The sequence below is a fragment of the Phyllobates terribilis genome, unplaced genomic scaffold, assembly GCF_046119375.1.
Source record: "Phyllobates terribilis strain yellow unplaced genomic scaffold, ASM4611937v1 Scaffold_12__6_contigs__length_324123572, whole genome shotgun sequence".
Lineage (NCBI taxonomy): Eukaryota > Metazoa > Chordata > Amphibia > Anura > Dendrobatidae > Phyllobates > Phyllobates terribilis.
This window is the reverse complement of record NW_027362772.1, coordinates 276,411,893-276,483,981: the sequence shown is the minus strand read 5'-3', so window position 1 is coordinate 276,483,981 and position 72,089 is coordinate 276,411,893. Positions and strand designations below refer to the sequence as shown.

The following is a 72,089-nucleotide window of genomic DNA, read 5'->3' as shown; positions in this document are numbered from 1 at the left end:
GAAAATGTTCTGATGCACCCCCTGGGCCTTGGGACACCCGGAGCCGGACCATTTTTGGTGGATGCTGGTGGTTGTAGTCTTCGTGGCGGCGACCCGGTTCCGTGGCTCAGGGTGGTCAAACCAGTGGCGGAACTATTTATGTGGTTTTGATGTTTAAATGTCCGACTATGCCACCCGTGGATTGCGGTCAGAGTGAACCGCCGCTGCAGGGCAGACCGCTGAGGCTGGTGTTGTGGGTGCAGCAGAGCGTAGCATAACTCCCCACGGGAGGAGTATAGCCTCAGGGCAGTGTATGCGGAGGATGGGGGTGATGGTGCAGGGCAGCAGCAGTAACGACACGGAGTCAGTGATGCAGTCCAGGGCCTTTACTCACAGTCCTTATTATCCAGACCACGTCTGCAGGTAACGGCTGCCCACGTCATACTGTGCTCACCAGGTGAGGGGCTCAGACAACTCCCAGATAACTTTGGAGCGCTTCACAGGACCCCCTTTGTGTGTCCTTTGTCTGGCCTTTCTTACCAACCCTTCTGTCCGGCTGCCTCGGGCCTCCTCTTGGTAAACTTGGCGCCAGTTTCCCTGACCCTATGTGGTGCCTTCCTAGCGGGTGTAGCGAGGGGCTGCGCCACATAAAATGTCAGAGCCTCCGGTTTCTAGCTGAGGGTCGTTTCCTGCCTCCACTAGTTTCGGGGACCGGTCTCCCCCTTTGGCCTGACCCCTCCACGCAGGTGGATTCGGGCGTGCGGGGGCGACTCGCCCGTCCGCACCCCTGGGATCCCTTCATTCCTCGTTCCTGGAGCCTTCTCCGCTCCTCTTCCTTCCTTCTCCCTCTTCCAGGCCTGGGCCTCTGTTACTAGGCCCGCCTCCGGAGCAGAGCTCATGCAGAGCCCCTGCTCCCTGCCACTTCTGCTCAGACTTCTCTGCACTGAACTAAGATGGTGCCCACCTTTTATACTCCCTTCTCAATGCACCCAGGAACTGCTTCCTCCCTGCTCCTGCACTACAGGGTTCCCCTTCCTCAGTGTTCCCTCCCCCCACTCCAGCCAGGGACAGGGACTGTCGTGCCCATCTCAGAGGCATATTGGTCGCCCTGCCCCACGGCAATGTGGTGTAATGCATGCAGGTGTCGGGTCCTGATCCACACTCCATCCTTACCTGAGAGTGAGATATCACACCTCTGGGTGAGGTGCAATACCTCTGTAGCAACCGAGCCCTCAGGGTGCTACAGTTCCATTTATCTTCAGCCTAGGTGACGTATTGCGATACAGGGCCGTGATTTTGGCTATAAAAGGGTCCCCTAGACCCCTACCCCAAGCTTTTTAAGAGAATCATATATGGCGTGCCAGGAGACTCTATGGAATGCTTTCTCAGCATCCAACGAGAGTATCTAATTACAAATTTTTAACTGCATCTAGCCCAGGAAATACTTTGTGCCTAGTAGCAGTGTCTGCTAGTCAGCGGATTATCCCGGCTGTTAAGCAAGCTATACCACCTGTAGTTTGGACACTTAATTTTTTCAAAGGAAATGCTTCGGGACCACGGGATACTCAGTGAAGAGCATCAGGAGGCACCCCAAGGCATAGGGGCTGGGACTGGCAGTAGGATGCCTTGCGGTGGACAGCCGAGCTCGATCCTTATAAAAGCTTTTTAACTGCAGCAGCTTTAGTGGACGCTACTGGAGCTGGAATTACGCGGCTGCTGGCATGAGACTTGCCCTCCAATAGATCCTTGTAAATGGATTTAAAGTGTATTCATTCAAATTAGAGAGACAATTTAAATTAAAAAGCTTAGAGCTGCCTCCACCACAGGGGGGCTCGCTCGACCCACCAGCGGACAGGCACCAGTATTGGGAGAGGGGGGCTGGCCGTCAGGGTTCACCGCGGCTCTGGCACAAACCCGGCGACACGGAGGTGGCACGGGCAGGAGCGGACTGAACGTGTCGGCTTCTCACTTTTTGGATTTTAGAAGGGCATGACATGCCTATATTTGTGTCTCCCCCTCCTTTTACTCCTCCACCTCTTTTCTTTTCGCATGACTATATGTACTTGTCACTTTTCCATGTGTTAGTTGTGTCTTCTGAGCAGTTTGTCAGCTTTTGGACACCTTTGAAGGTGTTTTCTATGTGTTTCTATGTGTTTTTGTTTGCCTGCCATTGGTTTTAACGGTGTTCGAAGGTGTTCGACGAACAGTTCGGCGAACACCGGTGTTCGACGAACCGAACCGAACTCGAACACTACGGGGGTGGCTCAACACTACTTATCACTACAGGTAGCAAATGGCGGCACCTCCAGCTCATCCAGGTTGCACAGATCATCCAGTTCCTCGACATGGCACATTGTTGGCACATTTACAGGTGCATCTTACTAAATTAGAATATCATCAAAAAGTTAATTTATTTCAGTTCTTCAATACAAAAAGTGAAGCTCCTATATTATATAGAGTCATTACAAGCAGAGTGATCTATTTCAAGTGTTTATTTCTGTTAATGTTGATGATTATGACTTACAGCCAATGAAAGCACAAAAGTCATTATCTCAGTAAATTATAAAAATTAACAAAAAACACCTGCAAAGGCTCCCTAAGCATTTAAAAAGGTCCCTTAGTCTGTTTCTGTAGGCTCCACAATCATGGGGAAGACTGCTGACTTGACAGGTGTTCAGAAGGCGGTCATTGACACACTCCACAAGGTCCTAGAGTTCCAATTTTCATTTGGAAATCAAGGTCCCAAAGTCTGGGGGAAGAGTGGAGAGGCCACAATCCAAGCTGCTTGAGGTCTAGTGTGAAGTTTCCACAATCAGTGATGGTTTGGGGAGCCATGTCATCTGCTGGTGTAGGTCCACTGTGTTTTATCAAGACAAAACCTTCTACCAGGACATTTTAGAGCACTTCATGCCTCACTCTGCCGACAAGCTTTTTTGGAGATGGAAATGTCATTCTCCAGCAGGACTTGGCACACTATGACCAGACCACATATTACCACCACATAGTGACCGAATAATACCACATACAAGGGACAAATACCAACACACCATGGTCTGACAGCATATTACCATGATATAGTGACCGAATAATACCACATACAAAGGAGAAAAAACCCCACACTATGACCAGGCCACATATTACCACCACATAGTGACTGAATAACACCACATACAAGGAACAAATACGGCCACACCATGACCAGACCACATATTATCACCACATAGTAACCGAATAATACCACATACAAGGGACCAATGCCGACACACCATGACTGGACCACATATTACCACCACATAGCGACCGAATAATACCACATACAAAGGAACAAATACTGCCACATCGTGACCAGATCACATATTACCAACACATACACTTGACAAATACCACCATACCATGACCAGATCACACATTACCATTACATAGTCACCAATTAATACTACCATAAGGATCATGAATAAAAAAACACAATACTAATACACAGGAGCTCTGTATACAATGTATAGTGTGCATTTACATGTAACACCCTGACTCACCAGTGACGTCTCTAGTCGAAGTCCTTCATCTTCGCTTTTCTTCTTCATCCGGCACAGACCGCCATCACTTCTTCTTCAACCCAAGACTTGTCGCTGCAAAAAATAACACGAAGTTATCAATAGCTGATCACTTCTACAGCACATTCCCACTAATTCCCTGATTTCTACAGTACAGCAGATGAAGAATAAAAAGCGATATAGTGCCGCCCTGCACAGTAACAGGACCTCCCTTTTGTTTCTCCCCCATGGAGAACACTATCCTCAAAAGAGATTTTTGTGTACTCACCGTAAAATCTCTTTCTCTTAGCCTCTAATTGGGGGACACAGGACCATGGGTGTTATGCTGCTGTCGACTAGGAGGCGACACTATGCATAATCTGAAAAAGATTAACCGTGGCTCCTCCTCTGCAGTATACACCCCTGGACGGCGTCAGCCTTCTTAAGTTTTGTGCAAAAGCAGTAGGAGGAACGTAACATGGATAACATAATCATGCCTATAAGAAGGCAACTATGTACGAGCTCAAACAAAGACAATATGAGAACTCAACATAACAACGGCCCGGAACGGGTAACATGGTGGGAGCTGTGTCCCCCAATTAGAGGCTAAGAGAAAGAGATTTTACGGTGAGTACACAAAAATCTCCTTTACTCTGTCACCTCATTGGGGGACACAGGACCATGGGACGTCCCAAAGCAGTCCCTGGGTGGGGAGCAATTTATGAATATTGTGTAGACAGGCCCCTACATTTGGGGCACCGTCGCCTGCAGAACCCATCTACCCAGGCTCGCGTCTGCTGAGGACTGGGTATGAACTCTGTAGTGTTTGGTAAACGTGTGTAGGCTAGTCCAGGTGGCTGCCTTACACACTTGTTGTGCCTAAGCCTGGTGCCGAATGGCCCAGGAGGCCCCTACCGCACGTGTAGAGTGTGCCGTAATTCGTGCTGGAAGAGGATAATTTTTGAGGCGGTAGGCCTCTTGTATGGTGGATTTGATCCACCTGGCAAGGGTAGCTTTGGAAGCTGGCAGACCCTTGCGGCCGACTTCCAGTAGAAGGAAAAGAGAAACAGACTTCCGGAAGGGCGCAGTCCTAGACACATAGATACGCAATGCCCTGACAAGGTCAAGCGTATGCAGAGCCTTCTCTACTCTCTGAACCGGGACCGGACAGAGGGATGACAGTGAAATTTCCTCATTGAGGTGGAAGTTGGACACAACCTTTGGAAGGAAGGATGGGACCTACAGAGAACTACCTTGTCCTGGTAAAAAAAAAAAAAAACAGGAAGGGCCGCCTGCAGGAGAGTGCTGTCAGTTCAGACACCCTGCGTAGCGAGGTGATTGCCACTAGGAAAAAACACTTTCTGGGACTTCACTAATGTTTCCTGCAGTGTTGTCAGCACCAGGTTGAGGTCCCACGTTTCTAGTGGTCATCTGTAGGGGGGAACCAATTGGGAAACCCTCTAAAGAAATGTCCTTACTTGCGGCTTGTTAGCAATGCACTACTGAAAAAGCACTGAGAGAGCTGACACCTGGCTCTTAAGGGAGGCCAGGGACAGTCTGGCCTCCAGACCCGGTTGGAGAAAACCAAGTACCCTGGGGAGGGAATAAGGGAATGGGGTCTGGCCACGAGATTCGCACCAGGTAAAGAAGGCTTTCCAGGTACGGTAATAAATCTTAGCAGAGGTTGGCTTCCGTGCCCTGATCATGGTTGTAATGACGTGCGGCGAGAACCCTGACTGGGTTAGAACCCAAGTCTCAATGGCCACTCCGTCAAATTGAGGGCCCCTGAGTTCTGGTGGTAGAACGGGCCTTGTAACCGAAGATCCGGGCGGTCGAGGAGACGCCAGAGGACGTCTGCAGTGAGCTGTACGATGTCGGCGTACCATGTACGTCTGGGCCAGTCCGGTGCGATTAGGATGGTTGGAACTCCCTCTTGCTTGATCTTCCTCACCACTCTGGATATCAGGGGGAGAGGTGGAAAAAAATGTACAGGAGCTGGAACTGGGTCCAGTCCTGAACCAGGGCGTCTGCTCCTAGCGCCCGCGGGTCGTGTGTTCTGGCCATGAAGTTGGAGACCTTGGTATTGAAGTGGGAGGCCATTAGGTCCACGTCCGGAGTCCCCCAGCGATGGCAGATCTGGCGAAAAACTTCGGGATGGAGAGACCGCTCTCTCGAACCCATTGCTTGCCGGCTGAGGAAGTCTGCTTCCCAGTTGGCCACACCCGGAATGTGGACCGCAGAGAGAACCAAACCTGTGTCTTCCACCCAATGAGAATGTGTGTCACTTCTCGCATCGCCTGGGCACTGCGGGTCCCCCCATGGTGATTCACATATGCCACAGCCGTGGCATTTTCCGACTGTACTCTGATGTGAGAGGCTGCCAGTAAGTGATGGAAGGCTCTCAACGCCAGGAGGATGGCCTGAATTTCCAAGATGTTGATGGGCATGGTCGCTTCCGCTGGGGACCACTTGCCCTGTGCTCTGTGGTGTAAGTGCACTGCACCCCAACCCATCAGGCTCGCGTCGGTGGTCAGAACCTTCCATTGACCCGTGAGAAAGGATTTCCCCTTTGTTAGTGAGGTTGGCTTGAGCCACCAGTGCAGGGACTTCCTGGTTGACGACGTCAGCTGGAATTCCCTGTCGAGAGAAAAAGGGGTTCCTGTCCCATGACTTGAGGATGGGTAGTTGGAGAGGCCTGAGGTGAAGCTGGGCAAATGGGACCGCTTCTATTGCCGCCATCATCCTGTCGAGGACTCTCATGGCAAACCGGAGAGATGGAGGGGGTTTGCTGAGGAGGGTGCGAACTCCTAGACGGAGAGGCAGTGCCTTGTCCTTGGGAAGGAGCACTAGACCTCTGAAGGTATTGAATAGCATTCCCAGGAAGGTCAGAGACTGATCGGGGTTGATGATGACCTTTGTAGGTTGACTAACCTGCCCAGGCGACTCAGAGTGTCGATTGTGATTGAGACGCTGAGTTCGTAGTCCTTGAAAGTAGGAGCCTTGATAAGGAGATCGTCCAGGTATGGAACAACTACTATGCCTCTGGAGTGCAGGACGTCCATGGTGGCTGCCATGACTTTGGTAAACCCTCTGGTAGCCGCGGCGAGTCCGAATGGGAGAGCCACTAACAGGTAGTGGTCCTGGTCAATTGCGAACCTGAGAAATCTCAGATGGGCGGGTGCAATTGGTATATGCAGGTATGCATCTTGTATGTCTATGGAGGCGAGAAATTCTCCCTTCTCCATGGACGCAATGATGGACCGAAGGGACTCCATGCGGAAGTGAGGTACCCGTACATATTTGTTGAGCTGTTTTAGGTCCAGTATGGGCCGTACGCCGCCTCCTTTCTTGGGGACTACGAATAGATTGGAGTAGAACCCTTGGAAGAGCTCTGCCGCGGGGACCGGTACTATGACTCCTGCTTGAAGAAGCGAGGAGACCGCTTGGCGGAAGGCACGAGCCTAGGCTGGAGGCTTTGGAACAGAAAGAAAGAGTCTGTTTGGTGGGTTGGAAGTGAACTCTATCTTGTATCTCGAACACACTAGTTCCCTGACCCACCTGTCTTCTGTAATAGGCAGCCAGACTTGATGAAAGAGCAAAAGTCGGCCGCCTACGGGTGGGGTGTCTTCCGGAGTCCGTGAGTCGTGATGAGGAGGAAATCTGAGATTTTCCTCCTTTGGACTTTGACTGGCCTGCTTTTGACTGCCAGGTGTTGTCCGACTTTTGCGTAGACCACGAGTTGTCCCTGCGTGGGGAGCGGTTGTTCTTTTGTGCTGGACGCGAGACGGACCAGTCCGAAGAGTTCTGAAAGGATCGGAATCGAGTTTGGTTATGCTTCCTGTAAGTGCGTTTGGGTTTCAGTTGGGGGAGAGAGTACTCATACCCCCGGTGGCGTTGGATATCATCATGTCCAACTGTTTGCCAAAAAGTCGACCACTGAGGTACGGGAGGTGCGTGAGGGACTTCCTTGAGGCTGCGTCTGTTTCCATTCCCGCAGCCAGAGGATACACCGAATCGTGATGGCGTTTGATGCTATCCCCGCTGCACCCCTTGCTGAATGCAGAGCTGCATGAAGCATGCAATCTGCTGCAACTGCTATTTGAACCGCTTGGTCCGACAGCTCAGGAGCAGATGCTTGGAGGCCAGCTTGTAAATTTTTGGGGCTAAGCCAGGTTGGTCTTGGCAGCCCAAACTGAAGAGAACGCGGGAGCCAGGGAGGCCCCTGCAGCCTCGAAGATTGAACGAGCCTTGCGTTCCACCTGCTGGTCTGCTGCATCCCTGAGGGTTGAGCTACCTGGCAGTGAAAGGAGTGACTGTGGTGTTAGCCTAGAGACTGGGGGATCCCCTTTGCGTGGATCTGTCCATTTCTTGGTGACCTCCTGTGGGAAGGGGTACCGCGCCTCCAGATATTTGCTATTTAAGGATCGATTTAAACTCTGGGTGGTCAAAGAGATCTTAGGCGGCTTCAGAGTTTCTTCAAAGGAAATGTTCTGGTTCCTCCAGAGGCGGATCAGAAATGTCCAGCACCCAATGGATGGGCGAGATTACATCCTCAACTAGCGCTGTATTGCTAGGGGGGATTGGGATCAGGGACCCTTCAGTTTCCTTGTCAGAGTCAGAATCACAGATGTCTTCCGAATCCTGTGTATCGCTAAGGCGTCTCCTGCTGGATGAACCAGGGCGGAGGCCTTCTCTGGTCGGAGATCGCTGCGGAGATCTGCATTGTCTGTCCCTGGTAGGGGATGGTCTAAATGACCTGTAATTACGGTGTCTCTCCCTAGAAGGGGATGACCGTGTGCTATGGGATGACGCAGATGAGCGTGACCTGTGGGTCCGCTTGCGTCCTGACCTAGACATGGATGTGCCGGGTCGTCATGTCCCTGAGTCGAGCTCTCCCTTTGCTGGTTAGCATTCATAGCCGAGGCATGACGCTGCAGAGCTTGAAGCAATGTGGAGGTTAGGTTATCTATAGACTGCGTCATCTGAGTGTCTGGCACAGTAGTCTGGATGCAGTCCTGGTAGTGCAGGTACGTGCTGCCACTGGGGAGAGTATTACTGCAGGCTGTACAGAGTGCATAATAGCAGTCCTGCCTGGTTCTCTTGGACCTTGAGTCCTGCATAGTGCACAGGGGTGGCTATGCAGAGTGCAGAGGAGCTTATGAGAAATAATGGATTCACAGCCGAGGAGAAACTCCAGCTGTGATCTTATCCCACCAGTGTGCCTCTAAGTCCAGCGCCGAAGATCCACAGTCCTGTGCCTCCCCGGAGACTGGCAGGCCTGGTCTGTATCTGCCGACCGGTAGCTGCAGGGTTAATCTTTTTCCTGCAGCAGATAATGGCCACCGGAGTAAATGTTTGAGGAAGAAGGGGGGCGGAAAGCTGAAAAAGGGCGGCAGTTTGCTGTGAAATCGCGCCCTTTCAGTCTGGATCCGCCCCTTCTATGACACTGTAGAGTGTCATATTTGTCATCCGGGGGGCGGACCAGGGGGCGGAGAGGGGGTGGCGACTTCGGCTAGGCCGGAGCCACGGTCTAAATTAGAAGCCTGATGCCCAAAGGGGCTCCAGGCCGGCGCGGAAGTCCGGGAGGGGGCCTGATCTGAACCGGACCCCCCCGGATTTGAAGGCAGGATAGCGGTGGCGGTATAAGCGGAAGGGGGGCCCTGTGAGGAGTCCCCTTGAGGCACCATAGAGCTGGTGCTGCCACAGAGACAGGGCACAGGGAGGCCTGTGCCTGTGTTGTGCCATGCTTGCCTGCACTCCCCCCGGCCCCGACAGGAGCCTGCAGCAGGGCTGGGGTCCCTGGATTCAGCTGCAGTGTGCTAGCTACTGGGAGCTGCAGAATGCTGCCTGTACAGGCCCTACCTAAGGCGTCTCAACCTAATGCCCCCAGAGGGGGATTAGGGAGGGTGCTGCTGTCACCATCAGGGGGCTTTATCCTTGCCTCAACCTCAACCCAGAAACCAAAAGGAATTGGGGAAGGAGGGGGGGTCTCGACTTCGAACCAGCACCCGAGGGGCTGGGGAAGGAGCGACATGGGGAATAGCCATCTCAACTTCAACTGTGCACCCCATAATAGGGACAGAGGAAGGTGCCATGCCAGGAGTCTCGCAGGAGACCCGCTTTTCTTCATCTGTAATCCCGTCGGAGAAAACGGAGTAAAAGTTTTAGGTGTGCCTCCTTATGCGACACTAAGCAAAAACTGGAGAAGGCTGACGCCTTCCAGGGGTGTATACTGCAGAGGAGGAGCCACGGTTAATCTTTTTCAGATTATGCATAGTGTCGCCTCCTAGTGGACAGCAGCATAACACCCATGGTCCTGTGTCCCCCAATGAGGCGACAGAGTAATAAATAATATTACAGCAGTAATATCCCCACTTGCCACCATCTCCCCACTTGCCACCATAAACTAATAATACCTCATTCTGGCCCCCATACTGTAATTGTCACCCATCCTGGCCCCCTTTATTTAATAAAATCCCCCATCCTAGGCTCCCATGTATGTCCTCCACCCATCCTGGGCCTCTGTGTATCCCTTCCCACCCATCCTGGGCCTGTATGTATCCCCCCCACCCATCCTGGGCCTGTATGTATCCCTCCCACCCATCCTGGGCCTTTATGTATCCCCCCATCCATCCTGGGCCTGTATGCATCCCTCCCACCCATCCTGGGCCTGTATGTATCCCCCCCACCCATCCTGGGCCTGTATGCATCCCCCCTTACCCATCCTTGGGCCTATATGTATCCCCCACCCTTCCTTGGGTCTGTAGGTATCACTCCCATCCTGGGCCTGTATGTATCCCCCCAACCATCCGGGGCCTGTATGTATCATCCCCCCATCATGGGCCCCTATGTCTCATCCTTCCCCCCCATCATGGGCCCCTATATATTCCCCCCATAATGAGCCCCTATGTATCATCCTCTCCATCATGGGCCCCTCCCCCTTATGTGCCCCTACATAGCATCCTCTCCCTCATGTGCCCCTACATAGCATCCTCTCCTACATGTGACCCTATATAGCATCCTCTCCCTCATGTGCCCCTATGTAGCATCCTCTCCCTCATGTGCCCCTATATATCTCCCTCTCCCTCATGTACCCCTATATATCACCCTCTCTCTCATGTGCCCCTATATAGCACCCTCTCCCTCATGTGCCCCTATATAGCATCTTCTCCCTCATGTGCCCCTATATAGCACCCTCTCCCTCATGTGCCCCTATATAGCATCATCTTCCCCATGTGCCCCTATATAGCATCATCTCCCTCATGTGCCCCTATATAGCATCATCTCCCTCATGTGCCCCTATATAGCATCATCTGCCTCATGTGCCCCTATATCGCATCCTCTCCCTCATGTGCCCCTATATAGCATCATCTCCCTCATGTGCCCCTATATAGCATCATCTCCCTCATTTGCCCCTATATAGCATCATCTCCCTCCCCATCATGTGCCCCTATATAGTATCATCTCCCTCCCCATCATGTGCCCCTATATAGTATCTCCCTCCCCATCATGTGCCCCTATATTATCATTTCCCTCCTTATCATGTGCCCCTATATAGTATCATCTCCCTCCCCATCATGTGCCCCTATATAGCATCTCCCTCCCCATCATGTGCCCCTATATAGCATCTCCCTCCCCATCATGTGCCCCTATATAGCATCTTCCTCCCCATCATGTGCCCCTATAGAGCATCTCCCTCCCCATCATGTGCCCCTATATAGCATAATCTCCCTCCCCATCATGTGCCCCTATATAGTATAATCTCCCTCCCCATCATGTGCCCCTATATAGTATAATCTCCATCCCCATCATGTGCCCCTATATAGCATCTCCCTCCCCATCAAGTGCCCCTATATAGCATCATCTCCCTCCCCATCATGTGCCCCTATATAGCATCTCCCTCCCCATCATGTGCCCCATATAGCATCTTCCTCCCCATCATGTGCACCTATATAGCATCTCCCTCCCCATCATGTGCCCCTATATAGTGACGCGCCCCCTGGGCCGTGTGGGGAACCCAGAACTGGGCCTTTTTGTGGATGCTGGGGGTTGTAGTCACCGTGGCGGTGACCCGGTCCCGTGGCTCAGGGTGGTCAAACCAGTGGCAGTCTATTTATGTGGTTTTGTGATTAAATGTCCGACTACGCCACCCGTGGATTGCGGTCAAAGTGAACCGCCGCTGTAGGGCAGACCTCCTTCCTAGCAGGTGTAGCGAGGGGCTGCGCCACATAAAATGTCACAGCCTCCGGTTTCTAGCTGATGGTAGTTCCCCGCCTCCACTAGTTTCGGGGACTGGTCTCCCCCTTTGGCCTGACCCCCCTACGCAGGTAGATTCGGGCGTGCGGTGGCGACTCGCCGGTCCACATCCCTGGGGTCACTTCGTTCCTTGTTCCTGGAGCCTCCTCCGCTCCTCTTCCTTCCTTCTCCTTCCTCCAGGCTCAGGCCTCTTTACTAGGCCTGCCTCTGGAGCAGAGCTCATGCAGAGCCCCTGCTCCCTGTCACCTCTCTTCAGACTCAACCGAACTAAGAACTAAGATGGTGCCCACCTTTTATACCTCCTACTTAGTACACCCAGGAACTGCTTCCTCCCTGCTCCTGCACTACAGGGTTCCCCTTCCTCGGTGTTCCCTCCCCCCACTCCAGCCAGGGACAGGGACTGTCGTGCCTATCTCAGGGGCATATCGGTCGCCCTGCCCCCCGGAAATGTGGTGTAATGCATGCAGGTGTCGGGGTCCTCATCCACACTCCATCCTTACCTGAGAGTGAGATGCAATACCTCTGTAGCAACCGAGCCCTCGGGGTGCTACAATAGCATCTCCCTCCCCATCATGTGCCCCTATATAGCATCTCCCTCCCCATCATGTGCCCCTATATAGAATCTCCCTCCCCATCATGTGCCCCTATATAGCATCTCCCTCCCCATCATGTGCCCCTATATAGCATCATCTCCCTCCCCATCATGTGCCCCTATATAGAATCTCCCTCCCCATTATGTGCCCCTATATAGTATCATCCCCCCCTCCCCATTCACTCACTACCCTGCCCATTCATAAATGAAAAAAAAATCTTCTTACCTTCCTACGCTCCCCCGGCGGCGTCCTCTGCAGTTTCATGTAGGCGTGGTCTTCTACAGGGCCGCCGACCAATCAGAGGCTGCGCTCTCAGCAGCCCGCCTATCAGAGGCCGAATGCTGACGCGCGCAGCTTTGATTGGCCGGCGGGCTTTGAACGTCACTGCTATGCGCCGTTTGTGCGCAGCGCATAGCAGAAGACAGCAGATGCTCCCGGTGGCGGCGGTGGCCTCTGATAGGCCCGTGGTCAGAAAGACCACGGTTACCGACGGGGGCCCACCGGTGGATCTCCCGGTGGGCCAGTCCGATGCTGAGAGAATCTATGGGGTATTGTCAAGAGGAAGATGAGAGACACCAGACCCAACAATGCAGATGAGCTGAATGCTGCTATCAAAGCAACCTGGGCTTCCATAACACCTCAGCAGTGCCACAGGCTGATCGCCTCCACGTCACGCCACATTGATGCAGTAATTGATGCAAAAGGAGGCAATCACAAGAAGGTTTATGGTGTCTCCCAGCAAAATCATGGCGACCAAGAAGAGCCGGATGGGGCTGTATAAGCGCATCAATCCATTAGTGGGATCGATATCTGCTCCTTTATATGAGGAGGAACAAACAGAGAACTGCCAGAACCCGACAAAATGACCTCCAGCAGCTGTTATGCATGAGCATGAGGTCTGGATGTCTTGTAGTGGGACCTGTGCTCACAGCCCAGCATCGTGCAGTCGGAGTGGCATTTACCAGGGAAAGTTAGAATTGATAGCTCCAACATTGCCACCCCATTCTCTTTCACCGACAAGAGCAAGTTCACACTGACCACATGTGATAGACTTGAGAGAGACTCAAGAACGTTATGCTGCCTTCAACATCAGTCAGCAAGACCGGTCTGGTGGTGGGTCAATGATGGTCTGAGAGGCATTTTAATGTAAGGTAGCACAAACCTCCATGTGATAGCCAACAGTTCTCTGCCTTCTGTTAGGTACTAGGATGAAGCCTTCAGAGCCATTGTCAAACCTTACACTGGATCAGTGGCCCTGGGTTCTTTCTGATGCAGGACAATGTCCGGCCTCATGTGGCCAGTGTAGGCAGTTCCTGGCCTTCATGTTTCCCAGAGTCCAAATAAGAACTTCTTCACATTATGTATCCCTCGTCACATCAGGGGCATGCCCATTTTGTGGTCAGTAGCAAATACAGGCATGTGGGAGCCATACAGACGACTGTATCACATCAGGAGTTGCTGCCATAAAATTTACACAAATTGGCTCCTCCTGTGATTTCAATTTTTCACATTGATTTTCAGGGTGATTTGGAATCTAGACCTCCATCGGTTGATGATCTTGGTTTCCATTCTGCTTTGATAATAAACTACACAATTTATATCCATTAAGATTGGTTCATCGAGATCCGATGTGATTTATGTGCTCCCTTAATTGTTTTGAGCTTTTGTATTTTATAAAATGTGTTTGTTTGACAGCCGTATACAACATCCCACGCAAGTGGTTGTAAACATTCATTGTTCTTTGTGCCGAAAACTATTTTATTAAGCGTTTTGCAATCTACTTTCCTTAAAAAGCAATCTGTGTGGGCAGTGTGCGTTCTATCTTACTCATCCTGGTGTTGTTAAGGACGAGCTTTGAAAAAGAAATAGAAATTAAAGTCGATTTGCACTAAACAGGGAAGTAGGGAACTGTTGATATTTTAATCATCCACACTTATAGGGGTTGTCCAGGCTAATGATATTGATGACCTATCCCTGGGATTGGTGACCAATATCAGATCAGATCGGTGATGGTCCAATGCCCGAGACCCTCACCACTCGGCTGATACCAAACAATGAACAGAGCTGAACATCACGGTTCCGTTCGCTGTGTAGTGGTCGCGGCCAAGGACTGCAGAAGGACAGTTGAGCTTGGTTAAACATGGTTGTGTAGTCCAGGGTCAAGGGCGCTTACTTTGGTGACACAAGTGCTGTTGGGCTACTCCTTTTGGTCACTGTGTGGTATTGCACCTAATTTTAGAGTAGGAAGTCAATTAATAGCATTTGTCATTAACTTTTAAGTGTTCTTATACAGAGTAGTTTGAGCAAGACATGAGCTAAAAAGGTTAACTTAATTTTTAACATTTTTACTTTGCAGCAACCTATCTTTGCAGAAACTGGATATGAAGACCATGTATTTCTCTTTTTTTTGGAATGTCATCCCATATAGAAGTGATGCACATATCTTGGTATTTCTGTAACTTATAAATGGAGAAAGAAGGTGGATATATGCAGTTACCACATCGCTAGGAACGGTGATCAGTATCCCCAGTTCTCAATATCGATGGTCTCTCATTCGATCTTCATAGATTAAAGTTTTGCGACATCATATATTTCTGGTGTAGCACCTCGAGGGTTCGGTTGCTACAGGGGTATTGCACCTCAACCAGAGATGTGATATTCCACTCCCAGGTAAGGAGGGAGTATGGACAAGGGCTGAGTTAGCTGCATACACACACTCCTCATTTCCGGGGGACAGCTCGCAGGTGCTCCCATTTATTGCAGGCACAACTGACCATGTTCCTGGCTGGAGTGGGGAGGGGGGAGAGAACCCTGTGATGTAGGAGCAGAAGGGGACGGTTTCTGGAGCATAGGAAGGAGCTCATTGGTTGCAAGTCACCTGAGCTCAGACACAGTGAAGCAGATAAAAGGTGGGGGCCATCTTAGGAGGGAGTTCAGTGAGTTGAGAGAGAGTAGTTCAGCCAGAGAGGGCTGACAGGGAGCTGTGGCTCTGCCTGAGCTCAGCTCCACGAGGCAGGCCTATGGTGAAGGCCGGAGCCAGAAGGGAGAAGAGGAGAAGGAGAAGGAAGAAAGGTGGAGAGAAAGAGGAGTAGAAAGGCTCCAGAAACAAGAAGGCAGAAGGGACCCTAAGAACCCACGAGATAACGGGTGAAGGGTCGGGCAGAATAAGGGTACCGGATTCCCAAGTTGGTGGAGGTAAATCATCCCTCAGCCAAAGACCGGAGGTCGTGATCATCTATTGGTGCGACCCCCTGCTACACCCACTAGGAAGGCACCACAAAGGGTCAGGGAAACCGGCGACAGGTTTCACCAAGAGAAGGCCCGAGGCAGCTGGACAGAAGTGTGGTCACTGGTGGGGCACGATAGGCCAGAGAGAGGACAGAAGGGGCTCCTGTGCTATACTCCTGAATTGCCTGGGGGTTGACCGAGCTCCTCACCTGGTGGACGCAGCACGGCTTGGGCAGTCATTCCCTGCAGAAGTGACTCGGATAACAACTGTGAGTAAAAGACCCTGGACTGCATCACTGACTCTGTGTGATTTATGCTGCGCCTGCACCATCACCCCCAGCATCCTATTACACTGCCCTGAGGCTACACTCTTCCCGTGGGGAGTTATACTATCTCAGCTGCACACACCATCAGCCTCAGTGGACTGCCTTGCAGCGGCGGTTCATAATAGCCGCAATCCACGGGTGGCGTAGTCGGACATTCCTAAATCTACAAATAGACTGCCACAGCATTTGATCTGACCACCCTGAGCCACGGGATCGGGTTGCCACTACTACCCCCAACATTACACTGAAGCCCGGTTCCGGGTGCCCCACGGCCCAGTTGGCGAGTCACTGGACATCAAATCTTAGAAATGGCCAAGGCCAACTTTGCGTTGCTTATCTCTAAGTGGGCATCTATGGTCAAATTCAGTGCAAGATACTCCATATAGCAGGAGCACAATGATTTTCACTCATTAATCCCCTATACAGGGATCTGTCCATCACTGCAGGGATCCCAGGGTTGGGTTTGCAGAGTAGCTGCTGACCGATGAAGGGAGCAGAGGGATATCCTAACAAGTCAGGTCAATACCAGCGTGTTGCATCTAAAGCTTAACTTATTCCCACTGCTTTCCTTCTGCTGTCCCTTTATTATGGGAGACAGTGGGTGACAGGTCAGCAGTTTTGGTTGATATTCTGGCACTACTGGTGCCATTTACGAAGGGAGCTTGGTGTTTCATTCCTGAACTTGGTCTTCTAATTTTCTCCTTTCTTTGAGCTTTGGGCAGAGCTCATATTTTTGAACCCCTGGCTTCCTATCTCTAGTTGCCGGTTATAAGTTTCCTTACTCTGGTTCACTCCTGTCTCTCAGCTACTGCCCTGCTTGTTGATTCTTGTTTTTGACCTTTAAACTAATCTTCTGCCTGACAATTCTGTTCCCGTTCTGGACCTTCTGGTATTGACATGTCTTTTTGACCATCCCCTGCCAGCAAACTCCATAGGCCAGCAGCCACTCCGTAGACCCAACTCAGGAGCCCCTGTGTAAGTCTAGATCCCTACTGAGGTAAAGGTGAAGGTCAGGGCATCCTCTGGGATTTGATAGACAAAGTGGCAAGTAGAAACCTGTCCGTGAAAGCCACATTAAGAGCTGAAAGGCTACCACATACAGAGCCACTGTGACACAAAGACAAAACCTGTTACAAATGCATAATCTTAGGAAGCCAGGTCAAAGTCTAAAGGGTCAATGAGAGTAAATAGAGGTTTCCAAGGGTTATTTGGGAAGAATTTTGGAAGGGTGTTTTGGGAAGAATGGCCAGGAACAGAGCAGGGTCAGAATAGAGACAACAGGGTAATATGCAAAAGAGTATATAATATTTGGCATAGATGATGAGGCATAGCAGATGTAAATGGCATTGAGGCAGGGATTAGCCATCAAACCCATCTTCTAATTTGTCTGCTGACCATTTCTTGTGATTGGTCAGTCATCTAGACTACCTAGTTGGCCAAAACTATTGTCACCGCCACTGGGTGCAGATTGCCAAAGGCTGGCAGGGATGATAGGTGCGAGGACGAGCATGTAACACTTCTGAAAATATGACTGTGACAATAAACTCACATCTTTCTTTTTACAATGCAACAGTATAGTGAGGCCCTCAAAAGAACTTACTGTATCTTTATAAAGATACTGGTGCAACAAGAAGTTCCTGGACCCATATGCAAAATTTGCAAAATGGTGCCCCAACTATCATGCAACATTGCAACATTTGTTAATGCTGCTGATAGAGGGGTCTTTGTTTCTATTAGTCACACAGACCCAGAAACAACAACTACCTCTGCGCCGCTCTATACACAGGCACCTGACCACTGATGGATGAGTTGAGTTTCCAGGTATAATATTAGGAGCTATCTGGGTAGAATAAATGGAGATGATAATGTATGAGGATCTGCTCATCCTTACGTGACACCGCGCACGGCAAAGTCACCGCCACGTTTGATATATACACTGGTATATCCAGTACAATATGAATCGAATCTGCAGACAATTGCTCCCCATTGATTTCCTTTCCCTTGGGTTGATAATTGCACTGAATCAGACCCTAGAGAGGTATCCAGTTTTCAGCCAAGCTCTGCTACCTTGTTAGCTTTGTGATTAGATCAAGAAGTGTGCTCACTCCATGCAGCGATGAACATTAAACTTTATTTTATTCGGCTCGCTGATCTAATAAGCGTCATGGATAATTTACATTATGGATGTGAGGCCATCAGCGGCGGAGGAAGTTTTGTCGAAGAATAATATCTGATCTAAGACCTCCTCCTCCCGTACTGCATCCTGACAGTGAACTTGAAGCCTTATTTTATCTGTAGAGTGAATCGCGTTGTCTCCTGTTCCGTTCTGGACTCACAGCAATAGGATGTGACAAGGGGAAATAGTCAGATCTGCTCCAGCTCTTCCATGTAAAATAGGGTGCATAATCCACACAGATGAGATATTGCTTCATGTGGCCGCAACCTCGATACTCTGCACCAAATGAAACATTGATGGACTTAATTATTCCAAAATATTTATATATTTTTGAACATTTTTTTAATTATTTTTGGGGATTTAGGGCTTTTTTCTCCTTTGCGTTGTGGCTTCTATTTAAAATAGAAGTGTTATGGATCTGTTCCACAATGGACCACAGTGGTTCTCAATAATACCCATTTAAAGGGATTGTCCGCTACTAAGACAACTACTTCTTGATCTAAGTGTTTGGCCCCAGGGCTGTCGTGTGATTGTTGTGACACGTGACCCCGGTGTCCAATCAGCGCTGGCGTCACTGTCTCCACCTTCTGTCGAATTGAACATGAAGAGGAAGTACCCTCCTCATGTTCAATTCGACAGGAGGAGGGTACAGTGACGCCAGCGCTGATTGGGCATCGGGGTCACATGTCACAAAAACAGCACGGGAGCCCCTAGGAGAGCGAGTGCTGGCACCACGGGAACAATGCCGGCATGGGAGGTGAGTATAAGCATTTTGTTTTATCAGGGGCTAAGCATTGCATATGACAAGGAGTTGTCCAAGTAGTGGACAACTTCTTTAGCGTTTTTTTCACTAAATCACAAGCTAACCATAGGATAAGGGAGAACTTGCTTGTAACTAAGGGTCAAACCCACAACAGTCTTGAGTTTGGGGTTCTGGAGTCTTGACCTTTGCTCCATTCATTGTCTATGAGACTCAGGAAATAACGAGGTACAGTTCCCGACTTTCTCCAGAAATCCCATAGACAATGGATAGAGAGGAGGTCAAGAATGCACAACTTAATTTAGAACATCCTCGTCCTTAGATTTTTGGAGCCCTGTCCTCGGGATTTGAAAATAATCCTACCTGAAAAATTGACGGATGCTTTATGGCCCTATGATAAATTTAAGAGTGGGAAAACACCCTATAACTTATTGTGGGGCCATAAATCAACCGTCGATATCACCAGTCATTTTTCAGAAGCATCCAAGGTTTTTTCCTACCTAAAAATGATAAATTCTGTAACGGAGGCTACTAACAGAACCCCAGTTTCTCAGTTCTTCTCATTTTTGGTGTTTTTCAGATAATCTTCATTGTATTAAAGTGTAATTGTTCTCTTTTAACAGATAACAGGAACCGAGGACTTGGATAAAGTCAGAGTTCAAACACATGTCTGTAGGACACAGTTCTAGTTTAACATTCAGAGACAGGGTGTGTCCAAACAAGCCTCAAAAGGTCTAGGGAGATGATGCCATGGAGGCACATTCACCCACTTGTAACACCCAACGTGGAGCACAGCAGAGGGCAGCAGCCATAAGGGAAGGAGGTGAAGCCCTGCCAAGCTGAGATAAGTGCGTAATTAATAGCCTTTCTGTGAGTCCAGACATCGCTCACTTCTTTTCCCAAGGAAAGCTGAGCAAAACAATATGGCATATCACTGCAAGTCTGTACAGTGGCAGACATCGAAAAAGCCATCAGAGGTGTGTGTTCAGGGAATACACCTCATTGTTACACCAGTCATATGGTATAACTTCAAATAGAGGGGTAGAAAGTCCAGTGATGAAGAGGTATATACAATTTTATATTTATTGTGGAATTTAAAAAAAAAGCTTCAGTACAAATACAGACTAATCCACATAGGACATCAGACCTAGGCGTTTTGGCGCAAAGCTTTATTCATGGCGAGGGGGTTAGGAATTCTTATTGAACTGAACAACACCACAGAAATGATGTGAGCAGAGCCTTGAACATTGTGATTGACCTATTGTGATATATTGGCCACCCTGACAAGTTATGAACACCAATTTATTGAGTCTGAGCACAAATGTTTGGGATTTTCATTACATTACCATACAGAATTGTTTTTCATTACCTTTGCTCCTGGCTTGACATTTCCCTAAATGTGTCACCCTCTAAGGCTATGTGCCCACGATGCAGAAAATTTCTGCAGCGTTTCTGCATGTTCTTGGCAGTCAAAAAAGCTTGCGGATTTTAGACGCGTTTTTGCAGCGTTTTTACATGCGGATTTTTCAAGTGCATTGGGACCTCAAATCCGCATGCAGAAACGCACAAATAATGGACATGCTGCAGATTTTTCTGCAAGGAAAATCCGCTGTGGAAAATTCCGCAGCATGGGCACAGAACATGCAGATTTTCATTGGGGATCATGGGGCACGGATTACCAAGCATTTTTAAAGCTTTTCTGCTGCGGAAATTCCGCATCAAAAACGCTTGAAAAACGCATAGTGGGCACACAGCCTAACAATTAAAAAACATGATTTCACAATATTCTGCCGGGAGTTGTTTATGCTCTGTGTGTAGTCACCTGGTGGTTGTGATGTGAATTGCAGCTTGTCTGGGGTTTTGCTGTCATGTCGTGATAACGTTTTGAATTTATATAATGGAAAACTATAGTCCTTTAGAAAGTTCAAGAAACGGTAAGCCTGGACACCTCTGTGTATATAATCACTGGTATCATTACTACTAAACATTGAATCTGCCGACGCTGCAAGAAACAAATGATGTCAGACGTAAACTTTATTTTCTAAGTGAAATGTTAATAGTTATTCCATTGTACAGTAGCTGTAGCTGAAGGCAGACATAAAGGCAATTATTATCATGAACCAATATATAATTTAGGATAAGGCTCCATTACTAGATAACCTACAAGAAAGTACAAGGGGAACGTTAAATTAAAGGGATTGTCCAGCCTTATATTATTGATGGATAGGTCATCAATATCAGATTGGTGGGGATCCAACACCAGGAGACACCTCCACCGATCAGCTGAGTATTCCATTTATTTATTTCTTTATTTTAAATCTGCCATACAGTTCCGGAGAGGTGGGCCTTTTTGTTTAGTGCTACTTTGTATGGTCTTTACTAAGGGAGTCTGTCTCACAGAGCAATAATGCCGAGTAGCCTCAAGATATGCCCCTGAGGATCCTGTCTGCAGCTCTGGCACTGGTCAAATGTAATCAGGGAACCAGAAACGGCCAAGATCAGTACTCAGCTTTCTCCCGTAGTCCCATAGACAATTCATGAAGCAGAGGTTGAGCATGTACACCGCTGCGTCGAAGAGACAGTGCTCTACAGAGTCCCGTTCGCAGGATCATTTGAGGTCATAGCTGTCGGACCTCCAGTGATCAGTAATTCATATGGATAGTGGATACTTTCCATTGTGGAAATGCCCCTTTAAGTTACTACCTGTATTATGGTCAATACTTATGGTATATTCACAAATCTGCTGATTGCTATTGGAAACAGTCAACCACCTTGTTGTCAGACACATCATGAACATCTTAGATGATGTCCTTTGATGTTACTGTACATTCCCTAAAATGAAAATCATCAGAGCAAGGTCTGTACAGATATCAAGGAATCCTGGGAGATTTTAGCTCTGAAGCTCAGAATTGTGAATGTGAGACTGGACTATAACACAGACTATAAAGGTGGCTATATATCTTAAATATAATTTGGCCGCAGCTATTTCCATCTTTAGAAGTTATCACATATCCATAGTGAGGGTCCAACAGCTGGAACTGCCATCAATCCCAAGAATGGGCCTCTTAAATGCTTCCTTCTGAATGGAGCGGTGGCCAGACATGTGCACCATTACTCCATTCATTCCTTATGGAGCTGAGTACAGTGAGCGTCTTTTTCCAGTGGTCCCACAGAGAATGAATGGATTGGTGTTGACTGACCACTCTCCATTCAGATGGGGCTTTATCCACCCCCGTTCTCAGGATCAATAGGGGTCCCAGTAGAAGGATCAAGTTATTACCTATTCTATATGGGAGGTAATGACTTCTAATGATGGGAATAAACTTTTAATGTGGACCCCCATACACATCCTCATGTATTCTCAGTGGGGAGAGGGGGATAAGGCTGACTCTGGTGGTGGCTTATCTACCTTGAGACTAAAGGATCGAGAATGTTGAATCCACCTGTCTTCTTCCATCCGTGAAATGTTTGGGAATGCTTATATACATCACATGGTTGGCCAATCCTGCCGAAATCAGCAGATTTGCATCTAATATATACTGTATATATAAATATTAATTCAGGATCAATACAAGATAAGTAATTCAGTGTATTCACTGTATTCACAGAGTTACTCAACTTAATAGGGATGAATTTGGTATGGTGTTTATAGGTAATATGGTTACAACGCCAGCACAGACAATGTTAGTGGGTTCATGAACGTACAGTGTATGAACTCCATGCCCACCATAAAAATGTAAGAGTAGCCGCATAGGCCGTGAAGAGCAGCAGATAGGCTCTAAACATAACACTGTCTAATTTATAGCACAGATTCAGCCATTGGCTGTGCCAGGTTTCGTCTGACTCCATCTCCTGCACATAGGAACGGATCGAGGTGACCTCTTGTAAGATCTGCTCCATCAATGGATCATCTGGTATTGCATCGTTCTGAAACATTTCGTCCACACCACAGAGGCTCTCTAGAATACAAAATAAATAGGTTGTCCTATCAATCAATATTAGGACATAAGGACATCATAAAGGGGCTTCTCCCTTTGGAGGACTCGGTAAGGCCATGTATGAAGTGGTTGTTGATTGATTTGAATGAGTGTTGCATCATAATACATTTCTATAGGGAACATACATGGCCTTCGGCAGCTTTCATAGATGGTCTGATACCAAGTTTTAAAGTTATGACATATCCATGGCATAGATGATAAGTCACTGATTTCTGGGGGTTTCACTGGTGGGACCCTCACTTATCCCAAGAATGAGACGCGACAGAGCTCCATCTGATTGGAGTAGCAGTTGAGCGTGCACACCTCTGCACCATTTATCCTCTACGGAATACTCAGCAATCTCTGGCAGTCCAATAGACAATGAATAGTAATGGCATGCATACTCAACCACCACTTCATTTAGTTGGGATTCTGCAAAACCTACCCTCAGGATTGATGAGGGTCCTAGCACACAGACCCCCAGTGATCAGAAAGTTAATTACACATAAATGGAAGACATCTGAATCTGCTGATATCAAAGGGACCGGCCACCATCTGATGTATATGGGTGTCTCCCAACTCTCCTCCGACAGATCGGGTAAAGGATGGATTGTGCCATTGGATTCCTTTTTTTTTCAGGGCCCAGTGACAAAGAAGTTGGCAGTGGCTATTTTTTCTCTCCTTGTTGAAAGCACAAGAACATTGGCCAAACTGATGTTCATCCAACAGTTATCTAATGTATGACCAGCTCTAAAGTAATCAGGTTAATTCCAAGGGAAGCTAGCTTTTTAAGGAAGTTTCATGGTGAACAACTTCTTACAACATCTCCTGGCATGTTGAAGGGAACTGATTAAAAACTGTAATCCAGTCAAGTTCTCCGGGAATCCATCCAATTAATTATATATTCTAATTAGTGATTATTAGTCAGTGTGTAGTATACAGTTACTCCTCTCCACTTCATTGAGAACACAACCTCTTTATCTACTTCAATGCCATCATACGATATGCCATCTTTTTGAAAGGATTACCCAACTAGAAGACCCTTCTTCAGTGCAGTTTTAGGTGGTCACCTCTTAGAGACAAACCCTCACCAATAACATTTATAATATCAGATATTAATGACATCACATAATCAATTTTGTGTTAGTCGAAAACACAATAATCTACCTGCGGTTTCATTGGTGGAACCCAAAGAGTTATCTTCGGTGTTGTCATCGTATTGACCCTGTCTTCTCCTGGTCAACATTGGACATTGAGATATCAGAAGAGCGCCAGGTGCATCTTTGTCAATGTGAAGAAACTTTATCACCACAATGGATTTGCCAAGGCTCAAAACCATGAGGGCCATGCATACAAGAAAGAAAACCCCTATTGAAAAATAGATATCTTTTTACACATTTCTCCATTCAGTAGTTCTCCAACTTAGGGTTTTTTTCCAACTATGGAAGTTCCAGTTTATTCATGACTCTTGGCTTTAAAACAAGAGCAGAGAATAGAAGTAGGAGCTACAATTGTTGGAAATTAGAGATGTTTACAATGTCATTACTTGTGATTTGATGGACTCACCAATTAATGGGATACTTAAGGTGGTAGCTGGCAGTTCATCAGCCATGTTGACTCTGAAGACCGTGTATCCAACAAGAATGCTGGTTTTGAACATGATCCGAGTCCCACTATCAGGGGGCAGGTAAAAGCTCATGAGGTCCACGATCATAAGAAGGATGCTTGGAACAAGAATGCCTACGATGTAGAGTAGCGGGCGGCGGCGGATAACAAGCTGGAAAACAACATAAATCAGATGTTGATAAATTAACCCACGGTTGAACATTTCATAGAAGCAGCCAAAGCGGCTGGGATGGTGCCCTATAAAAGTGGTCACTCAGCTCCACTTCTTCCTCACAAGTGGCTAATTTGTGTCTACATATGGCTTCAACCACAATTGACAAACTACTATTCTCTCTTCTGAAGAAAAGGAAAAAGTACTGTCCCAGGATATAAAGGGTATAAGGGTGAAAATCTCTGACAACTTGGCCCTTTTTTTAGGGAGTCTGTATTTTTTATATGGTCAGGTCCAGGGTCTGTATTGGTGTGTGATAAAGGGGGTCATATGTACTAGCTGTGAGTCAAGTTCCTTAGGTTAGGATGTGTCCCATTAAAATTGCTGGGTCTCAGAAAAATTAAATCTTACTCACAGCCCCCATGGCATCACGGCTGGTATCTGTAGACACAATGTCAATGGTGTCACTCCCCACCCAATGCAGAAGTGTGTGGCACCAGAATGAACTTTGAAGTTGCCCCTACACCTTCAAAAATTATCAGTCGAGAGCAGCATTCGGTGGACAGCTATTTCTCCCGACTTCCAACCTCTTAAGCCTCCCATACACACTAGATGACTGTCGGCTGAACAATGCTTCTGCCGCCATCTCGGCTAATTCCTCATTCACAGGAGCGCTGTTTTGGCCAAGCACTCCTATGTTCTGTATGAGAAAGAGACATGTAGGCTGATGGCTTATCTCCGGGAAAACAAAGCACTCGGCAGTCCAAAATAGGACTTGCCCGATTGACATCTTCCCGATAATCAGTTGGCCGGTGCCCTCATACACATTAGAGTGTCGGCCAAACCCCTCAATATCGGCGGGTTCAGCTGAAATTAGTAAAATGTTTCTTGGGGCCATTACTTTCCTGGAGAAAAAAAGGATTGAGCACTGTCCATAAAGATTAGTAGGTCTGACGATCTTTCCAAAATCTGCAGGCCTGGATGACTTTCTTCTAGTGTGCATGCGGTCTTTAGTAAGTGACTCTTGAGATGTCCCTTCTCAAAAAGTTGGCAAGAATGATTTACATGAAGGCGACGGAACAGATGATATTGTATTTGTCAAAATATATAGGCAATACATAATACATAGGATTAATGAATTTTTAAATAGAAAGGGACATTTGAGTAAAGATTAAGAAATCTAACAAAACCCCAAATCAATTTATTGCGTTACGAGAGGAAAATTAAATGTTGGCTATTATCTGCCATTACACTAGCATTAAAAAAGAACTCCAACAGGGAGCCATAAAGTCCCCTGCCGCTCCGCTTCCCTGGCCCTCTTCCAAAACGAATTTTAATTGAAAGAAAAAAAAATAAAACAAAAACATCCATCTCGCTGCTTTGGCGGCTGCGGTCACGGAGAGCTGGTGGGGAATATTAATTTATGTCATCGGTTCTTCCCTCTTAATCAGTACCAGCAAAAAAAAAACTTTTAAAAGTTTTCATTCCAGGAGACCAAAAATGGTCTGGTTCAACATAACATTAAAAGGACATCTAAGGTGTACACGGTAGAGATAAAGATAGACATGCACACTCAGCTCGGCCGAGCAGACATGTGTTCTCAATGGAGAGTCCGACATTTCTGGTGGTGATTTGTGACCATGGAGAAGAAAAGGATTGAGTGTTGATAGTCTCTCCTCTTACATCATCGTTTGGTAGAGAGTTGGGAGGACCCCATACACATTAGATGGTTGGCCGGTTTCTACCAAAATCAACAAGTTCAGACAACTAGCTTTAATGTGTATTTGGCCTATATGGATATTTTTCCTGTACTTCCTCTTAGTTGTTCCATGAAAGAACATTACAGCCACCCTCAGCCCAGTCAGAAATGGCCGATAACCGGTGCCAAATGTGCACTGAAAATGTAGATAAGACAGATTTCATTTTAGATAATTCCAAGTAACCCCGAAACTTTCCCATAAGCTCAGTCTCCTCGCAAATTGCATAATTCTAAACTTACTTTTAAAGTGATCTGCTCCCAGCCTCATAACTACATACGTGGCTGACCTATACAGCATCCAGCCCCATCGCCCCAACAGTGTATTTGTGTATTTCTTCCTCCTGAATCTCCCCCATCACCTGTGAGTGATATTATTGAGAAGTGGAAGGAATCGCAGTAACTCAGCCACGAAGTGGAGACCCTGTAACATTACAGAGCGGGGGGCCGAGTGCTGAGGAGCAGAGGGCAGAAAAGTCACCATCACTCTGCTGACCCCATAACTGCAGAGTCCAGACCTCCTCTGGTATCAGCACAAACACTGCGCCCCCGCCAGGAGCTTCATGGCCGAGCAGCTGTATGCAGCCTTACATCACCAAGCACAGTGCCGAGCGTCGGATGGAGCGGTATAAAGCCTCCACCACTGGACTCTGGAGGAGACGTGTTCTGTGCAGTGATGGATCGCACTTCTCTATCTGCGTCTGATGGAGGAGTCTGGGTTTGGTGATTCCTGGAGGACGTTAAACCCTGACTGCATTGTGCCCACTGTACAGATGGTGGAGGAGATTTCTATGGGCTTGTTATCAGGGGTCAGCATTGGGCCATTAGTTCCAGTGAAAGTAAATATTAATGCTTCAGCACAAGACATTGTGGACAATTGTAGCTTCAGCTTTGTGGGAACAGTTTGGGGTTCGCCCTTTTCTGTCCCCAATGACTGTGCCCAGTGCACAAGCTCCATACAGACATGGTAAGGGAGTTTGATAGAACATGAACCCACAGCTGGACTGAAGATTATGAGCCCGGCGTCCCCCCCAACATCAGGGTCTGACCTCACAAATGCTCTTCTGGTTGAAGGAGCATAAGTCCCCCCAAAAATCTCCATAATCTTGTAGAAATCCTTCCCATAAGAGTGGGAGCCGTTATAGCTGCAGAGGAGCGACTCCATATTAATGTCTATGGATGTAGGATGGGAGGTCAGAAAAGCTCCTGGGTCCTGGGTGGGGAAGGTGGGGGGGCACATGCTTTTCTCCATATAGCGTACAATATATTGAAAATAGGGGAAAAGTCTAAAAAAATTCCACATTTTATCTTTTTCGAAACTATTAGCTATACAGAGTGGGAAAAAAACTGTACCTTTAAAGGAGGGTTTTCTGTACACACTATTGTTTTGAAATCCCATTGATGATAATGAAAGGAATAAATCTAATTGGGAATTTGTACATGATGAGCACACAGAAGATGAAATAGAGGCCCTACGGTGTTCGCCTAATTGCTCTGCTGCTCGTCTAACCTTCTGCTGGTTCATTTGATAAGGTTCTCTTTATGATGCTATGAATTTCGGCAGCGCTCATTTATTCCACACATAATTCTCCCCCCCTCCTCTTTATTTCACCCTCTGCTCATTTGTGAGCCATTGTCGCAATGATAATGATTTTGCCATTAAAGCTGAAATCACTGCTGCATGAGAGAGCTATGTCCCACGCCGGCCATTCATCTCCCCGCGTTTCTCTGTGGTTATCTTGTCCTGCCAGGGTCGTTGTTAGTTCTGGACAAGCCAAAGCAGAGGGGAAAAAAAAGGAGTGTCAGCTCGGAGTTATCGTGAAAGGCTGGGGCACCAGGGTTAATTATAACGTAACGGAGAAAATGTATTAATGCCCTTGGCGCTCATGGAGGAGGACTATTGTGCAAGTTTTGGAGACGGAGTATGGCCATGTTCATGGCAAGACCCAGCGTCCTATGTGCCATATTGTGTTCTGCTCATCTGCGTGGGATGTAGAGTGAAGTTCCAGAAAAACACATTTGGGCGTCAATGAAAATTACTGCTGAGCCCATGGTTAATTCATTGTAAGTGCACTGACCAGATGGATTCACTCTCCGCACATATGTGCTGCAGGCGGCCATAGACGATGCTGGGGTACTTAAAATAAGGGCAGCCTTATGATGCTGTATTGATTTTTAAAGGGGCTCTCCAGGACTTAGCATAGGTTATCAGTATCAAATCGGTAGGGATCCAACACAAGGGACCCCCACTACTCAGCTGATGCCTCACTGACACCCTGGGCACCCACTGCCCAGCTGATAATTGTCCAAAGGACCCTCACTGTTCAGCTGATGCCTATCCGACACCCAGGACCCCCACTTTTTAGCTGATGCCTGTCCGACAACCGGGACCCCCACTGTTCAGCTGATGTCTATCTGACACCCTGGACCCCCACTGTTTAGTTGATGCCTGTCCAGCACCCAGGACCCCCATTGTTCAGCTAATGACTGTCCGACACCTAAGACTCCCACTGTTCAGCAGATGCCTGTCTGACACCCAGGATCCCCACTGTTTAGTTTATGCCTGTCCAGGACCCAGGACCCCCACTGTTCAGCTGATGTCTGTCCGACACCCAGGACCCCCACTGTTCAACTGATGTCTGTCCGACACCCAGGACCCCCACTGTTTAGTTGATGCCTGTCCAGCACCCAGGACCCCCACTGTTCAGCTGATGTCTGTCCGACACCCAGGACCCCCACTGTTTAGTTGATGCCTGTCCATCACCCAGGGCCCCCACTGTTCAGCTAATGACTGTCCGACACCTAGAACCCTATTTCTTTACTAATGCTTCTCCTACACCCAGGCCCCCCATTGCTCAGCTGATGATTGTCTGACATCCAGAACCCCCACTGCTGATCTGATGATGTTCCGACACCCGAGACCCCCACTGTTCAGCTAATGACTGTCTGACACCCAGGACCCTATTTCTCAGCTAATGCTTGTCTGACACCCAGGACCCCCATTGCTCACCTCCTGTTTTGTCCAAGATAAGGGACCCCCCACCTCAGCTGATGTCTGTCCGACACCTGTGAGTCCAACTGCTCAACTAATGACAGTCCAACACCTAGGACACCATTGCTCATGTAATTCTTATCTAACACCCAGGACCCCCACTGGTCAGCTGACACCTGGAATCCCCACTGTTCAACACCCAGTATACCATTGCTGAGCTGAAGCTTGTCTGAAACCCAGGACCCTCAGTATTTAGCTGAATGGCTCTCCGTTATCTGGGACCACCACTGTTCATCTGACGACATTCCAACTCCTGGGACCCCACTGCTCAGTTGATGCCTGTCCGACATATGGGACCCTCACTGCTCAACTAATGACTGTCCAACACCAAGGACACCCACTGTTCATCTGATGATTATCCAACACATGGGACTCCACTTCTCAATTGATGCCTGTCCCAACATCTTGGACCCCCACTGATCAACTATTGACTGTCCAACACCCAGAAACCCCACTACTCACCTGATGATTGTCTAAAACGTGGGACCCTCCCTGCTCAGCTGATGCCTGTCTAACACCTGAGACCCCCACTGTTCAGGTGATGCCTGGAGCCAATAGAAGTTCACAGTATATGGAGCCAGAACAGCACAGCTCAATACACCATGTAGTGGTTGTTCTCAAGTACTACAGCTCAGCTCCTATTGAAGAGGATGTGATCTGAGCCGCAGTACCGAGAACGGCCACTACACTGTCTGGAGCTTGGGAGTTGTGGAGTGGCAGTTCCAGGTACTAGCAGTAACTAAGCTCACCCCATATACGGCTGACGATAGCTGTTTTATACAGCTGGCATTTGCTTCTTACAGATGCGATCAGAGCTATCTTCTATTACTCCTGTTTAACCATTTAAATGCTGCTATGAATCTCTGACAGCAGCATTTAAATGGCAAAAATGTTGGGTGCCTGTGTTGCAATGTCAGCTGGGCGTTCCCATTACCTATATCCTGATACTCCTATGAAGCCCAACTTCAACATATTTGCCATTGTCGGGCTGTAAAAGTCCAGTCTGTTAAAATATCAAATTATTTACACCAAATGTTTAAAGGTGATAATTGCAGTTTATCAGTTGGCGAACATCCCCCCAAAAATGTAATAAAAAGCGATCAAAACATTGTACGTACCCCAAAAGGGTATCAATAAAAACGACACCTCGGTGGGCATAAAACTAGACCAGTCCTTACACAGCTCTATCGATAACTAAATAAAAAAGCGTGAAGTCTTAGAAAATGGCGACACAAACCTAATTTGTTTCTGCAAAGTTCCGAATTTTTTTTAATCACTAAACTTTAAAGAAAAAACTTCATAAGTTTTGGTATTGCTGTAATCGTACTGACCGGGAAAATTATGTTTTTGGGCCATTTTACTGCATACTGAACCACAAGACCAAAAAATCCCGAAAAAGGACAATGTCAAAATTGCACATTTTCCCCCATTTCATCGCACTTCAGTACATTATATAGTAAAGGGAATGGTGTAATTCACATTTTTTCCCAATAAAAAACAAACCTTGGACAGTTAAGTTGATGGAAAAATAAAAAAAACTAAGACTCTTGGAAGAAGAGGAGGAAAAAACGAACATATGGCGATGGAAAAATTCAGACGTTATGGCTCTTAAAGGAAGGAAAGGGAAAAATGAAATTGCAAAAATGAAAATTGAGGGGTTAAAAAACGCAATGTGAAGAGGACCTAACATTGCCATGTAGAGAAACATAAAATGCTTCTGCTAGAAGAATCCGTACCGTACGGTCAGGCGTCTCTGTCTCCCAGACCTCTCGCTCCGCCATGAAGCCGCGTATTTCCGTGCAATCCCTCTGACAGGTAATGGTGTGTGGCCTAATAGCTGATTCTTGCATTACTTGATGTGCAGCTGTGGACGCCATACAACACTTGCTAGCCTGTTTTGCAGTAATGAGGCTATATGGCTCATATGCAAATTAACGAGCTGTAGAATTTCAGCTTAGAGAAAGACGACATCTATTTGTAATTCAGAGCTGAACCACCAATTCTGGTCCTACAGAAAGTAGATAATAATGGCCTCTATTTGTTTTCATGGTTAATACAGTCTATGGATCGTGAAGTGCTTGGATTACCAAGACTAGGAGTTTCCTGTCTAGTGCAAATCCTAATATTCTCTGTCGTCTAGATACATTTACCAAAAACATATGTAATTCATCTATTCATAACATCAAAAGGAATACTTAAAATTTCCATGACTACTTCTAACTATGCGTTTCATATATAAAAACACTCTACGTGTGACATTTCTATATGTGAAGAGCGCCAAGTCGGTGAAAAGAGACTTATAGGCCATGCCATGCTGCTCAAGTATTGCATGGCTTATAAGTCTCATTGCATTGACTTGGCACTCTCCACAAGTAGAAACCTTACCCCTGAGACTCCCTCTCAAAAGCTTCTCATGCAGCCAAATCAGTTCTCCTACTTTGCACTGACGAGGGGCAAATACCCCTAAACATGTGTCTGAAAATGGAGTGTCTGGATTGGCTCCTTATCCTAAGGACTCATTCAGTCAACAGTTTTTCTCGTATTACTTCTGTCCATGGTTTTTACGGATATCACTTGTACGTATGCTAGCCTATGGGGCTGTTCAATCTGAGATGGGCATTGGGTCATAAGGAAAATCTAATCTCATACAGCATCGGGTCATGAAACAAACCTGAGATGGGCACTGGGCATAAGACTAATCTGGGATGTGCATTGGATCATGAAACTAATCTGAGATGGGCATTGGGTCATATGACTAATGTGAGATGGTCATTGGGTCAAAAGACTAATCTGAGATCAGCATTGGGTCATAAAACTAATCTGAGATGGGCATTTGGTCAAAAAAACTAATCTGAGATCATCATTGGGTTATAAAACAAAGATGAGATGGACACTGGGTCATGAAACAAACCTGTAATGGGCGCTGGGTCATAAGACTAATCTGAGATGGGCATTAGGTTATATGACTAATGTGAGATGGGCATTGGGTCATAACAGTAATCTGAGATTGACATTGGTTCATAAAACTAATCTGAGATCAGCATTTTGTTATACAACTAATCTGAGATGTTTATTGGGTCATGAAACTAATCTAAGATAGTGATTGGGTGATAAAATTAATGTGAAATGGACATTGGGTCATGAAACAAACCTGAGATGGGCACTGGGTCATAAAAGTAATCTGAGATGGGCATTGGGACATAAAACTAATGAGACATGGGTATTGAGTCATACGACTAATGTGAGATAGGTATTGGGTCATATAACTAATTTGAGATGGGCATTGGCTCGTAAGACTAATCTGAGATGGGCATTGGGTCATAAAACTAATCTGAGATGGGCATTGGGTCATAAGAAATATCTAATCTGATACATCATTGGGTCATAAAGCAAACCTAAGATGGGCATTGGATCATATGACCAATTTGAGATGGGCATTTAATAATGAGACAAATCAGAAATGGTCATTTGGTCATGTGATCAACCTGAGATAGGCATTGGGGACATAAGACAAATCTGAGGTGGCATTGTGTCATGAAACAAAATTTAAATAGGCAATGGGATTCAGACAATCCTGAGGTAGGCAATGGGTCATAAAATCAATTTGAGATGTGCACTGGGATATGAGACAAGATGAGCATTAAGTCATCAAAAAGACTCAAGATGGACACTGGGTCATGGGACAAATTTGAGATAGGCTTTGGGATATGAGACAAACTAGATGGACACTGAGTCATAAACAAAGACTGAGATGGAGATCCATGGACTCTATAGAAGCTATAGGGGCAGGCTCGTTTAAATACTAGTTCTTGGGACTGGTAATGGTAATGCAATAGTAATTTTCATAGTGTTAGATTTTAGTATAATTTAAGCAACGTTCGAGAATATTATCATTTATAAATGGATCTGTCACCAGATTTCACATTGCCAACTGCATACATTAGATAGATCTCCTAGTCCTGATAAGGTTGGTGTACTTACTGTGAAAATCCATATCAAAATGGATGTACAATCATTTTTGAAACTTTGGCTCCATCAAGAGCGAAAGACATCAAGAGTCCAATTTATTTGTGAGCTAAACCCAGTCTTCGCCCACCCAGCCTGACTGACAAGCTCCTCCCTGCTGATTGGTGGGCGGAGCTTGAACACACTTTTATGATGTTTCATTCACTTGCTAAACTTTGAAAAATGATTATACAGCCATTCTGACATGGATTTACAAACTAAGATCATTAGCTTCATCGGGTCTAAGAGATCTATTTAATAATGTATGAAGCTTGTATTGTGAAATAGGTGGGCAGGTCCCCTTTAAGCATGAGGATAACTTTTTTCTTAGTATTTGTATTAGATTTCTATAAAAAATAGATGATTATGTTGCTTAAAAGATGAAAATCTTTGACATACATTAAACTGGACCTGAGCGAAGCTTCCGCCATGGGTATGCAAGATCTCGTAGTTGGAGGGAACAGACAGGAGTTCCCACTCCCCATCATTTAGGAATATGCTCTTGTCATTGCTGATTTCCTCGTAGCTCCTCCAGATGGAAAGATTGAGATCATTCACTAAAACAAGAGGAAACTGATATGTTGTACAGGCTCATGCTATAAAAAATAGCAAATTTTGTTGGTGCAAATTTAGTTGATTTCTTGAAAGATATTTTGGGATTTTGCTGTTATGAAATCTGATGCCCTGGTTATGGAATATACCTTTTTTTCCCCCAGAGATCATTATATGGCCTATAAGACTCCCTATGCCAGCAGGCGGTCCCTACAAGAATAAACATTACCCCCTAAACCCACATCACATATTTCTACCCCAGCTAACCATTACCCTGCTTTGCACTTACAAGGGTAAGGACCCCGCAACAGCTGTCTACAGATGGAGTGAATGGATTTGATGCAAATCCAATTTCTGTCAAATTTTTAGGAATTCCTCTAACAATTTGAGTTTCACTTTGCACAAATTGCCGATAATTTTCACATTGCTAAAGAATGCACCAGCCACAGAAGGCTCACATGATCTTAGGCGTGTTTCCCCATAATACTTTATAGCTATCACATCACAAGTTATAGCACAGGCAATCAGGAGGGACTATCGTAGCCTGTAGAAAAGCTGAGGCAGGGAATGCAGCAGCCATTATACGGTGAATCCGTATAGTGAGAGGATGTCACAGATCATAGCTTAGCCAGAGATTGGGTTAGAAAGCCATGAAATACTGAAGAAACTGTACAGATAGTGTGTGACAGCACAACAGTGAGAAAAATTAGTGTGTGTGAAAAAGAGAATAATGTCATATACGTCTTTTCAAGGGAATGGAAGTAGAGATTGGGTTGATCGAAACATCTCACCCAAAAATGGATGGACATCAACTGGCGGAAATGATCAAGGAGCTGTCCACAATGAGGTGAAGAAAATGATGAAGCTTTCATTGTGTCTTGGAAACGCGTTTTGAGACTATGGTGTTTCTTAATACTATTCTAGCCTCCTGAATCCTGCACAGTTCTTACTGCTACATCCATTACCTGTATGTAAACAGCTAGTGAAGGTCAGGCTGCAGTTCTGTATATCGAAAGGGAAGGCGTACGTCTCCAGACTGCAGGCCGACACCACCTGCATGGGCTTGTAATTCCTGATGGTTCCAGAAGAGCTCACATACACATAGGGCAAATCTGGTGACTTCCCATCTTCTACACTATAGGGCAAAAATGACCTTTGTTATCCTGATGTACTTTATAACAATAAAAAAGGGCAGAAATATAATGTCATGGATCAAAATAGCATTTTTATAGGAACAGATTATAACTACCATGTGCCTAATGTTACTGCATTATCCACAATTATTAGGGGTGAGCAAATCGATTCTAAACTAATCGAATTAATGTTGAATCTTTAGGAATCCACTAAAGGCAGTAAATATGAACAATATGTGTTTCATGTGCAAATTGCTTAAGAGAAGGGACTATTGTAGCCTGTATAAAAGCAAAAGCAGGAAACACAGCAGCCATTTTATGGTGAATCTGAATAGTGAGAGGATGAATCATAGAATCATAGAATGGTAGAGTTGGAAGGGACCTCCTGGGTCATCTGGTCCAACCCCCTGCTCAAAGCAGGATTCACTAGATCATCTCAGACAGATGTCTGTCCAGCCTCTGTTTGAAGACGTCCATTGAAGGGGAACTCACCACCTCTCGTGGCAGCCTGTTCCACTCATTAATCACCCTAGCTGTCAAAAAGTTTTTTCTAATATCTAATCTGTGTCTCCTCCCATTTAGTTTCATCCCATTGCTTCTAGTCTTTCCTTGTGCAAATGAGAATAAAGATGATCCTTCTACAATGTGACAGCCCTTGACATATTTGTAGACAGCTATTAAGTCTCCTCTCAGTCTTCTTTTTTGCAAGCTAAACATTCCCAAATCCTGCAACCGTTCCTCATAGGACATGGTTTGCAGACCAGTCACCATTCTGGTCGCTCTTCTCTGAACTTGCTCCAGTTTGTCTATGTCTTTTTTAAAATGTGGTGCCCAAAACTGTACACAGTATTCCAGATGAGGTCTGACCAAAGAGGAGTAAAGACCGATAATGACTTCACGTGATCTAGACTGTATGCTTCTGTTAATACATCCCAGAATTGTATTTGCCTTTTTTGCTGCTGCATCACACTGTTGACTCATGTTCAGTCTATGATCTATTAGTATACCTAAGTCTTTTTCACATGTACTGTTGCTTAGCTCTATTCCTCCCATTCTGTATATGCTTTTTTCATTTTTATTGCCCAGATGTAGTACTTTGCATTTTTCCCTGTTAAAAACCATTCTGTTGGTTGCTGCCCACTGCTCCAGTTTATTTAGGTCTTTTTGAATCCTCTCTCTCTCTTCTCTAGTATTAGCTATCCCTCCTAGCTTTGTGTCATCAGCAAATTTAATCAGTTTACCCTCAATTCCTTCATCTAAATCATTGATAAAGATGTTGAACAATACAGGTCCCAGGACGGAGCCCTGTGGTACCCCACTTGAGACATTCATCCAGCTGGATGTGAAGCCATTTACAACCACCCTTTGAGTCCGATCACTAAGCCAGTTATGAATCCACCTAACAGTTGCCTGGTCCATTGCATACTTGGTCATTTTTTCAATAAGGATGATGTGAGATACTTTGTCAAATGCTTTGCTGAAGTCAAGATATACTATATCTACAGCATTTCCCTGATCCACCCAGTCAGTGATTCTGTCATAGAAGGAAATTAAGTTAGTCTGACATGACTTGTTAGTTACAAACCCATGCTGACTCTGGTTAATCACTTCATTCTTATCCATGTACTTACATACATGTTGTTTAATAATTTGTTCAAAGATCTTTCCTGGTATAGAAGTCAGACTCACCGGCCTATAGTTCCCTGGGTCCACCTTCTTCCCCTTTTTGAAGATAGGAACAACATTTGCTCTTCTCCAGTCTTCTGGGACTTCTCCTGTTCTCCAAGAATTTTCAAAGATTATGGAGAATGGTTCTAAAATTTCTTCTACAATCTCCTTCAGTACTCTGGGGTGTAATTCATCTGGACCTGGAGACTTGAACTCATTTATGTTAGCTAAATATTCCCTCACAATCTTTCTGTTTACTGATAACTTGGATTCCTCTATTCCTTTAAAAGGACAGTGAAGATCAGTTGATGTTACATTTTCTTTCTGAGAGAAAACAGATGCAAAATAGGAATTAAAAAGTTCGGCCTTCTCAACATCCTCTCTTACCATTTCTCCATTTTCATCCTGTAAAAATCCTATAGCATCTTTGACTTTTCTTTTACTTTTGACATACCCCCAAAATCCTTTTTTATTGCTTTTGACATCTCTTGCAAGCCTTAATTCATTGTCAGCTTTAGCTAACCTGATACGTGCCCTGCAGGATCTGCAGACTGCATTATAATCTTCTTTAGATATGCCTCCCTCTTTCCATTTAATAAACATTTCTTTCTTTCTTTTTAGCATGTGTTTAAGTTCTGTGTTCATCCATCCTGGTTTCCTTAAATGCTTCCCATTCTTCCTACTTTTCGGGATTGTTAACGATTGTGCTTTGAGAATCTCATTTTTAAAAATTTCCCATCCTTCCTGGACAATTTTGTCCTTAAGGACATCCAGCCATTGGATCCCTCCTATTCTCTTTCTGAGTCTCTTAAAATCTGCCTTTCTAAAATCTAACCTTGAAGTTTGAGTCTTCACATGTCTTCCTCCTCTAGTTATCCAAAATTCTATAATAGCATGATCGCTGCCTCCTAGGGTCCCAGCCACCTTTACCTCCTTAACCATTTCCTCCCTGTTTATAAGGATTAGATCCAAAGTAGCAGATTCCCTTGTTTTCTCCTCCCCTACCTTTTGGAAGATAAAGTTGTCAGCAAGAGAGGATAAGAATTTGCTTGACCTGTTAGTTTTACTTGAGAGAGATTCCCAACAAATGTCTGGATAGTTGAAATCTCCCATGACCACTACGTCATATTTTTTGGAGAACTTGGTCATTTGATACATAAAGAGTTCATCCATATCTTCAGCTTGCCCAGGTGGCCTGTAGTAAATGCCTACAATGGTGTCCTTTCCGTTGTTCTCTCCTTGTATTCTTACCCAAACAGTTTCCACAGAACTCCTAGTCTCTGAAGCTTCAATCTCTGTGCAGATATACGCTTTTCTAACATACAATGCAACACCTCCTCCTCGTTTATCAAGTCTGTTTCTTGCAAATAAGTTGTATCCTTTTAGCCTTTTATTCCAATCATGTGTATCGTCCCACCAAGTTTCAGTGATTCCAATGACATCATATTCCTTTTCCTGCATTAGTAGTTCCAATTCTCCTTGTTTGTTGCCCATGCTTTGTGCATTTGTATAAAAACATTTTAGTTTGTGATTGGTTTCTCTTCCTCCCATATTTTTATTATTTAGATTTTTTTGTCTTTGTTCTTCTTTTCCACTTCCAGTAGCAGAGATCTCAATAGTATTTGTCAGCTGTATGGCTTTTTCTGGCCTTTTGCTTCCCTTCCCACATTGTTCTAGTTTAAAGCTCTTCTGATGAGTGTAGCAAGGCGACTTCCAAATACATGTTTTCCAGTCTTCGTAAGGTGCACCCCATCTCTAGCAAGTAGTCCATCGTATAGGTAATTCATTCCGTGATCCAGAAATCCAAATCCTTGTTGACGGCACCATCGACGTAGCCAGTTGTTCACCTGTAGAATCTTATTCCACCTCATTGTTCCATGGCCATCCACTGGGAGGATGGATGAGAAGACCACCTGCGCTCCCAATTCTTTCACTTTCTTGCCTAAGTCTTCAAAGTCACTGCAGATGGTTTCCAGGTCCTTTCTTGCGGTGTCATTTGTCCCCACATGTATTAGCAGGAATGGGTAGTGATCTGTAGGTCTGAAGAGTCTTGATATCCTGTCAGACACATCTTTAATTTTTGCTCCTGGAAGACAGCACATTTCTCTTGAGGTTATGTCTGGTCTGCAGATAGCGGCCTCTGTTCCTCTTAACAGGGAATCCCCCATGACCACCACTCTCCGTTTTTTCTTCACAACATTCTTCTTTCACCATCCAGGAGGATTCTGAGGGCTTACAAGGTTATTCATTGCTGGCAAAGTCTTATCTTGCTGTATTTCTTCACGGTTCTCCTGTGTGAGAGCCTGGTACTGGTTCCTGAGCAGTATGGGTGCTGACTGCCTCTCGATCCTCCTGCTTCTGTGGGTCACATGCTTCCATTCCTCTGTTTCGTCAGGTGCAGTTCGAATTTCTTCTCTTTCTGAATCATGAAGAGATAATTCTGCTCTGTCTAAGAACTCTTCACCTTCCTTAATGATTTTCAAGGTAGTTAACCTCTCTTCTAGATTTCGCAACTTTTCCTCCAACAGGGACACAGGCTTGCATTTCTGGCATGTGAAGTCTGGCTTTTCCACTGGCAAGTCTGTGAACATGTAGCAGGATATGCAGCTCACCAAATGGCTCCTGGACTCTTCCATGTTCTTATTGTTAATGTTCTGAAAACAGTGAAAAAAGCTTAAAAAAAAAGCTTCAAAATGCGCGCGCCGGTAGGCGCGGTTTACCGATGTCCTCTTTTCAGCTCCAACAGCCAAAATCCAGTGTTCTTTGAGCTCGCGGAGACTCTTCACTTACCCCAAAATGCAGTGGGAATATGCAAATTATCTCCTCAGGACTCCTCCCCTGGTTTACCGATGTCCTCTTTTCAGCTCCAACAGCCAAAATCCAGTGTTCATTGAGCTCGCGGAGACTCTTCACTTACCCCAAAATGCAGTGGGAATATGCAAATTATCTTCTCAGGACTCCTCCCCTGGTTTACCGATGTCCTCTTTTCAGCTCCAACAGCCAAAATCCAGTGTTCATTGAGCTCGCGGAGACTCTTCACTTACCCCAAAATGCAGTGGGAATATGCAAATTATCTCCTCAGGACTCCTCCCCTGGTTTACCGATGTCCTCTTTTCAGCTCCAACAGCCAAAATCCAGTGTTCTTTGAGCTCGCGGAGACTCTTCACTTACCCCAAAATGCAGTGGGAATATGCAAATTATCTCCTGAGGACTCCTCCCCTGGTTTACCGATGTCCTCTTTTCAGCTCCAACAGCCAAAATCCAGTGTTCTTTGAGCTCGCGGAGACTCTTCACTTACCCCAAAATGCAGTGGGAATATGCAAATTATCTCCTCAGGACTCCTCCCCTGGTTTACCGATGTCCTCTTTTCAGCTCCAACAGCCAAAATCCAGTGTTCTTTGAGCTCGCGGAGACTCTTCACTTACCCCAAAATGCAGTGGGAATATGCAAATTATCTCCTCAGGACTCCTCCCCTGGTTTACCGATGTCCTCTTTTCAGCTCCAACAGCCAAAATCCAGTGTTCATTGAGCTCGCGAAGACTCTTCACTTACCCCAAAATGCAGTGGGAATATGCAAATTATCTACTCAGGACTCCTCCCCTGGTTTACCGATGTCCTCTTTTCAGCTCCAACAGCCAAAATCCAGTGTTCTTTGAGCTCGCGGAGACTCTTCACTTACCCCAAAATGCAGTGGGAATATGCAAATTATCTCCTCAGGACTCCTCCCCTGGTTTACCGATGTCCTCTTTTCAGCTCCAACAGCCAAAATCCAGTGTTCTTTAAGCTCGCGGAGACTCTTCACTTACCCCAAAATGCAGTGGGAATATGCAAATTATCTCCTCAGGACTCCTCCCCTGGTTTACCGATGTCCTCTTTTCAGCTCCAACAGCCAAAATCCAGTGTTCTTTGAGCTCGCGGAGACTCTTCACGTACTCCAAAATGCAGTGGGAATATGCAAATTATCTCCTCAGGACTCCTCCCCTGGTTTACCGATGTCCTCTTTTCAGCTCCAACAGCCAAAATCCAGTGTTCTTTGAGCTCGCGGAGACTCTTCACTTACCCCAAAATGCAGTGGGAATATGCAAATTATCTCCTCAGGACTCCTCCCCTGGTTTACCGATGTCCTCTTTTCAGCTCCAACAGCCAAAATCCAGTGTTCTTTGAGCTCGCGGAGACTCTTCACTTACTCCAAAATGCAGTGGGAATATGCAAATTATCTCCTCAGGACTCCTCCCCTGGTTTACCGATGTCCTCTTTTCAGCTCCAACAGCCAAAATCCAGTGTTCTTTAAGCTCGCGGAGACTCTTCACTTACCCCAAAATGCAGTGGGAATATGCAAATTATCTCCTCAGGACTCCTCCCCTGGTTGACAAAGCAAACAACTTAAAGGCCCCATACACATTAGACTAATGTCGGCTAAACCTGATAATATTCATGGGTTCGGCAGACGGGGTAATGTGTATGAGGGCGCTGGCCAAATGATGACCGGGAAAGATGTTGATCTCTCATGTCCAATTTTGGACTGCCGTTCGCGTTGTTCTCCCAGAGATAATCCAACGGCCGATGTGTCAGTCAGCGGCTTTCTCATAGAGAACACAGGAGCACTTAGCTGACCGACCTCTCCTGTGTATGGGAGAGTCGGCTGAGAGGGCTGTTGGCTGAACGACAGGCCAAAGCATCGTTTGACTGACGGCCATCTAATGTGTATGGCCAGCCTTAGCCATAGAGATAGAGAAAGAAAGCCATAAAACACTGAAGAAACTGTACAGAAAGTGTGTGACAGTGTCACGGGAGTGTCAGGTGTGACAGACAGTCGTTCTGGATCCAACTGTAGAAGGTCATTGCGTTTGGCTCTGCAAGCACCTTCTTGATTTTTTCATCTCTGTAGTGTAGTGATATCTTTCTCCCTCTAGGACCTAGCAGTGACCTCCACCTTCTGCTGCTTATTGACACACCCTTGCTGGATGTTTAAATACCTTCAGTCTCTCCAGAGAGTCGCCGGTGATAGCTCTATTTTCTTCAGTCCAGGCTTGAAGTACTAGTAGTCGGCCAGTGTCTTCTTGGAGTTCCCTTGGAGGATAGTTGGCGTGATCTCTCTGGTGTCTTCTCAAGCTAAGTGTTTCCCTTGTCTGCTTACCTGTTTGCCATTAGTTGCAGTAGGGGCTGTCCAGTGCTCACCCCGTCCCCTCCCTATCTAGGGCCTATCGCTAGCGGCAGTCAGGGATTAGGTTTCCTGCTCGGCAATGGCTGTGGAACCTATTTAGGGACATTAGGGGAATCAGGTTGTTGTCATATCTGCCTAGGGGTCTCCACTCCCCCTTTCCCTAGTGCTTGGGCTTCCTCCCCCTCTTCCCGTTGTTGCGCACTTAGTCTTTCCCTCACCTTGCGTGACAGACAGCAGACCATTGAAGGAGATTAATGTGTGTGAAAAAAAGAATAATACAAATTTTATTGATACACGTCTTGTCAAGACAATTTGAGAGTTTGGGGTACTTTTGATTTGTGGTAAATCGATTAGCTGTAAATCTAATTTTGAAGCCAAATTTGGGAAAGCTGGTGAATCTCAGAAGATTTGCTCATCGCCAATCTTTATTCATATACTGGGTGCAATTGTCTAAACACAATGTAGTGAAGAAGTACTGTAACATGGTAATAACTGGGACATACAATTCATTGATAACAATGTCTGGAACCCAAATAGCGTTGAGTGGTAGGGAAATTTCTCCGATCCCATCAAACTGACTTGAATTCCAGGCTAGAAATTCATCTTTCCACATCTAGAATAAAGAAAAGTAAATCGGAAAAATAGAGTTCATTGTTAAGTCTGTCTACACATTTGGTAAAGTATTTTTAAAGCATCAAAAAGGCTTGAGCTGCAGATGGCCGCCAGGTACTATTCCAGGGCAGTCCCTGGTACTGCGGCAGCTGACCCCATGGGTCAGGATCACGGACTCGGACTCCTAGACAGGACGGAAACTGGATCAGACAGTGCGGATTCTGGATGACAGACAGGACAGACTCTGGTGCTGGTTCAGACAAGGCAGGTTCAGGGAGGCAGAACTGGTTCAGGTTCTGTGTAACAGGACAGGCACAGGACCAGGGACTTGACAAAGGATTTAGCAGTTTTCAGACTAACTAAACACTAAAGTTGCTCAGGCACCACCCTACAGGGGAGGGTGCCTTAAACACTTAATGCCTCACAGCTATTGGCTAGAGGCATTTCCAGGAGTGTGCTTGCTGCCCCTTTAAGAAGCAGGGTGTGGGCGTCCTAAACACGCTGCCGGGAGACCTGCATGAGCAGGAAGCCGCAGCAGGAGATGCTGCCTAGCGGCCATGGCAGTATGTCGGCATTCCTGTCGAGGGGAGGGAGAGGAACCATGCAGGGACGCCGGTGCTGGTGTTACACAGTACTAATAGTGCTAGAGCTTCCTTTCCCTTATTCCCAGAATGCACTGCACCTGTCATTGTCCAGTGACTTCATTGCTATGAGCTAAAAGCCTTAATCTCTGTTATGCCTGTGTGTAGAGAAACAAAGAAGTAGCAGAAAGATAAGAAGACCCACCACAACTTCTTATAAAGGTGTAAAGACCTACAGCCACATCCTCAGCATCTCTGCAGCTATTGACAGATTGCACTTGACAACAGGCAGTGGAAAGCAAGTTAGACAGGAGGGCGACATCTAGTGGCCGGCACTTAGGAATTATTTTTCATGGATAAGACAACAACATTTTTAAACAAAATAATTTTCAGAATATTTATTTATCACAAGTTGCCTAAAACTGCGGTAATAATTTAAAGAGGTCACCTTATTTATCAAAAAAAATCTTTGTGCACATGTCTTATTAAAGGGGTTGTCCAGTACTTTAATATTGATGGCCAATACTTAGGATAGGTCGTCAATACAAGATCTCCACTGATCAGCTGTGAAGCTCTGGAACTGATCACATCTACCCAATAAGAGGGAAAATATCTGCCCATATGTGGTTCCTGGACAATCACAGCTGATTATTAAGAGTTACAGAAGCCAAATTGATCCATTGAACATATGAAGCGTTGTGACAATGTCGTCTACATACCTGTCGGTACCATATGCTCGTTGTCAGCTTCTGATTTTGCCCGTCCTGGAAGATAATAAAAATGTCACCTTCCTATGTACTGTGCATTGTGGATTAGTATCCAAGGTAAAAACAAACTAAATATGTGATGGGATGAAGAAATAGTGAGCATGTGCGACCACTGCTCCATTCCTGTTCATAGGAGGGGTGGTCGCACATGCTCACAACGGCTCCATTTACACAGTGGACTTTTGTTGGAATCAGTGGGGGTCTGAGCATGCAGACCACCAGAGATTATTCACGTATCATCTATGCAGTGGAAATTTAACATATATGGCACAATTTGGAGTATTACGCTATACCAGAACTTGATTCTGTTTATCAAGTTCCACTATGTACGCCTTTGATGCTTTTTTTCCCCCTTTCATTCAAGTAGGTAAAAAATGCAAAAACAGTAAAATAATAGCCATGTTGCTTTATTGATGGTTCAAATCTACAAGGAGAAAATAAACTGTGTGCAGGAGATTTCAGAAATCTCATTCACTTTGCTGTTACTGTAAAAAAAACATGGCAAAAACGCAATATGTGAACAAGCCCTAAGTGAGTGCAATGGCCATAATGTGACTTAATCTACTCTCTAGCCATTTTGGGACAAGGAGAATGGGACCTACAATCTCTTGATTGTTGGGGTCCAAGAAGATACTGTATACTATGAATGTCTTTGGTCAGATTACCTATGGCTTAATGAACCTTACGAGAGCTGGGAAGTTAATTTGGGAACTATGGGGAGTAATTCATTTTATGATAACAGTAGTATATTATCCAGTAACACCGAAATATGTGATAAAATGATGACAAATAACTAAGTCTAGATGATTAGTGTTGACAAAAAGTTTAGTGTTTACTTACATGTTTGGGGTCTAAGAGGTAACGTTTCTCCTTGTGGAGAGTGATAAGCCAGGCCTGGCATGTCAAAGTGAGGAGACTTATAACCATGCATGTTCCTCTGGGAAATTAAATATGCAAATTTCCTCTTCAGAGAGGAAGAGGACTACAACTCTAGCGTCACTTATTGGAAGCACTATCGACTCTTTAACGAGCCTTGCAATATGACTTAGGATGAAAGCCAAACCAGAATCTCAATTTGCAGACACGTGTTTTGAGGTTTTGCCCCTCATCAGTGCAAAGTATGAGATCTAATTTGGCTAGGTGAGAGGCTGTGGACTGGGGTCTAAGGGGTAACGTTTCTCCTTGTGGAGAGTGACAAGCCAAGCCTGGCATGTCAGAGTGAGCAGACTTCTATACACCATGATCCGCTGGGAAATTAAATATGCAAATTGTCTCTTCAGAGAGGAAGAGGACTAGAACTCTAGCGTCACCAATTGGAAGTAGCAATTTTAAAAGTCAATATCGACTGTTTAACGAGCCTTGCCATATGACTTAGGATAAAAGCCAAACCAGAATCTCAGTTTGCAGACACATGTTTTGAGGTGATGCCTCCTCATCAGAGCAAAGTATGAGGTCTGATTTGGCTAGGCGAGAGGCTCTGGACTGTGGTCTAAGGGATAACGTTTCTCCTTGTGGAGAGTGACAAGCCAAGCCTGGCATGTCAGAGTGAGGAGACTTATCAGCCATGCATGGTTCTCTGGGAAATTAAATATGCAAATTTTTTCTTCAGAGAGGAAGAGGACTAGAACTCTAGCGCCGCCTATTGGAAGCTGTGATCCATGTTTGAAATTGTAACCAGTTACTATGAGAAAATTCTTGTATTGACCAACTCAAATCATTAGTATTTATATGGCATAAAATACTAAAAATACTACTATTAGTAGAAGAAAAATATTACATTACAAAAATAATAATAGTCGTAAAATAATAATAATAATTATAATAAATAATCTTGAGCTGGAGAAATAAACCGGTGGCTAAAGAACTTTGTCAGAAGTGGATTTCTTGGAAACTTGTGCTCCTGAATTGATTACTTGTTTTCTGTGTAGTTGTTTGCGGTTTATCTTTGATTAAGTGGGACGTCACCTTCAGATGACACATTAAACAAATCGCCAGCTCCTCTCACTATTTTAATTAGTTGCTGAGTCATTAATCAGGAGAACGATGTTATTCAGGGGTGCAGACAACGGATCTTCATACTTGTTTTCTACCTGTGACTGCATGTTCTCCTTAGGATATTAATGGTGCCATGTTTTTTTATGTTGGGCGTCTTTAGAATGAACCCATTAAAGGGAGTCCAGCTGCTCTATGGGAGTTTGTAAAGTTTCACTTGTAAAATTTAAAGGGCCTTTCTTAACTATTTTATCATTTTTCGATCCCCATCTTCCAAGAGTTAGAACTTTTTTTTTATTTTGAGGCTTTTTTTTCCAGGCTAATAAATGTTAATTTAATTTGCCATATGACATTCTAAAAAAAAGTAAAAAAAACTCTTTACAGGGTGGAATGTATAAAAAATGCAAAGCCACATTGTGGTTTCACTTGTAAGACATTTACTATGCAGTGAATGCGCATCAGGGATAGTCATTAAAAATTCATAGATTTTTTTGGTTTTAATACTTTAAAAAAACGCTAAAAAAATTTGGCATATTATAAGAATCAGAACGTTTTTAAACCATTATAATCCAGTTAGAAAAGGATTTTCTAGAGAAGTAACGTTCATTCTTCGTCAGCTTCCGCTAGTAATAGTTTAATTCATAGAAAAAAAAGATGCAGCAAAGACGAGAAAACCGGCAGAGAAACCATTTCAGGAAAAAGATCGTCGGTTCTTTCCTAAAGCAGCTTCGCCTAGGAAGATCTTGGTGGGTCCGTCTTAAAGACGCCATGTGCACCTACCCTAAGACTACACAGGGGTTTAAAATGTTGCCTAACCCATAATAATAGGGCAACTGGATGTCATACCGGGGGGTTATCTTGAATGAGAACTTCTTCTATAATCCAGAGTGATGAGTAGCCCCCATTACATCACTCGATCAGCACATTTTTAATTTTGAGATGCATTAGAATACAAGTGTTTATTCCCTGACAACTTTTTAGTGGCGCTTAGTTGTAATAATCAGATTAAAAAATATAAATTTGACTTACAACATCCAACACGGCATGGACAAAGAGGTCTATATACACCGTGGTGGCTCGGCTCCAGTTCTTCACGGGTCTGACACTTTTACTGTAGTTGATCAGAAGATTCGTCGTCAGATGAAGTAAACTGGAATTCTTTATTTGTGGAACGTCGATGGCAAACGTCTGTAGTGCGGCGGCTGGAAAAAAGAATAGTAGTATTCGTGGTTAATAAGTGAAGTCATTGAAAAGGGATTTCTATATATATCCCTCAACATTGAAATTGCAACACCAAGAAGGAAAAGTCGAGGAGTTATGGAAATCCCAGGATGGAGACGTTACTGATCTGCAAATGATGAAAAAATGTAAACAAAATTTTCTAAGCTTCTTGGCTTATTCTGGAGTCTGATCGCCACGTGCAGAAATCCCAGCACTTACAGCCTCGGCTGCTATCACTGAGGTTATTAATGGTTGTCTGAATGCACTTGGGCAAATCATCAAGATCCTCTGCTGGCAGCAGTGCAAATGCCAAGCAGAAGACGCTTCAGGACATGGTAGTGTGGCGCCCCTGAGGGTTCAGTCGCCACAGAGGTACTGCACCTCATCCAGAGGTGTGGTATCCCCTTCTCTCAGGTAAGGAGGGAGTGCTGACCGGAACCCCAACACCTGTATCCAACACTACACTGCTCCAGGCCGGCTGGAAGGGCAAGATGCAATGTGTTTTCCTGCTGAGCCCTGACCCTGGCTGGAGTGGGGGGAACCCAGAGGTAGGGGGAACCAGTAGTGGGTGTGGGTGGAGGAAGCAGTGAAGGGGAGCACTATAGAGTGAGATATAAAAAGGGAGGCCATCTTAGGGTGGCAGATCAGAAGAAGGGTTAGTAGGACAAGTCAGTCAGGCAGCAGAGTCTCTCTAGGAGCTCTGCTCCACAAGTAGGGCCCAATCCTAGAGGCCCAGGTGGGGAGCAGAGGAGTAGGCTCCGATCTACAGAAGGGATCCTAGGGAGTACGGCGAGCACAGGACGGCACCCGTATGCCCCGAATCTGTCAGAAGACAGAGGGATCGTAGGCCGCAAGAAGGGGACCGGCCCCTGGGCCAGCCGTGTTACTCCAAGTCTTGGCTGGGAAAACCGGAGGCTTCTGGCTTATATAGTCAGTTGCCGAAGCCTCATTCTAATCCCCGTGAGGGTCAAGCAGGTCCAGGAACTCCGACGAGACAGGAGGGACTTCAGAGCACCCGAGCGGGATTGAGAGTGGGAAGCGCAGGGCAGGAGGGAGAAAGACCCAGCGTGAAGACGGTCTAGCTAGGAACACAAGAAAGTGGGGTTCTGTCAGGTACTCCTAATCTGCCTGAGAAAGTGCTGAATCCCTGCCTGGTGAACGCAGCGCGACGTGGGAGGCTGACACCTGTACAGTGCACCAGTGTAACTGTCATAAGAACTGTGTGTAAAAACTCGGATGACTGCACCGCACTGCCTCCGTCCATTCTTTCATCTGCGCCATCTCTCCCTCCCGGCACTACAACACACAGCGCAACCTATACTGCCTACACTGCCCTGGAGCAAGCTCTTCCTGTGGAGAGCCACACCATCCCTGCTGCCGTAACACCAGCTCCAGAGGACTGCTCCGCAGCGGCGGCTCCCTTTGGCCGCATTCCACAGGTGGCGTCACGAACTTTCCAAATCCTCTATAAATAATCCCCCTTTGACTGACCGCTCTGGGTCACGGACCGGGCCAGCCACCGTGATTCCCCCATCGGCATCCATAAGAGGCCCGGTTGCCGAGTACCCCACGGCCCTGGGGGCGCGTCAGTAGCACATTTAGGCCATGCAGGCCGCTCACAGTAACATGAGCACCATGAGTCTTGTGTTGAAAAATGGCTCCTGGGACACTTTGGAGAAATGTCCCCAGTCCCCACCACTGGTTCCATGACCTAAAGTGGTGTAGGGAGACTTGATGTTCCCCTGGGATGTCCAAGGAATGGCGGATTCACCAAGATATGATTAATAATGTGTATTGCAAAAAATCATAATATTAGGAAGGTTATTATGAAAATGTAGTCCAGGACAACCGACATGACGCTTAGATATGGGATCAATTAGTAAATTACTGGACGTTATATGGACATTATCAGATACCAGGCTGAATTCTGTGACTATATAAAATACATTTATACAGGCCATGTTATTCTAAACTGACTTCTAATGTTCTTTAAATAATATTGCTTATATAATCTCAGCTGCTGCAGAACCCCTTTGCAAAAAAAAAGTTTCCTATCTACTATTTATTGATTGCTATGAAACTCCTTCATTTTCCTAAATAAGAGCCGCCGCAGCAGCTGTAGTTTTATGTTCTGCAGCTGCCAGAGGAGGGGATGGTAAAATATACAATGCAGCTGCTTCAGAACCTCTTCACAAAGTCAGTGACTGGCATGAGAGAAAGGAATGTCCTGTCCAAAATAATCCGTGATATCACAGCACTTACAATATTGGAGGTAGTAGTAGTAGTTTGCAACTAAATACAATGTATCTTAATAAAACATTGCACGGCGATAAATCAAATCATATTTCCTATATACCGAGATTTAAAAAACTTTAGGATTTAGCTTTTTAAAGAAATTTATTGCATGATAAAAAGTTAAACAATTTGGTATATACTTTGTGATTTAATGCCTCAGTTTGCTGTCAGTGAATAGAAAATTGTATATTTGTAAAAGATCTAAAAAAGTATTATTGTTAATAATAAAATAATAATAATAATAAATAATAATAATATCAACAATAATAATAAAATAATAATAATAGTAGTAATAAAAAATAATAATAATAACAACAATAATAATAATAATAATAATAATAATAATAATAAATAATAACAGGAATAATAATATTATAATAATAATAATAATAGTAATAATAATAAATAATAACAATAACAGTAGTAATAATAATAATAAAATAGTAATAATAAATAATAACAGCAATAATAATAATAGTAATAATAAATATTAATAATGTTAATAGTAATAATAACAGTAAAAATAATAAATAATAACAACAACAATGATAAAATAATAATAATAATGCTAATGTTAATAATAATAATAATAACATTGATAATAGTAATAATAATACTGCTAACAATGATAATATTAACAATACTGTATAACTGTCATCATCCACAAGCACCGCCAGTGGTAGTACAATTTAAAGGGACAGCTCTTCTATAACTATAGGGTATTTTCTAACATAGGCCACAAAAGGCAATTTTGGAATCTAATAATCGTATTGATTGAAAGCCCATTGCTCAAATAAATGATGGTATATTTAATTTTTCTACATCCAAAATATCCCACATATTCTAATTATAATCACAACCAAGCAAAAAGAAAACCCATATTTCTCGATATATACTGTATTACTTACATATAAAACGTTCCAAGTCTAAGGGTAAAATGAATGAATAGGATTTTATATTAGATCCAAAGAGATCACATACCTGACAATAGGATCAAGGTCACTGATAAATCCGCCATCGCAGGAGTTCCTGCCCCGGGCCGGGGTCTCTCCGTATTATAGGGGCAGCTTCTTGCTTAGTTCTTCCACCACACTTACCCATACACAGACTCTCCAAGGCCGCCGCGCTCCTCGTAGGAGACGTCTACGTTACCTGTAAATGAGCAATCTCCCCGTCCACCCTCCTCATTTTGAGTAATCCTATTAAACGGCTGATTTAATCTTTTCTAACAGAATAGCTGATACCACACGCTCTCAAAAAGCTCCAAATGAAGAGCTAATTGGATTTGGTGCAGATCTTTTACCTGTGGCTGAGGTCCAGCCTGTAGACGTATGACTTTCATGCCAGGCAAAAATAGCATCTGCAACAGAAAAGATAAAGCCATCTTGGATCAATGAGACCTAATGGAAGGAATGAAGGACGCTCTTATAGGGGGAAGAGTGGAAACAAAATCTATATCTAAGCTTCCAAAATAACAGGTGGAATCAGGTGTCAACCATATCCTCCATAAGACAACGCACCAGAAATCATGTACATACTGTATATATGGAGAAAAGTACCAGATACACGTCTTACTGATTCAGGTTTCTTCTTCAGTCCCATTGCCCCCAGTGTATAACATCCAGCACCCTCACTCCTGGTGTATGACATCTGGCCCCATTTCCCCCCAGTGTATAACATCTGGCTCCATTGCCCCCGTGTGTATAACATATGGCCCCATTGGCCCCCCCAGTGTATAACATCTGGTTCCATTGCCCCCTGTATATAACATCTGGCCCCTCACTCCTGGTGTATAACATCCGGCCCCCTCACTCCTGGTGTATAACATCCGGCCGCATTGCCCCCGTGTATAACATGTTACAATTGCCCCCGTGCATAACATCTGGCCCCTCACTCCTCCGGTGTATAATATCCGGCCCCTCACCTTGTCCCCCCCCCCCTTCCCAGTGTATTAACATCTGTCTCCGTTGCCCCCCTCCAGTGTATGACATCCGGCCCTTCGCCCCCTGGTGTATAACCTCCGGCCCCCCCCACTTGCCGTCTGACATTACTAACATGTGACAGAGTGGCCGCGGTCCTATAATAGGAGCCACCAGAGTAACAAGTCACTGTGCAAACACTGCGCCCCCGCTGGGAGCTTCATGGTCAAGCAGCTGCATGCAGCCGTACATCACCAAGCACAATGCCGAGCGTCGGATGGAGTGGTGTAAAGCCGCCACCACTGGACTTTGGAGGAGACGTGTTCTGTGCAGTGATGGATCGCACTGCTCTATGTGCGTCTGATGGAGGAGTCTGGACCTATTACTAACAATAGAAAGCTAGGTGTCCACTTAGAGTTATGGATTTGCCACTGCATTGCGGTTACTGTTCATAACATAAACCATGACTCAGGTGTGAACAGAGCCTGAATCAGAGGCCCCTCCATTTTAGTACACACAGACCCGAGCTTACAGCTGACTGCACAGATACGTAGCCTCATATTACTTAGTAAAACCTTTCAACTCCTGAATCCACCATTAGACACTGGTCGAATGCAGCACTATTTTTCTCTGTGATTGACTGAGTAAATTTCTTCAATAGAGAAAGCAGAATTCTAAATGCAGCTCTGGAGTATAATATAGGCTGTAACAAAGGGGAGCCCAGTCCTTTCCATTCCATTTTTTTCCAACTTATCCCATTCTATAAATTCTTGACAAGGTTCCTAACGCTTTATATATTGAGTGGCTACTTAGGCTATGTTCAGATGAATGTTACCTTTCTTGGACCAGTCACATCTGCAAATTGGTGCATGTGCCGCTCCGTGTGCTGAATGCTATACAGATGGGCACCGGATCTGCCTGATACTAGAATAATGTCTTGTCCAAAATAAGTCAAGATTAGTGCATGCAACTTTTGTTCACACTGATCTAAGGACTATGTGGAAAATCACTTGTGCACTAGGACTTATCATTGGTCAGTGTGCCGTCCGTGGCAGCTTCTGATGAATACGGTTGTCACATCATTGCCTTAGGGGTAGACGTTCTCCGTTTGCCCCCAGGACGGGGCACACACCTCACACTGACATTTACTGTATGTATCTGTGACGCTGTGATGTAACATTCACCATAAAACCTTTTTAGGATGCACATAAAGAGCTAAAAACAAATCGGTTTCTATCCAGTAATCTTAAATGCCTGATTGTTTTTTAAAAGTAATTAAACAGTAATGACCCTTCTTCTCCGGCATCTTCGCTTGATTAATTACTGAAATGAAAATTAGATTTTTAATCAATTTTTAGGAGATGCTCCTTAAACCCCTGAACTGCAGGATGTACACGTCGCAGAAGTCACCGGAGAGAGCGTGCAATAGGGGACATGGAGGGAATAGGAACTTCTCCGGCATGATAAGGCTTCGGTCACATCTCATCTGGGCTGTACATCCAGTGCGTCCGCCGGGGAAATCACCCAGCACTGAACCTACTGTATGCAATATACAGACATCATGGTCCCCAATGCAAAAATAACATCTACCATGGATATACTGTGGTTGTAAAATATTAAGATTTAATATATGACTATTAGCTCCTCATAATAATTCATTAATTTGGGTTGCATGGACAAATTAAAGGGATTGTAGACTTTCGAGAGTAATTTTTTTTAACTGAAATTTTTGGCTAAATTTCATTTTTGCATTTGGGTTTGATTCAACATTTTGTTTCCCTTCTATAGCATCTATGTTGCACTTTCTATTACTGGCTGAAGAATGGGTTAACTGAGAACCTTTCAGTGAGCTCATTTTGACTGTCCAATGGGAGAGTGATCGGGAGCCCTGAGAACCGACTCTCACCTCCTAGAATACCCAGCTCCTCTTTAGAGTCACCGTCATGGTGCGCCGTTAATTCGTTTTTGCCGCAATGATGATGTTGTGCCAGGTGGCTAATCAAAAGAAAAGCCTGGGATCCCGGGAGGTAGGAGACAGATCTCAAGGGTCCCATCCGACGACCATAAATTACTGACGTAGTCGATGGACTTGGCCCTTGGAATCTTTTTGCACCAACTCTAGAGAGTTTGTAACTCTTTTACTCGTCTTTTTCTGAGCCCTCAGCTGATTTATGACCACAGACCACATCAAAGATAAATGTGGGAAACAAAGAGCCCGTAAAAGTCAAAAAGCTGCTAAAAAAAAAAAAAAAAAAAGCACGAACTCTCGAGGACTCAGTATATTGTTCAGTAGACAAATAACCCACTGATTTGAATAGAGACTGTGTAATGCCTCATGTCTCCTGTGGTGGCGCTGCAGAGGAACTGAACAATCTCTGGCAGAATCCCCCACAGAAGACATCAGTTTATTGGGGGTCCCAGAAGCAAGATAAGCTGTGAGCAGCTTATCATTGAAGCCCCCTTCTATGCAGATTTATGTGTCTCCATGGTTACAGACTACACAAAGAGTCATTGTACTTTCTATATATCCTTTACTTTTTGCTAAATGACATTTGACAGGAGCAGCATTCACAAACTGGTTGGATATTTTTCATTACAAATTTGTTAGATTTTTTTTTTTATTAATTTTCGATGCACTGAAGCAATTTAGATGGACATATCTTTTAAAGGGGAACTGTCACCAATTCAAAACTGTCCAGTTTGTTACTTTATTTTATTCCAATTGCTCCCCTAGTTATTACGTTTTTTGTTTTTTTTAAATCCAACGTACGGAACCAGAGATATAGGCCTTTTAATTTAGTGCTAATTTTTATGGTCTTTACTAAGAGGGCGTGGCTTACAGATCCTCCGGGGCGTGTCTTTAGGCTGCTCTGCATAATTACCCTATGAGCCACGCCCACTTAGTACAGCCCATTAAAATTAGCATCAGATAAAAAGGCTCGTATCTCTGGAACCGTATGGCGGATTTAGAAAATATAAAAAGCGGAAAAGCCAGGGGATCAGCGGGAATAAAATTACAGAAAAAAAATGGATACTTTTGATCTGGTGACAGGTCTCTTTAAGATCCAAACAGTATACCATAACTCCAAGTCAAATAAAGCTTATAAGAAATTAGTGTAGTATTATTTTACAATAATATTGTTATTATTATTATTCAGTTATTTTATTTAGCTTGATAAAATTTATTTTGTCATTTTTTTTGTGTGTTTTCGCTTACATGTAGTAGGTGAATAACACATCTAGCCGGCTTCTTAGAATCCGAGACAGTCAATCAATTCACTTGGCCCAATTACTTGGAAAGATTGTAATGGTAAACAGATTATAACAAAGCTGAATGCAGCGGTGTGAGCGCATAGACACTGCTACATAGTAAGCAAGGCACGCAATCTCAGCCGTAACTAGGAAAACAACATGAAATCGATCGGAGAAGAAAATCATTGCACATAACGTCAGAGATTTGATTTAGCGCTGAGTAGATTATTGCTGATAATTTGAAACTTTAAATCAGTTTAGGGACTCACTGCCATTTTCTTGTTTGAAGCCGATCACCTACTCGAGAGTCCGTCACGTTAACATCAGAGACCGGTTATTGATGTGCTGCATAGTATCAATGACATAACTGGACTTGTACAAGGGTCATCTCATGCACATTGGTGATATGTTTGTGCCCTATAAATAAATGCGTGTTCACCTCCCCCATGTAATAATGTCCCCTGTCCTGGCTCATTCCTATAATAATGCCAACATCCTTACCCCTTTCCTGCAATAATGTCCTCCATCCTGAGCCCCTTCCAGTAATAATGTCCTCCATCCTGGTCCCTTCCTGTAATAATATCCCCCATTCTGTGCCCCATCCTATAACAATGTCCCCCATCCTGGGCCCCTTCCATTAATAATGTCCCCACACTGGCCCATTCCAGTCATAATGACGCCTATCCTATCATATTGCCCCCCATCCCGAGCCTCTTCCATTCTTCAGCAGTATATTTATAAGGAATGATTATTCTTACCTTCCCCCACTCCCACAACGTGCGGCATCCTCCTCTATAGCTGGCGCAGAAGACGGCAGCTGACTTCGGCATGCCGGCACGGGCAGCGTATGACGTCATTGCCATGTACCGCCCATCACGGGCAAGCTGACATCTGCTGCTAGCCCCTGATTGGCCAGCAACATGTACTGCGGTGCACGGAGCTGGCGGGTCTCTGCAACACAATACATTTCGGCTGAATGTGCGTACATGGACATGGACATTGGCGCCGGCGGGCACCCCTCCCACACGGGCGTGGTTGTATCCTTTGCCCCTGCTGGCTACATATAATTCTGTATTATTATATGTGCTTAACCTCTTACTGCTATGGATATCTTTCATTTTTGCGGTTTCTTTTTTTTTTTCCCTTTTTCCAAGAGCTATAACTTTCAATTTTTATTCAGACGCATCTTTCCTGGCAGATGATGGCTGAATTATTCAGCCATCATCTGCCTCTAACAGCTGCGAGTGGAGTGGCATTTGCCAGGCGTCGGCAGGGGGGCACCTCATTCCACCTGCCCATCGTCGCGCCTGTGACATGATCGCGGAGTGCTGATGGGTTTGCCATGACAGCTGGGGGTCTACTGAAGACCCCCCTGCCTATCATTACAATCTTCCTACGAAAGCCTGCATGTAGCTGGTGTTCATAGGAGATTGTGATTCTCTCTATACATAGCAGAGCTGATGCCGTGCTATGTATAGTACAAGAGATCAGACGTTTGGGGACCAACAAATAAAGTGAAAAAAAAAGATTTAAAAAATGACAAAATTGCCCCATTAAAAATAAAACAATAAAAAAATATATACATATCTAATATCGCTGCATGTGTAAAAGTCCGATCTATTAAATTATAAAGCAAATTAATCTGATTGGTAAATGAAGTAACGAGAAAAAAAATCAATGAATTACATTTTTTTGGCCACTGGAACATTATAATAAAATGCAATATATGAAATGTTCGTGACGCCACCTGTGGTATGTGGCTATATGGAGCCGCCGCTGCGGTGCTGATCCTCTGGAGCTGATGATGACGCAGCAGAGTTGGTTCAGCTCTCCACAGGTAGAGCTTAGCTCCAGGGCGGTGTAGATGCTGTATGAGGTAGATGTGACGGGTGCTGTGTAGCGCAGGCAGGTGATGGCACAGCAATTATTCACAGAGACAGTGAGGTGCAGTCTTCAGGGTTTTACTCACAGTTTGCCAAGATTCCAGGTTACAGTTACCGGTGTATAACCTCCCACATCATCCTGTGTCTACTCAGAGAGGGGTTCAGAAAACCCTCAGGTAGTTCAAGAGCACTTAGCGGGACCCCGTTCTGTGTGCCTTTTCTGGTCGACTTTTTGCGATCAAAACATCGTATCTACCCCAAAATGGTATCAATAAAAACGTCAGCTCAGGGGGGCAAAAAAATAAGCTCTCAACCAGCCCCATACCGCAAAAATGAAAATGTTACGGGTCTTGGAAAATGGACACACAAGCAAAAATTTTTTTTTACAAATTTACATTTTTTTTTCATTACTTACATAAAAAAAACGATGCATGTTTGATATGTGAGTACTCGTACTGACCTGGAGAATCGTATTGCCAGGTTAGTTTTACCATATAGTGAACATGGTAAATAAAAAAACAAACAAACAATTGTGGAATTGCATTTTTTTTTGCAATTTCAACGCACTTGGAAATTTTTCCCATTTTCCACTACAGAATGAATAGTGACATTCAAAAGTATAACTCGTCCCGCAAAAAACAAGCCTCATACGGCCATATTGACGGAAAAATATAAAGTCATGGCTCTTGGAAGAAGGGGAGGAAGAACGAAAAATGGCCCGGGGGGTGAAGGGGTTAAAATCCAGTCTCCCCCCAATCCTTCTTTCCCTCAACATTTTCTTATTCTGAAGACCCCTGTACACATGAGTTAGCTGAAAGTAGGGCTTGCGGTATGTTTCAATGGGTAGAAGACAGTGGGCTGTTGTCAGACCCCTCTGGCATTAGTTTATCTCTTCTGGTAACAAAGGGTCGGCCATTTGAAAATCCAGTGGTGGGCAAACTTTTCCTATTTGGGGACCCCTGTACACATTAGTCTCTCTGGGTTTCGGTGACTTATCCAAAAACTATTGATGGCTATAGTCAAGATCTGTGATGGAAGCTCCAACACGAAGAAGGACCGGGACATCTCTCCATAAAGAGGAGACGGTAAAGGACAGGCACAACTGCCTCCCTCCATGTCTCCGCTATGATTTACCAGAAATAAGATCTAATTGTTATATCTAGTTGCACATTAGGGGACAGTCATTAAAAATCACAAATGCAATTTTAATACACAAATGTGATTATTGGCTTGGAAAGCTCAGCCGGCATCTACGAGGGATAAGTACCTGATTAACATTTCCTATTATTCATGATCACATTTTCTTTCATTTTATTGGAGACCCCTCCCCACCCCCCTATGGGAATAATGATTTAACTACACATAACTCCTATTTATTCCTAGTTATGTTGCATTAACCTTGAAAAATATACTGGGCTCAGTTATAATTAAGTCAGCGTGGTAAGGGTCAATGATTACCAAATAATGGAGACAGCGCTAAGTACATTCAATCAATGCTAACTCTGTGTACGGGAAGAGGAGCTTACGTCTCCAGCGCATGGAAAGACGACTAACCCTACAGCTAATTAAGAAAAAATACTAAACTAAACACGGGTTTACAGAAAAAATATGTACACCTCTACTGGGGGTCCTACTGCCATATTGGACACTGTATATCAGAGGAACTATATCAGTGACGCACCCCGTACTCGGTAGCACCCCCAGAGCCGTGGAGTACTCGGTAGCCGGGCGGGTCGTTGCTAGGGGAGATGTCACAGTGGCGGTGACCCGGTCTGTGACCCAGGGCGGTCAATAAAAGGGGTTTTTAAAGAAAAGGATTATAGTTTTTATGAAATGTTCGTGACGCCACCTGTGGTATGTGGCTATATGGAGCCGCCGCTGCGGTGCTGATCCTCTGGAGCTGATGATGACGCAGCAGAGTTGGTTCAGCTCTCCACAGGTAGAGCTTAGCTGCAGGGCGGTGTAGATGCTGTATGAGGTAGATGTGACGGGTGCTGTGTAGCGCAGGCAGGTGATGTCACAGCAATTATTCACAGAGACAGTGAGGTGCAGTCTTCAGGGTTTTACTCACAGTTTGCCAAGATTCCAGGTTACAGTTACCGGTGTATAACCTCCCACATCATCCTGTGTCTACTCAGAGAGGGGTTCAGAAAACCCTCAGGTAGTTCAAGAGCACTTAGCGGGACCCCGTTCTGTGTGCCTTTTCTGGTCGACTTTTTGCGCTGGCTCTCATCCTCCTGCCCTGCGCCTCACACCCAGTGTCCCAAGCCAGTGACCGCGGACCTTGTCGGGCGACGTCTTCTCTATCCCCTGGGTCCTCTATGGCCTCTTTTTTGGCGATTAAATGTGGCTTTTGGCTGCAGCACCAGAAATGCTGCACCCTCCGGTTATCTAGTTGAGACTTGAAGAACTCAGCTAGTTTAGGGACCGGTCCCCTCTCTGCGGCCTGATCCTTCCACTCCTGGTGGGTTCGGGCGCACGGGTGGCATCCGCACTGCCCGTGGCCATGGGATCCTTTCTATTCTGGAGCCTTCCTTCCTGCTCCTCTCCTCTCTTCAGTCTGTCCTGGGCCTCTCTCACTAGGCCCTCCTCCTGAGCTCCTGCTCCACACACTCTCCTCCTCTGACTGAACTGACTGAACTCCTCACTTCTGACTGACTACACACCCAAGACGGCTTCCCTTTTTATATCCTCCTTCTCAAGTGCTCCCCTGAACTTCTTCCTCCACCCACACCCACTACATGGTTCCCCCTCTCTTGGTTCCCCCCACTCCAGCCAGGGACAGGGCTCAGCAGCGCAACAATGCATCTTGCCCCTCCTGTTGGTCTGGAGCGGTGTAGTGTTGGATGCAGGTGTTAGGGTCCCGGGCAGTACTCCATCCTTACCTGAGAGTGGGATACCACACCTCTGGGTGAGATGCAGTACCTCTGTGGCGACTGAACCCGCAGGGGTGCCACATTAGCACTTGGGTTGTATGGACCCCTAAAATCGACTCCTGGAGTGGGGCTTTGTCACATTTCAAGAAGTTCCAGATTTAGAGGGAATTAATACAATATCCGGTGCCATGTCTCATTATCTACCATGATGTATATCAGCTAAAAGTGAAATCTCTGAGACTTTTATGTGTTTTTTATTACATTTTAGGCAGTTTTTGAGCTAAACACGAAGAATGTAAACACATAAAGGGGGATGTGTAGTCTCCCTAAGCCACAATTCAATTGGTAATGCCACTAAATCCTCCTGGATCCAGCGCCAAGTTCTCCATCCACCCTCTGATACTCTGTGTGCCAGGTTGCAATGGCAAACTGACATACTTGTGGCGCCCTGCTGCGCATGGTGCCATAGAACCCAGAAGGGTGCATGGATGGATTTCTCCACAAGAGGCCCTCACTACATACAAACACCTCCACCTTCCACCTCAGACCAGCAGAGGGAGCCCTGATAGGGATATATAAAGGGAAGGTGGAGCCAGGCAGCTCAGATTAGTGTTGCAGCGTGCTCAGAGAGAGAGCAGCATGCAGGCTGCTGTGTGAGGCAAGCTAGGCCTCCAGCAGCGCTGAAGCCTAGTGACGGCCCCGAGCGTGGCCGACAGCGAGGAGAAAAGGAGAGTGGAGCTAAGGGGGCAGAGGAGCATAGTAAGCTCACCCCGTTATACAAACTGGACACCGGGTCCGAGCCTACAGGGGCCCTTTACACCCAGTAGGGATAACCGGAATCCCAGGAGGACTACAAGTCCCTGGCAAGCCTGAAGCTAGACACATACAGGACCAGGAACCACGAAGGCCCCGACATCCAGGGAAAGTGGTTACTAACCGGAGGTCCTACTTCAGAGCAACAGGTGAAGTGAAAGCAGGACACATAAGCTAGGCCCAGTTGCAGGCTGGCCAGGAGCTTACAAAGAGACAGACACGGATCAGGAGGCCTTATACCCTCTCCCTGGGGAGAAGTCCAAAAGTGCGCCCTTCACCTGGAGTACCCTGGACCGTACATAACAGCTGTACCAGTAAAGGTAGCGAAGCAAAACCCCCTGTCTCTGTCCGTTACTCCTGCTGCACCATCGTTGTCTCCCTGCACCACAACGCCCAGCGCACCATCCATTTATTTACACTGCCCTGAGGCCAGCTCCGCCTGTGGGGAGCTGTACCATCTTTAGCTGCCTAGACACCTGCCTCAGAGGACTGTTGCAGCACTGGTGACCTTCACCAGACACCACAGGTGGCATCACGAACTCTCTGAGCTTTTGCTAATAAGTGATACCCCTTTGTGCACTGACCGCCCTGGGTCAGCCACCGTGATATACCCCCCAAACAGTACACCACGGCACTGCTGTGACGTCACTCACCCAGGGCCTTTAACCCGGCTCAAGTAGTCAGACTCTGCCTGAGAATTCAGGTAGTTGGGGTCTATGCCACTACTTGCATCCCTGCCAACCCGCTATAACAGAGATATACCACAGAAAAACAAGCATGATATCCTAAGGTTCGAAGATAAATCACACCCAAGTGGAATATGCTATGGACAAATAAATGGAGGACAACGCTAGTAGAAGACAATAACTGAGCGAAAAAAACATTGACAAAAGTCCTCAAACTAGATTATGTAAAAATAGAAACTTTATTTAACATAAAGTTATCTATTACTCTATATGCTAATGGCTCTGGGTGGCTTGCATGTCCGGTCTGCTCTTGGACATGTTTTTCCGTGTCATCTGCTTTCAATTGTGAGATACCTGTTCTAATATTTGTATGTTAAATAAAGTTTCTATTTTTACCCAATCTAGTTTGACGGTTTTTGTCGCCATTTTTTTCGCTCAGTTATCGCAATCTGTTATAACGTTAGTATCTGCTGCATCTTCATAGTGTATCTCCTAATCTAATCCATGCTGTCATAACAGTGGGCTCTGTTACATCTCCACAGAAAGTCTCTTAACCTGCTCCATTGTGCTGTAATGCTGGTCTCTGCTACTTCTCCATAGTGAGCCTCTTAACCTAATCCACTCTGTTACATTGCTAGTCTCTGCTACTTCTCCATAGTGAGGCTCTTAATCTGCTCCTCTCTGTTACATCACTGGGCTCTGCTACTTTTCCATAGTGAGTCTCTTAACCTACTCCACTCTGTTATATCACTGGGCTTGTCTACTTCTCTATTGTGGGTCTTTTAACATACTCCACTCTCTTACATCACTGGGCTCTGCTATTTCTCCATAGTGGTCTCTTAACCTACTCCACTCTGTTACATCACTGAGCTCGGCTACTTCTCCATTTTGAGTCTCTTATCCTACTCGACTCTGTTACATCACTGGGCTCTGCTTTATCTCCATAGTGGTCTCTTAACCTACTCCACTCTGTTACATTGTTGGGCTCTGCTTCATCAGTGTGAAACTTGCAAGATTTTTTTAAAATATAATGATATGTAAAACACCCAAAAAACATTAGAAGATTTTTAAAAACAATAGATTTTGCATAATTAGTTTTTTTAAATGTTAGTCATTTTCCAATGATACATTAGGTTTAAGGTTTCTGGCAGTCGGCAAAATAAGAGGACAACCACCAGTAGCATCGATGAAAAAGGGACATTGCCCCGTACCGTAGGTCAAAGTAGGTCCCCATACTGGTATTGGCTTTTGCCCCTAGGACAGAAGAGCCTGATGTTTGTTTCCCCCTCCAACCATTTGATGACATATGCAATTAGTGCAATGAGGAAATCACTGGGCTGAACGATCACAATAATGCATGTAGCACCTATGAAATGTGATAGCATCGGTAGTAGGTTCAGGAACAGATTTGGTGCCCATAAACCACATTCAGCTGAAGTGTATTGCAGCACAGAGACCCACCGGCTCACTGCACTCTAATACATGTCGCCGGCCAATCAGAGGCCCGCAGCTGATGAGGGCATGCCTGTCATGGCCAGCACATAGCAGTGACATCATTCGCTGCCCATGCCAGTGTGCCGCTGCGGTCACGGTACTGGGGGGTTAATAAAAAAAAAAAAAGGTTTGTGATGCCAGTTGGGATGTTCGGCCTGGTATGGCCAAGGCACTGATGAAGATCCCTGGGAGTTAGGTGGTGATGAGCAGTGCCAGATGATTAACCCTCCCCAACCAGTTCTGGCTCCCAGGCGAGTTGGAGCAGGAATGGCATAGCAGGAAATAATTAGCTTTAAACAGGGTGATAACCAGTTTGTACCTTTTACTGGAATTCTGCAAACAGTTCCAGAAGCGTCTATGCAATTTACATACAGGGGTTTGGACAGACCTGCATGGTGAGGGTTCAGACTCTCTGCTGTGAGGTTGTGTAGCCTTCCTGCTGCTAATTATACCTCTGGTAGAGGATTACTTGGATCTCCAGGGGTCCAAGGTAAACTGTTACTGGATCTGTGCTCCATTCCAGCGAGCAGGCATCATGAATCCTGTCAGAACACTCACTTTCTCTGGCAGCAGTGTCTTTGACTCCATGCAGTTGCTGAGCTCCCAGGTAAAACACTTTCCTGCTCGTTATATAAAGACCGAGCAGGCTCACAGTTTAGCATTGACTCTGGAAGTCTCTGTGCTCTAGGGACTGGACCCGGCCTTGTGCAGCTTGTCCTTGCAGAGAGCACACTTCTCTCCCTTGCACCTGGACCCTCCATGATGCTGATTCTTCCTCACACTACAACTACCGTATTTTTCGGACTATAAGACGCATTTTTTTCCTCCAAAATTTTGGAGAAAAATGGGGGATGCGTCTTATAGTCCGAATGTTATAGTCCGAATGTTGGGGGGGGTGTATACTGCCTACTGCAGCCTACACTGTCCCCGCAGCTAAAGAAAATGAATGTTCACTGCTCCCCACGCCCATGGGGCGTGGGGAGCACTGAATATTCATGCTCCTTAATAGCTGTATACAGTGTAGCCGTGCTGCGGCTTCTGCCGGCTATCTCCTGTGCCCGCTGTTAAAGGGCATGAATATTCAACCTCTCTCCACGCCCATGGGCGTGGGAAGGGGGTGAATATTCATGCCCTTTAATGAGCGGGCACAGGAGCTAGCCGGCAGCAGCAGCAGCCGCAGCGCGGCTCCGCTGTGTGCCGGCTATGAAGGAGAGTGAAGTCACTGCTCCCCACGCCGGGACTGTGTGCACTTCCGGCAACTGATCTCTACATGTGAGCGGCGCATAGCAGTGACGTCATGCGCGGCTCACATGGAGAGATCAGTGCGGGCAGACCGGACGCAGCGCTGGAGGAGAGAAGAAAGGTGAGTAGGAGTGTTTATTTTTTTTTAATGTGCAGCATGATGGGGATTAGGGGGACCATGCATACTAGGACAGGGATTAGGGGTGTCATGCATACCAGGACAGGGATTAGGGGTGCCATGCATACCGGGACAGTGATTAGGGGTGCCATACATATTAGGACAGGGATTAATGGTGCCATGCATACCAGGACAGGGATTAGGGATGCCAAGCATACCAGGACAGGGATTAGGGGTGCCATGCATACCAGGACAGGGATTAGGGGTGCCATGCATACCAGGATAGGGATTAGGGGTGCCATGCATACCAGGATAGGGATTAGGGGTGCCATGCATACCAGGACAGGGATTAGGGGTGCCATCCATACCAGGACAGGGATTAGGGGTGCCATGCATACCAGGATAGGGATTAGGGGTGCCATGCATACAAGGATAGGGATTAGGGGTGCCATGCATACCAGGATAGGGATTAGGGGTGCCATGCATACCAGGACAGGGATGAGGGGTGCCATGCATACCAGGATAGGGATTAGGGGTGCCATGCATACCAGGATAGGGATTAGGGGTGCCATGCATACCAGGATAGGGATTAGGGGTGCCATGCATACCAGGATAGGGATGAGGGGTGCCATGCATACCAGGACAGGGATGAGGGGTGCCATGCATACCAGGACAGGGATGAGGGGTGCCATGCTTACCAGGATAGGGATGAGGGGTGCCATGCATACCAGGATGGAGGGATGCCAGGCATACCAGGATGGGGATGGGGACCACGTATAAAAGGAGGGGGGGGGCATATATACCAGGATGGGGGATATTGTCAGAATTGGGGGACATTACCCTTATACCAGTGTCAGCAGAAGACCCCCTCCCCCTTAAAAGTGCATCATGACCACATTTTTTGCTTAAATTTTTATTTTTTTATTTTCCTCCTCTAAAACCTAGGTGCGTCTTATGGTCCGGTGCGTCTTATAGTCCGAAAAATACGGTACTCAAGCACCTCCTCCCCTCTCTGAGGGATCGTGCACAACTTCCTGGTTTAGGCAAAAGTGCACAATCCTCCAGTAATGGATCGGGTAACAATGTGTTTATGTAATGAAAACAGCAGAGAACTTATCCCTCACCATAACTGGCAATACATATGAACGACATTACACATGAAGCAGACTCGCCCCCTGGGCCGTGGGGCACTCGGATCCGGGCAGTAGGGGAACGATGGGAGTAGTAGTGGCAACCCGGTTCCGTGGCTCAGGGTGGTCAGGCCAGTGGTAGTCCGTTATGTGTTGTTGATTATGTCCGACTATGCCACCCGTGGATTGCGGTTATTAGGAACCGCCGCTGCATGCAGACCACTGGGGCTGATGAGGTGTGCAGCTAGGGTAGTGTGACTCCCCACGGGAAGAGTGCGACCCCAGGGCAGTATGATGGATGGTGGGAGTGATGGTGGTGAGAGTCCCAGTATCGGTAGTGCTGGAGGAGCAAGGAGCACGCAGACAACAGGTTGCAGTCCAGGGTCTTTACTAGAACAGGTAAATTGACCCGCAAACAGTCCCAGCTAGGAGGGGACCTGGATGTCTGAGAGCAACGGGGAAATTGGCCCTGGTCAGGGTGAGGGTGTAGGCCTACCGTGCTTTCTGCGCTCCTTCTGGCTATCTCCTCGTTATAGGGTAACAGCCCACGTTTCCGAGCTTTCCGTGTATTCTCGCCTGTATGGCCTGCGACGTGGGTTCCTTTCTGCTCCCAGCCTTGTACGGCTTTACTGGTCCCTACGGTTGTGGCAGAGCCTCCAGGCTTCTTAGGCCAAGGAATATACAGTCCCTTGCGGACTGGTTATCTGCTGGAGAATGTGGAATCCTCCCAGCCTCAGACACCAAAGTCTGGTAAAGTAAGTCTTTTATCTGCCAAGACAGGCTCACTTCGCCTCTTGTCTCTGGCTTGTGGCTCTCCTCCTGCCACACTTCGTCTTAGGTGCAATACAACTGTCTGTCCCTGCTCTGCTCTGGGACAAGTCTCAGTCCTGAGGCAGGCCTTCAAGTTCTCCCTAACCCTGCCCCCAGTACCAGCTTTTATAGGGGCAGCCAGCTCCCCCTACTGGCCTGAGACAGGAGGCATTGCATGCTAATGTTCCCCTGACTAGAGAACTTCCCCCTTGCTCTCAGACACAGCTTTAATTACACTTGTGGCATCCAGGCCAGGGTGACACATTCCCCCCTAGTGAAATTTAGTACTCCGGGACTAAACAATAAACAAAGACAATATGCATAACCATAAAACAATAACAGACAGACGACGCACAGATTGAGTTCATAAGGTCACAGTGTGGTCTGTGACCGGGTGTCCATATCACCAATACAACGGGGAGCCTTCCTACCCCAAGTCCTTTACAGTCTTAGTTCATTCCTTGGTTAGGCTCCGAACGCAGTCCATACAAGGTCCCGGTTATACAAAGTCCATAACCTTTGAGTCCTTACGGTAGCTGCAAGAAACTGAAACACAGAATTACCAAACATGCATGTAACTTTGCAAACAATTCAACATTTGGAAACAGGGTTATTTACAATCTTAGCGCGCTCTATATTCTCCAGCGAGTGGGTATCTGCCCCTTTGTGCTCCTGGTTGACCTACGAAGCCCACTGTCTGGTGGTGGACCAACCTGGCTTTCCCCACTAGCGTTAGGGGTACAGCTACCAGCTGGGTGTACAGGTAGGGCAGGCAGCTGTCTGCGGGTCCTTTGGCTTACCGCAGGCATGGCAGGCTCACTGTCAGCAGAGGATTGACTCTCCTGGGCTGCTGGTACAGGCTCTTTTGCCTCTGGAACCGCTTGCTCCTCTTCACCTCCCGGCTCTGGTGTTGGTTGTGCCGGTTGCAGGAAATGCAGGACGGGTACCACTATGGCATCATTTATGCGAGTCCAGGACTGAGGGAACTCTCCGAGAACGGTGCTGATCATTTCTTCCTTGTCCTCTGCGGGTTCAAGGTCACTCTGATCCTCTTCTGCATTACGGAGTTGCTCGGGGCACCTTTTGAGGTGGTCTCTGGAGACGACACTAGTGGTTTCTCCTCCGTCCTTGGTGATTACGCACACCTTTGGGTTGTCATGGTCAGACTGCAGTACTGTGTAGGGTTCCCTTTCCCACTGGTCGTCCAACTTATGTAGCCTTCTTTTTCGCTTTAGGACTTGCTCACCAGGTTCTAGGGGACCAGCAGGGGCGTGTTGGTTGAAGAGTCTTTCTTGCCTCTCTCTCACCTGGGCCAGGCTCTTCTCCACACTCTCCTGTACCTTCTTGTACTGCAGTTGCCTTTCCGTATCCCAGTCCGCATCGGGGGAGGTGTCCTCAGGTATTAGGACTCCCATCTCCAGGTCTACGGGCAGCTTACCTGGTCTAGCTCGCATCAGGTAAGCCGGGGTGCAGTTTGTAGCATTCACCGGGATATTGTTGTATAGGTCTATCAGGTCCGGCAGTTTTTCTGGCCACAGGCTGCGTTCCTCCAGGGGCAACGTCTTCAGGAGATCAATGACTATATTGTTCATCTTCTCACACATCCCGTTAGTTTGGGGGTGGTAAGGCGTTGTACGAATCTTCTTACAGCCATAGAGGTTGCAGAACTCCTGGAAGATATCAGCCTCGAACGCTGGACCCTGGTCTGTCAGGACCTGTTCCGGATACCCGTGTGGACGGCAGAAGTATTGCTGGAAGGCTCTGGCCGCTGTTTGGGCTGTCAAGTCCTTTACCGGGACCACCACGAGAAAACGGGAATAGTGGTCCACGATTGTCAGGGCGTAGATGTACCCTGACCGGCTTGGAGCCAACTTGACGTGGTCTAGAGCTACCAGCTCAAGAGGCTGCGTGGTGACGATGGGCCTCAAGGGTGTCTTCTGGCTGGTGCGGTCCTTCCTCCTTAGGTGACAAGGGCCACAGCCTCTGCACCACTTTTCTACAGCTCCTCTCATGCCGACCCAAAAGAACCTTCCACTTAGCAGGAACTCCAGTTTCTTCCAACCGAAGTGTCCCGCTCTGTCATGGTAAGCTCCCAGGACCATAGCTCCATCCAGCCTTGGAACCACGACTTGCCAGGTCAGCTCGTGCGTCCGGTGGTTGACAATCCTTCTGCACAACTTGCCTTCGTAGAGGAACAGCTTGCTCTTCTCCTTCCACAGCTGGTTGGCTTCCTCTGGAGCATCCGGATCCAAGCGGGCGTCTTCCTGGGTCAGCAGTTCTTTCACCAGACGGATGGCAGGGTCACTATCTTGGGTCTCGGCCCAGCTGTGGTGAGGTAGGGGATTGATCATCACGGTTGTTAGATCCTCCTCTTTCACGCGGTGGGAGTATTGAGCGGCTCCATGCCGGTGAAACGCGGGGAGTTCTACCTCCTCCAGCTCTTCTGGGTCTTCGTCACCTTCAGGTAAGTGAGGCATCCTCGACAGGGCGTCTGCGTTGGCATTGGGTTTGCCGGCCCGGTACTTGATCACGAAGTCATAGTTGGAGAGACGGGCCATCCACCGCTGTTCTAGGGCACCCAGTCTTGCATTGTCCAGGTGTGTCAACGGGTTGTTGTCCGTGTACACGGTGAACTTTGCGGAGGCCAGGTAATGCTTGAAGCGTTCCGTCACGGCCCACACCACCGCCAAGAATTCTAGCTTGAAGGAGCTGTAATTCTCCGGGTTCCTCTCGGTGGGCCTCAGCTTCCGGCTGGCGTACACGATCACCCTTTCTCTGCCCTGTTGGTTTTGGGACAGTACGGCTCCCAGTCCCACATTACTGGCATCTGTGTGGAGAATGAAAGGCTGGCCATAATCAGGGTAGGCCAGGATCTCGTCCCCTGTGAGGGCCATCTTTAGCTGGCGGAAGGACTCCTCTTCCGGTTTATCCCACTTGAAGGGCGGCTTTTGGCTCCTGGACTTAGACTGTCCGATCAGGAGGTCCTGCATAGGAGCTGCCATCTTAGTGAACCCGGGGATGAATCTTCGGTAGTAGCCTACCAACCCGAGAAACTGTCTCACCTCTTTGATGTTCGAGGGGCTTGGCCAGCTCTTGATTGCCGTGACCTTGTCAGGGTCGGGGGCCACTCCTTCCGCGCTTACCACGTGCCCTAGGTACTGGACCTTTGGTTTCAGCAGGTGACACTTTGATGGTTTCACCTTCAGGCCATAGCCTGCCAGGGCTTCGAACACCTCAGCCAGGTGTTTGAGATGGTCCTCGTAGGTCTTCGAATAGACGATCACGTCGTCCAGGTAAAGGAGGACCGTCTCGAAGTTTCGGTGCCCTAGACAGCATTCCATCAGCCGCTGGAAGGTCCCTGGTGCGTTGCAGAGCCCGAAAGGCATACAGTTGAACTCGCTCAGTCCCATCGGGGTGGTGAAGGCGGTCTTCTCCTTGTCAGCCTCTGCCACAGGAACCTGCCAGTACCCGCTAGTAAGGTCCAAAGTAGAAAAGAAGTTAGCTGATTTTAGTGCGGCTAAAGACTCCTCTATTCTAGGCAGCGGATATGCGTCCTTGTGGGTGATACGGTTGATTTGTCTATAGTCGACGCACATTCTCATGGTGCCGTCTTTCTTTTTCACCAGAACCAAGGGGGCTGCCCAGGGGCTACAGCTGTCTCTAATGACCCCAGCTTCTTTCATTTCTCTTAGCATGCCCTTGGCCTTCTGATAATGTGCAGGGGGTACAGGCCTGTGTCTCTCTTTTATTGGTGGGTGGCTCCCTGTGGGGATGTGGTGTTCTATCCCCTTTACTCTGCCGAAGTCTAGCGGGTGCTTACTAAAGACTCTCTCGTACTCCTGTACCACCCGGTAGACTCCTTGTTTTTGGTGCAGGGGAGTGGAGTCAGCACCCACATGGAGTTTCTGGCACCAGTCCTCCTTTTGTTTCTGGGAGCCATTACCCTCCGCCTGAGGAGATGGAGGCAAGGGTTCCACGGCCCTGATAGCTTTGTGTTCGACCACAAACAGCTTGGCGAGTGTAGCGTACCTGGGTAAGTGTACCTCCCTCTCCCCAATGTTGAGGATGCGGATTGGCACCCTCCCATGATGGACATCAACCACCCCCCGGGCTGTCAAAATGGTGGGCCTGCTGTCTGAGTACACGGGTTCTACCATGGCTTGGTAGTCTCTACCTCTCAACCCGATTGCAGTCCGACACCAGATCATCATTTCACTTTTGGGAGGCATGGAAATGGGGAATGGGTCACTCAGTCTTACGCTGCCGATCTCACCACCAGGCAGTTCTACCTGCTGCCGTCTCATCAGGGCTTTTATCTCCTTGTTGAGGACTCTCTGTTGGCTGGAACTAGCATTCACCGCCACCTGTTGAAGAATTACAATTACTTCTGAAAGACAATTTTCGATCACGTTAGTACCCACAGTTATTTTAGGGTGACTTTAACGACGGTCAATGTCCACAATAATCACTCCCTGTGCCGGTAGTTCAACTTTACCAATTTTTATGGTCATCTCCTTGAACCCCATCTGCGGCACGGGTAAGCCATTACTGGCGATGATGCTCAAGTTACTGTCTGGATACCGTGTGATATCAGCATCAGTCCAATACTGCTTAAAAAGTACATAAGGGATAGTGGTTACTTGCGACCCAGTATCCAGCAAGGCGCTCATGGGGATACCGTCCAGCACCACGGGTAAAACCGGGCGCCCCCCAACGTACTTATTACGCCATTTGTAAGGGCCTGGTGATCTTATGCCTGGGGGTTGGCCCTCTGCCCCAGGTTGGACCAGTTTAAATTACAGTACCTGGAAATGTGTCCGGGCTGGTTGCATCGACGGCAAATGGGCTGTCCATCCTCTGCTTAGCGGTCTGTGGGCCTCCCTCGGAACGACGGGATCCTCCTCTGTCGACGCCACGGGACATCCTCCGGACTTGAAGCCGACTTGATGGGTCTTGACGGGTCCACTTGCAACGCCTGGACGGTCCTGGTCAACGCCGCGACGCTCCTGGTCAGCTCCTGGACTTGGTGGTGCAGATCTTTCGACGGTGCTCGGTTCAGAGCCTGTCCATCAGCCCCCACGGGGTCCATAGAGGAGGGCGCCGCCTCCTGGTGGTAGGTGAGAGCAGGGCACCGGGGCTTTATAGCAGATTCACGGAGCACCCGTATGGCCCTGTCCTTAAATTGGGCAAAGGTCAGATCAGGGTTCTGAAAGAACATGAGGCGCAGTTGGGCCCTGTGGGCGCTAGACAGCAGACCTTCTATGAATTGCTCTGTCAGTAACTTATCCGTTTCCTGCACACTGCCAGGGTCAGTTTGTTGGATGGCCCTTAGGGCTTCCTTCAGATTTAGGGCATAGTCTCTGATGCTGTCCTGTGCCCGCTGCTTACATCCATAGAACCTCATTTTAATTTCAGCGGAGGTACGTGTGTCAAAGGTACCCCGCAGCCGGGCCAGAATACCCTTTACAGTCCTTTTCTCCTCAGCGGGCCATGATTTTACCTCCCTCTGGGCTGCGCCAGTTAACTGCCCTGTCAATATGCTGACCTTCTGTTCCTCTGTCAGGGGGTAAACCTGGAACAAACTGTATAGCCTTTCCTTAAAATCAGTCAGGGCATGGGGCTCCCCTGAGTACTTAGGCAGCCAGGCCGCTCCAGGTATGTAGGGCAGGGAAAAGGGCATCACCGCTGCTGCAGCTGCGTTGGTGGTAGTGGGCGCCTCTGTATCCCCCCTAGTTAAGCGTGGCCTACCTTCCGACGATCCTCTTCTGTAGGCCGTGGCTCCGCTGCTGCTGCTCTGGAAGAGGACCTTGCCTCGCGTCCTGATGATGTCAGCGTCGTTCTCTCTCCCTTCCAGGACCTTGCGCAGCGTTGGTGCGTGGGGCGGAGCTTCGGATCTCGCGCGGTTTGGACGTCCACGCCCCTCTTCTTCCCGCGCGGCGTCCTGAAGATGGCGTCCGACGGCGGGAAAACGACTTCGGATGGCGGGAAAACAGCTGAAGATGGCGGGAACCGACTGAAGATGGAGGGAGACTGCTGGAAATGGCGGGAAACGGCTCCGGATAGCGGGAAACCTCTTTTCAGGTAAGTGCAAAGTCTTTTCTAGGCACGCAATACCCGTTTGTGGCGGGTTGCTTGCAATCCTGCCGACTACGCCAAAGCTGACTCGCCCCCTGGGCCGTGGGGCACTCGGATCCGGGCAATAGGGAACGATGGGAGTAGTAGTGGCAACCCGGTTCCGTGGCTCAGGGTGGTCAGGCCAGTGGTAGTCCGCTATGTGCTATTGATTATGTCCGACTACGCCACCCGTGGATTGCGGTTATTAGGAACCGCCGCTGCATGCAGACGGCTGGGGCTGATGAGGTGTGCAGCTAGGGTAGTGTGACTCCCCACGGGAAGAGTGCGACCCCAGGGCAGTATGATGGATGGTGGGAGTGATGGTGGTGAGAGTCCCAGTACCGGTAGTGCT

At 46.6% G+C, this 72,089-nt stretch overlaps 1 protein-coding gene across 1 annotated transcript; it reads right to left on the bottom strand.

The window, feature by feature from the left end:
- Window positions 1–22,541: 22,541 nt before the first annotated feature.
- On the bottom strand, window positions 22,542–55,428 carry HTR3B (5-hydroxytryptamine receptor 3B). Its single transcript, XM_073655436.1, has 12 exons — window positions 55,330–55,428; window positions 54,202–54,266; window positions 53,226–53,314; window positions 50,704–50,760; window positions 46,914–47,086; window positions 43,845–43,889; window positions 42,436–42,545; window positions 34,933–35,102; window positions 33,815–33,972; window positions 24,392–24,602; window positions 23,993–24,193; window positions 22,542–22,807 (listed from the first exon to the last, which is right to left on the bottom strand). The coding sequence occupies exons 1-12, from the start codon at window positions 55,426–55,428 to the stop codon at window positions 22,542–22,544; spliced, it is 1,644 nt and encodes a 547-aa protein (XP_073511537.1).
- Window positions 55,429–72,089: the final 16,661 nt, after the last annotated feature.

Coding starts and splice junctions, on each gene's coding strand:
- HTR3B (XM_073655436.1), bottom strand. CDS start 55,428: ATGACGTCATACGCTGCCCGTGCCGGCATGCCGAAGTCAGCTGCCGTC. Junction 50,761..53,225: donor GGAGCTGGGTATTCTAGGAG/GTGAGAGTCGGT, acceptor TTTCTGTTGCAG/ATGCTATTTTTGCCTGGCAT. Junction 22,808..23,992: donor TTCCACCAATGAAACCGCAG/GTAGATTATTGT, acceptor TTTGTATTCTAG/AGAGCCTCTGTGGTGTGGAC.